We start from the raw sequence: 72089 nt of genomic DNA on the forward strand, positions 1-72089 counted from the left end.
AAAATAATTTCCATGGGAAGAGTATATTTCCTGCATAATATCTTCATAATCATATGGGGTTTTATAAAAATCCTTCAGGAATTTAATTTCCCTAAGGGTAAAGGTATTACATGTATCTAATTGAAAGTACATCGTGTATGTAACACCTAGACGGCTTCAAGAACAAATAGTATGGGGACATGTCGCAAACGTTAGTATGTGACACAGTAATTTTAAGCTCTCTTTCACACCTTCTTGTTTTCCATCATTATTAAATAACTTAACATTACAACGATTCAACAACAAACTGGTTGATTATTGTTTTAAGAATGATTCAAAGTCTAGTAAAGTAAATATGCAAATGAGATAATTCAATATTTTACTGCTATAACTAGGAACACTTCTTTCATTAATTTTTAAGTAAGATAATATTTTTGCTGAAGTTCGAACTTGTTAATGGACTGTTAGTAACGAACGTGATAACAGTTATCTAGTATCACTTAATGTTAACACACTAAATAGGTGACCTAAAAATTACGTTGAAAGGTACAAGTGTTCAGTTAACTAAGTAACATTTTCTAAACAGATTTTCTACAATTATATTAACCAATATACATGTACAGACAATGATAACAACGATACTGATTTTATATGATGCCCTCAATCAGCCATCTCAGTGATATCAAAGGTCATACATTTCCTTTGTTTACTTTAGTCTAACTAACTCCACTCACATGATAACATAACTGATTACGTTTTCTTGAAATACAACATCTTAGTTTAAACGTACTCACACAATGGTAGCAGATATCGTGTTTATTACAGGAGGGCGTGAACTGGGGCTCGTATTGGAAGTGTAGGAGGGGGACACTGCAGCCATTGACGGCTCCCGCGGGGGCGTGTTCCTGACAGTAGTCGGAGGCCGATACAGAGACCGTCAGCAGACACAACAGGACGCACGCAATCTAGGGATCGAAGCAACAAATGACACAGAAATTTTGAAACACATACATGATATCATATCTATATAATTCAAATTAAACTCCGAGTTTCCATTTAAATTCGAGAAACTTGCAGTATACAACTTTATATCATGAACATTTTGCATTTATGTTGTAATTTTTAACATTTTTTTCTTACCTTCATTGTCGTTTCTTTATTGGTAATGGCCTTATCAATGTCACAAGTATGGATACTTGTTATAATCGAGAGAAACCCACAGGTTTGATAAACATGTTCTGTAAACCTACTTTTATTCCCATGCGAAAATAATTCGCGAGGTTCGCAAGAACTACATCGTCGCGAACTTTTTAAGTATAAGATACGTAAAACCTCAGCTTTTTGTATATTGTCATCAATCATGGTCAATTTTCGTTTTATAGAACTACTGTTGATATACAGAGCATACAGTTATAAACATGATATTTTCATTTTCAATTAAAATGTAAAAAGATGCTTCGGAATAACCCAAGTAAAAGTAAAAATCCTTTTCGATTTTTTTCGTATCCAGAGCTTCAAGGAATCTGACGAATTGCAAAAAGGAGGACGGAAGCTATATTTCTTTTTTTATAAAATTTAATGTTGGATGTAACACACTTTCATACCGTTAAAAAATTACGTATACCGCATTAATTAATAATGTACATTGTAGCCTATGTTACGGAAAAAGTACGTCAAAAACGTTTAACGTTTCAATCCGCCTGACGTTACGTTTTTTTGTTTGTTTGTTTTTTTTATTTTGTTTTTCTTTTTTACAAATTAATGTCATTTTAAAGGTCAAATGACTGTTTTCCCGCTACTATTTAAAATGACAGAAAATTAAATTATAAGGATTCATTTGTTTTAATTGATTACCAAATTTGCAATTAATATTTTACAGCTTCGCCCTATCATGAATTTGCCCAGACACAGATACATGTAATATGAACCATTGGAATTCACCCATTTCCGTCTAATTTGAGAAAACAGTATGTGTGTCTATTGTGTATTTGTGAGCATGCGTTAGTGCGTTTACCCAAATTATTTGTAGCTGTCCAATTATTTAAAAAGCTATGCAACAACTACAGGTAACTCATTGAACAGGTAAAGGACATTAAAGCTGCCCTGTCCGAATTTTTGGCTATTACAGTATCAAGTAATTTTCCATGCAAACCAATTATCTTAGAAAGTTATAAACACATATCTATTTATACCAGCGGGATCGGTCTCCTATTGAAAAGGAATATATTTAAAGTGAATAAAAATAATTTCTTTATGTTAACAAAAACACCACAACAAAAACCCCCGACAAACCAAATGCATCATGGGGATGTTCAGAAAAGGAAACCGTTTGGTTTCGACCCCCCCCCCCCCCCGAATGATTATTCAACACGCATACTATGCATCGACTTTAAACAAAACAAACTTCAAAAATATTAAAGATTTTTTTTTTTTTACACAGATTAATGTTTGATTTGCAAAAACATTAGACCTTTTTTTTTTTTTTTTTTCGCAGTCTAAAGACAATCATACCCGTCTCGACGTCATCCATAACGAAATAACCTTTATGTCGTAAGCAAATTTTGTTCGTCATTTCTCATTGCAATATAGCTAGATTAACAGGGAAAACAACTGCAAAGTCTATTATTATACACATACTTATCATACCCATCGTTTAAAAGCGTGAATAAACTGGACTCGGGTTAGCTGCAGGTCTGTTGCCCTACAGTTTTGTGTTTTATAAAGCGTAAACTGTTCAAACTCATGTGAGTATATAGCTATTGAATTCATTCCTTAAGTAATGTCGTTTCTTTACATGTAAAAATGATGAATTTCAATCTGCACGTGATTTATTATTCTTCACTTAGCGTACTTAAGAGAATTTATGAGGCAAGTTCAATTCAATTCAGTTTATTAGCTCAAACCATGACCATTACCTTGAAATAAACATTTCAAAATCTCAAAGATCTATTATTACAAAATTTAAATGTAGGATACTTCTAATTAGAATTGAAATGGGACAGTATAAAAGGGAGCCTATCGATGAAATCATATGCAATTTTTGTTTATAAAATGAAATATATTTTTTTTTATTAAATTGTCTTTATTTAATAATATTGGATACAATCCAACATTAGTAATGTTTTAGTCAAACTGTATCATTCTCGTTTTGTCAAGTTTTTCTAGACAACCATTTTAGTGTTGAAGCTTACCTTTACAGACATTCATTACTGTATACAAAACGCAATGTGTAATATGTGCATATACCGGTATGTTATAATAGTATTTGCAGTGACATATATGCCCAAAGGAGCGGGTGTTTCATAATTAATTTTGTATTACATTAATGTAATTTTTTATAACACATGTCACTATAACAAATCGCTCACTTACTTACTTGCAAATATCACTTCTTTGAAAAATGTATGTTCTTTTTCTTATCAGCTTATACTGATCAATCGTGTTAGCTAAGGAGACTTGATCAAACATATAACTAACATTTATGCCGATCAATGTAAACATATTTCATTTCTTAATTTACTACTATGATAATAGAAATTGTCTGGATTGATAAAATTGTCAAGAAGGAAGCAATTTTAAACATTTTAATTCTTTACAATGATAGATAAATCATTTTTTTTTATTTATATAGTATTTATCACTAAAGTCATATTTTTCTGCTTTCAGAAAAGATGAATCTTTTTAATTCAAACAGATGATTTTAACACACTTTTTTCTAGAAATCAAGAGATGGTTGGTTTTCAAAGTTTTGTTTATTTTAAAGTAGTTTCAAAGGTAAATAAGTTTGCTGTAAAGAATCTAGATTTCTGCTTTACAACTTCCCTGTACAAGTAAATCGAAGGTTAATATAGAATTGAGTTTTCTGTTCGAAATCCTACGCACACACAATTTCTCAGAGCATTGTACAGACACTAGTATGCATATATTTACATATGAATTCAGTTTGTAGTTTTCAAAAATATTATCTTAAAAAAACACAAAAAACAACAACAAGTACATAATGTACATGTATAACAAAAAAAAAGCCATGATTGTAAAACTGAAAACAATGAATTTAAAGCAGTAGTGCAGTCTAATGAGCATTGCAAAGGGGTAAAATTGAATTCATAAGTTGTTAAAAATCATATTTGAAATACGTTAGCGAAAAAAAGGAGTACAGTCATCCACTTACGAACTACTATGTTCTACAAATTCATTGAATTGCTAATAGCACGAATCAAAGTATTTACACTTTATGGTTAATTTTGTGTACATGTCTTTGAGTTTTGACATATGTTCTGACAGCTAATAAATAGTTAATAAATGATTTTAAAAAATAATTTAAAAATAAAAATGGGAAACGATTATCGACACTTCAATAAATCCAATTCTGCTAATTTTCTAGACCGCTAAAAGAGCCTTAAAACAAGTCTGGATGTTCAATTAGATATATCTTAATGAAGAATACAGTCACGCAACTAGACATCATTCACAAGGGAATAGTTAAATTGATGTAGTAGATTTTTTTCATATCCTGAAATCTGAAATATAATTAGATAAAATCATTGATATTAGCGACACGTACGTTTTTTTGTTTTACCAATCAAGCAAACACGAGATTCAAAATGAACAAAAAGTGTCTCATTATTATTTCATTATTATCAATATTAGTTATTAGCATACCTTTTCAGCATCCTCCTTTTAAAGATTCTGTTTAATGTCTAGGACTTGGGAAAGGAATGCTAATAGGAGGGTTTCCAGGAGACATCAACTGTAATAAATTATCAAAAGCAAGTTTTAGGTAATAAATATGATAATTTGTGTTTATTCAACATTGCTGATCACATATACTTGATTGTAAAGAATATATATCAAGAATGCATATGTCTTTTGTCTTTTTAAAAATACAGTCTGCAATTTTTCATTTCATCATATGAAAAGAAAAATGTAGTTAAATTGGAAATTGTTACTATCCTTTTCAAAGGTAAAAGAAGTAACAAAATAATTGATAAGAAAATGATTTAATGATTATGCATTAATTCCCAATTAACTTTCACGTTTAAATTATTAACACAAACATTTCAACTTAATGTATAGAGAAGCCCTGACTATCTCGCTGCAAAAATAATTGTGTCGTGTTAATTTGCAAATTAATTGATTCTTTATCTTAAATTTTCTTGAAGGAATATAGTTGTTTCTTTGATTAAAAGTAGAATCAACATTCTTACTTGGAATAAACACTCTGTCCCAGGTGGTTTACTGCTGTCCTCTAAACCCCTTGCGAAATCAATAAGCGTGGCATTCTCAATGTAAAGAAAATTACGAGATTGTTTTCTTGTACATAAAACAAACAAAGATGGGTCATCTTCCCTTCCCTTTTCATCCTTTACTTGAATTATCCGCCACTGGGCACCAGTTTGATCTTTGTATCTTTTAGAATAATCACAATAAAGTTTGCTAGTCATGTAGAGGTATTCTTTTAGATCTGGGGACTTAATGTAAAAAAGATTGAAGGATTCTTTAACAGCCTCGAATTCAAATTGGATTCGAACATTATCAACATCTGTTGAACTTTTCATGGCTCTTGCGGCCCCAAAAGACGGGAAGTTTCTTCCAAGTAGGATTGACGTATTCTTAAATGGCTGGATAAGAAAAAATTTTCCATCCAACACCTTTTGTAAATTTTGTAGTGGAAGACGCATTTCCTCGAGATATGTTGTGAGTTCCGTATGTTCCGCTGGGTCAAATACTGCTAAAACGTAGATGTCTTCAAGACTTGGGAGTGAAAACAATCTCAAAAATTCTTTGTTATCTGCTCTCTCTTTTTCGATATATGTTTTCAATGTACCACTTGTGCTTGGACTATAGTTATTTGCCTCAACACAAGTTTTCAATCTGAATAAGAGAGCATGTCGTAAGGTGGATAGTCTAATAAACAATGTCAACAGATGGAGACATGTTTTCATATCCTCTCCTTTAGGGATCATGCTTGTGATGCGACTTTTTAGATTCCCTATTTGGTCTACTCCAATGTGTATGTCAAAATTTGAAATTAAACTGTGCAATGAAGGTTCATCGACGTTTTCTTTTATTTCTACCGCATCAATTAAGATTTCAGTTTTTGTAATTTTTTCGGCCAATCCGGAAAATTCATGGACAGTGAAATTTCCTAATGTACATTTTGGATCCAGTAATTCTTTCAGATCAACGATGCGAAACATGACCTTGAAAAAGTAAACCACCAAAAACATAACTTTTGGCGTTAAACCAGCCCTTGAATAAATGATATTTGCAGATGAAACACATCCTAACACCCTTATAGCTTCAATTATGGAGCATTTTCCACTTTTTTTCTGGAATCCATCTCTTGAGTTCCATAGTGCATCGATGAGAACAATATCTCTGTCAGTTAGTTCACTAATATTTGCAATGATATTTTGGATGATATCATTTGTGTCATAACCAAAGGATTTACAAAAAGAATGAATATTCTCAATTTTTGCTCTCGAAGAAGTATGTGGCACATCCATCTAGTGAGAACAAAATATATATTCTACTGAACTAATTACATAAGTCTCGATTTAAAGCATGCAAGAGAAAAATTATAACTACATGTGTAAGTAAACATTTCATGAAAAGAGAAATTAAACAACGAGGAATTACTTTAAAGATACAGTACGGCGCGTCGTATTAAGAAACCGACTTCGGGTTCGGTATTTTTGTACTACTCATAAATGTATAAACTGTCAGACAATTACCGACTTAACCATGAAATAAATCTAATTATTTCATTAGAATTAATGATTACATATAACCCATAAATAGGTATATTGCAAAGTGTGTAGGGGCTCAGCCTTTTATACTATTACGCATGTGTATCTATACTTATATGTTAAGACTTTTTGCCAATAAACTAAAAAACGCCTGCACCATAACTCTTTACACCTTTGGTATTTAATACCTGTAATATGATGTCTGTAAGCTGTTATTGAATTTTAACTGAGAAGTAATATTGTAAAATTAATCAATAACCTACTATCATTTTCGAAAAACCAACTCAAAATAGCAAAAATGCGAGTAAGGTGGTGGACACGCTTTGAAGGATCCAAGTCAGTGGGAGTTAGCATTGAAATATATCCTGGCAATGACATAATATTAAAAGATTACGTAAACAGCAAAAATACTTGGATTATATATAGAAGTTAAGGTTTGATAAATGCTGAATAAATGAAATAAGGCGATTCGTTTTTTGATTGCACGAGTTTAGTTTTGATAGATAGAAGCTAGCGAAACGCGACCGTCGGCGAGAGAATAGAACTTTACAGAAAGGGATAACCAAGAACGCGGTTCGACTAATGAAAAATCAACGTCATGGCGAAAAGTGTAGAATGGGTTCATCGCGTATCGTGGGGAAATATTTATACCCTGGGTGGGATATTTTTGGTTGATACAAAAAAGTTAATGAATAAAATAGAACAATATTAGCTTTGATGGAGAGGGTTTATTTTCGACAACGGGGTGCCCAGGAATGCCGTTAGAATAATTTTACACCATGACGGAAAGTGTTGGGCGAGTTAATCATCGGGTAGATACTTTGGATATGATATCGTTGGTTTAAAAATGCTAATTAATATGCATACATTAACATTTCAATTTCATACATTTTTATACCACAACAGATTAGTAGTAAATCTTAAGACATTAATTAATAAACAAGGAACATATTGTGTTGTAAGTCTGTATGAATAAATGATGTATAAAGTGAAATTTGAGAGAAGGGGGTTACCACTCTCCCCCTTTTTCTCCCAAATCAGTCTTTTTATCTGAAATTCTTATTTTGGACAGTGATGAAAACTGAAGTGAAATTTGACCTAAAGTACAAAATTGAGAGATATGACGACCTATAAATACCAAATCGCTGGTTAAAAAAATATCATTGTTATCATTTTCCCCTAAGCTGCAACAAAAAGAATTAAGGCCATGTTCATGTATGTATCATCCAATTCGGTTTAGATTTTTCATTCCTCAGCTAAATATACAGCTATGTAATGTTTTTTATACTTCAATTCCAAAGAATAGGTTAATCTTGAAAACAATTAAGAAAAATTCGGACACCCTATATTTTTTCCAGTAAAAAAAAATCAAAAGATATGAAAAAAAAAATTGCATTGACAAAAACTGGTAAAATTAAAATAATAAATTTACACACGCATGCACACAGCCACACCCACGCACACACACACACATGCTATACGGCTAAGAATTTATTATATATTCAGATATGCGTTTGAAAGCACAAAGTAAATCGCCATTAAAAAAATCAAATAAATTTGGCATATGAAAAGGAACAAATGAGACTAGGCGTAAATGTAAATGGGCTTAATCAACCAAATATTAAAAAAGAACCACTATTCTGGTATTAATATTCTTGTTATATAACATTAGGTTATACTGTTTAACTGTATAGTAGTGAATCTTTTAACAATTATCTTTTTAAGGAAGATATATTTTATTAAGGCTTTTTGAAAAAAAAATTAAAGGTTCAAGTACCTTTAGAATAACCCCAAAAGGTATATACTTATTTTTAAGACAATGCATCTTAATGTTTACCTTACATTGACGGTATTCTTATAAACCGGTACAAACGTAAAAACTTCAATCCCAATAGAAATAAACAGAGTCTTGTGAACGCTTAATTGCTTAACTTCCCGGACATTTACGTCCGCCTAGACGACAAGGAAAAAATATATGTATATAATATCATTGGTCAAGGTCAACTGATAAACAGGGCTTTCTTGCTGTAAAACAGAAAGTCGATTGATATACATTGCAGAACACGACACTGCAATTCAATTTGATTTTGTGTATTTGAAGTTACTAGAAATATCGACTGTTCTACAGACGCGGATGAAGCAAATGCCTTGAAAGTAGATAAATCATTATCATTGTCAAAAATTTGAATCTAAACGACTTATTGTATACTATTCTGAAATATTAAAGGATCCGGAGGATAAATGGATGCCATAACAACCTTTGAACTTTTACTAAAAGCCCTATCTAAAATACACCCTAGTCGGTATACTTTTACTAACTGTAAACATGTAATAACATTTTGTCCTAGGCACACATGTAATAAACAGAATTCGAAGAATAGAGAGAAAAGTGCGTCTTCCTCTCTTGGTTTTTAATTTGGGTTATCGAGTTGCGTGTATCTCTCCGGACTACGTTGGAATATTCTTTTAAGTAACGGGACAACCACCAGAAACATCTTTTTTAGGTTTCTTCTCGTCCGTCTTTCCCTGTCTTTTGGTAAATCACACCCCAAACACGAAACGTAGTCATCAACAAGCCATAGATCTACAGCGATTTTTGTACATCTCTGGCATTGTCTTTTCTCATTAAACTTATTCATCAAACATACGTCTTCAGTCATTTCCGATTGGATGATCTGCCTTAGTTTTTTAGCATAGTTATTACTATGACCAGGGTATAGAGTGATAGCAAACTTTTGCCACATGACCGCTAGTTGAAGTATGCTTACTTTCAAACTTGTAACCATCATCTGAGGGTGATGGGTTGCTTTTGCAGTTTCTCGTAACGATGCTAGACTTCTCAATTCAACCAAAAACCTGTCTTTGTTCATTATGTAGGAAATATGTTTTTCCTGTATATTTTCACATCTTTCAATTTCGTGCAAAAGAAAGGCAACTCGTTGTAAACAGCGTACATCTTTTTGGATAGCTAATTGATAATATTTGTCACTGTCACTAAGAAAAGTGCAAAAGAGTTTATCAATTCCATGTGCGTGCCATATGCAACTTATTAACACTCCACACAACCTCAAAAGTTGTCTTAAAATTGACCCAAAGGGAAATTCATCCAAAAAATATTGACAACATATCGAAATCATCTGTTGTAATGCATGCATCGTATGTTCATCAAAGTTGTCACCTTTTGTTGAATCTACTGTTTTGGCTATTTTTTCCAGTAAAGGGTTCAACATAATTAGCTCTTCAATTCCTTCATATGAAATGTATTTTTCAATTTGGTCAATATCATTTGCAATCATCGCATGTTCCTTTTGCAAAAAATCCTTGATCTTTCTAAAGTTTGTAATCCTGATTTGGACATTTCGTGATTTCATCTGTGTGAAAGAAGGCATTTCCTACAAGTGAAAGGATATCAGATAAAAAATTTAAATACATTTTCTTTTATTTCAAATCACATACTAAAAGTATGTGATTATGTCAGCAATGAGCCGATTGGAATTTATTTTTTGAATTGTGGTGAATTGTCAATATTCAATTGAACTAGATATCGTTACGAGTAACGTGTAGGTCTTCCGTCAGACTTTGTTCTATATGATACAATATAATATCGATAATCTCTGCCAAATCTGAGATCCGGGTGGAACTTAGTTTTTTGTGTCGAGACTGGAAACGGACGAGCAAAAGTGATTAATGAAAATAAAAGCTGTTTTTTTTGACATTTACCTAGTGTACATCACTGTTTATCATGCTAGATGAAACACCCAAGAAAATCTGTTAAAATTATCAAAAATATGAAATGTTTGAACCCTTCCGGTGAGTACTGGAAGTTACGGTTGACAAAATTAAACCAGTTAAACACATCTTCAATCAATTGTCTATTATTCATTAAAGGTTCGTGTCTCAATCACTTACAGCGACTAAAATCTGGAAGTGCTTCCGGTGACAACTGGAAGTTATGACGAACAAAACAAAATGATTTAAAGACATTTACAAGTATAGGTCTATAATCCTACAAAGTCTTAATGCTCAAGTCCTTATCATTTGTGAGATCTCTTGTATGCTTTTTGTCGCGGGACAGGAAACGGACGACAGGAAATGAACTTTGGAAAAAGTGAAGAAAAAATCCTTGAGATAACTTTTTTTCTATCACTCCTGAAAATTTCAAGAAAAATTTATCGAACCATCTCTGAGAAATCTTGTGTACAAAAGAGGTGAACAAAATTCGTACTCAATTTTCGAGCCATAGTGAGCTCTTAAGAATGGCACCACAGGCTTAAAAAAACCCAACAGGCACAACTTCAGACTATGGTCTACCTATCCTGCAAATTTCATATTCATATCTCTGACAGTTTTCTAGATCAAGCGTGCACAAAATGGATCGTAAAAGTTGCAAAATAAGCGATAAATCGGTACCGGAACAAACATATAAAACAAAATCGGACGGCAAAAATATTAAACACAAAAACAATTCAGATCACTTCTAATCATCTGTGAAAATATGGTGTTAATCGGCTGGACAGTTTCTGAGGAATCGCGTGCACAAAATTTGTGGAAAAATTAAATGATAATAAGAAACAGTACGAAAACTATAAGGTTTTCCGTTGGAATAGGAAGACCATAAATATCGCTGCTTCCTTTTACTTATCACCCCGCGCAACTTGTTGCAAAGGAAAGAAAGCATTGCTGCCGAGTGTGTGTTGGTGTGTGTGTGTGTGTGTGTGTGTGTGTGTGTGTGTGTCTGTACGTCTGTCTATATGTCTGTCTGTGTGTGTGTGCGTGCCTGCGTGTCTTCCTGCCTGCTTTTCGAAATACTTAGAGTAAAACTAGTCCAAAGTTTAGAGAAGATTATTTTCTCGTCAACATTTATTACCGGAAAATCGTTTTGTCACCTTATAATGCTAAAAAATGATTCCTAATTCCTTGAATAATGCATTTCTTCCAGCAATATTCATTTGCCTAGGCGATGCTCTGCTTAGCAGTATTCTTTTTTCATTTATTCTATTGAGTGTCTTGCTAAATCAATGATAGAAAAGTATACCCAGAAATTGAAGTCGGAGATGAATTCTCGTTGTAATCAGAATAGTGCAATTTGTGGTCGAAATTATAACTCTTTATCCTAATGTTGCATATAACTGCTTCCAATTTGGTTATTTACTTGGTTTTTCTATTTATAAGAAGTAAAAAATGAAGCAAAACGCATTGAATATATTTTTTTTGGCAATTCGTTTTTAAAGAAATGTCGATTGTAACAAATAATATCTTCTTCTTTATAATATTTATTTGTGTTTTGAATGTACTTTAATTTAGAGCAGTTTGCAAAATATATCATAATATAAAATTGATCAGTTGAAACAGAAGAAATCTTATAAACGTCTTTATAATTGATATTCCAAATCCTTTATACATGAAAAATAAAAAAAAAACAATATTTTGTTTCAAAGTAACATGTTTGAGGCATCAGTAATTTGGCTTTTAAACAATTGGTATTAGATCGTTTAACCAACCTGTAATTCATCGGTAAGATTCCTTTCCATAGGTCTTGAGACTAGTATTGGTGATTCTCCAATTGGTATCAGCTTTAAAAAAATATTTTAAATCAGATTAAATTGATGGGCTTTTTCATTAACATTGCATCACAAAAGCACGTTGGGGTATCAATCTGCTGGACGTTGCGTTTAAGATTGTGATATTTTTGTAATTGAAGCATTTGATTGTTAGAAATGAAATTTAGTAATATAGACTATTTGTTTAAAAATCCAGCTTTGGTTTATCAAACATAGATTTGCAAACCCTTTAAAAAGTTACTATGTTGTGAACTGCTTTGAACAAAAATTAAGATGCCTTCGTTAAACACAGGCTATTACATTAAAACAAGGGAAAAATAAAGTGAGTTACTGAATTAGATAGGACATATTGTTCATGCTGTTACAAAAATTTTAATAACATCAAAAATAAATATGAATACTTACTACAAATAAGCACTGATCGTTTGGTTTAGAATGATTTACAAGACACTTTCTGTCTTTTTTCAGATAAACGAATCTACTTGGTCTTTGTTTTGCACAAATAACGAAACAAGACGCTGTTTTGTCGCCACCATCTGATCTGTAAACCTGTAAAACTCTCCACTGAGCAGCCCTGTGCATTGCTTCCTGTCCCTGTTTGATTGTGTTTCCCTCAATATACACGCATTTGTCTGAATTTGGGGATTGGATGTAGAAAAGATTGAAGGAGTTATCTTTAGCAATGAATTTAAATTGGTTGTTGTCAGTGGAGAGTACTCTTTTAGTAAATGTCAATGTTACAGCGTTGCTGAAAATTGAATTTTGTCTAGCCAGAAAGACAAAAGGATTTACAAAAGATTGGATCAAGAAAATTCGGTCGTGAAGTATTTCTCTCAAATCCTGAAAAGGCAGTCGCACTTCCCTAAGATATGCTGCCAATTCTGTGTGCTCTGATGGTTCAAATTCAGCTACAATTTCTGTGCTTTCTAGATTCGGCAGAGAGAAAAACTTCAGAAAACAACGGTTATCAACTCTTTCTTTTTCGATGAAGTTTCTTAACGTATCTACTGTACGAAGAGAATATTGTCTCGCTATTAGGCAATTCATTACTCTTAACAAAAGTACATGACGGAATGTGCACATTCTCAAAAATACTTTCAGATAGTTCAAATAAGGTTGAGATTGATCTCTTGGTCCATACATCATCTCTTTAATACGATTTTGGACTATTCCAATCTCGTCAATTCCAATATAAATATCAATATTTGCAATAAAGTCACTTAAATCGGGTTCATCGAAGTTTTCTGTCAATTCTTGCTCATTAAGAAATATATTAAGTGTTTTAAATCGCTCGGCCAAGTCAACATAATCATATCCATCAGTCGTGCTGTCACCTAGATCTAGCATTGCTTCAATATTTGGATTGCATACCCTAAAGAAAATATTTAGAAAACAGTCAGCCAAACGAACAACGTCAGATGATACGCCAGTGACGTGGACAGGCGATCCAACTAGCATCAAAACTTTTCCTAAAATGTGCACTGCCGTAATAATGACATTTTTGTCCTTCCAGGATTGCTGACTCTTTGATGATTCGAATAATACATCTATAGTTGCCAATGCCATTTCTGATAATTCTTGTGCATTTAACCTAATTGAATTGATAATATCCCCGACGTTAAATCCCCAAGATTCACAGAGAGAGTTGACATCTTCAAGTTTTTTATCGATCAAAGCCTCTGTACTCATTCTTTTACATCTTCTGGTTTTTAAATGTCCTCTTCCTACCAATATAAGAAAAGGATTTGTATATAGTGGTTTAAAAAAAATAATTATGTGTTTGAGTGATCAAATAATACCTAATCTCTAAGCAGTATAGTTTAATGAAGTACATATATTCTAAATTTACCGTCAGTTTCACATCAAATAATGCATTACTACTACTTGATAAAAGTTCTTTAATCTATCCTCATAAATTAATAGCCTGATATAAACAAAAATGTATATGTATCCCCTTCTCCAGCCCCTCCCCTCTCGGTTGAGAAGCGATTTCCGTCTTCCTAATAAACTAGAACAAAAGAGTACAAAAAAGAAACAACATTGTTCTTGCAGTGTAGAATTTTTCGTCAATGAATTTTTAACATATCAACATAAACTAAAAAAAACCTAAAATCTTGTTCTAACGTGTTCGCGCGTTCCTATAATTAAACGCACGGAATTTATATCCGCGTATAATCGCGAGAAGCACTCCTCGCAGATTTCAAAACCTCGCCATTATTTTCTGAGAGGTTAGAACTATAAAAAATATGGATAAACGTTCCGCGTTTGTGATTTTATATTCTCGCGATTTTATAGAAAACGGCGGGATTGCGGAATTAAGTACTCGGATAATATAAGGAATTTACAGAATCCACCACTTTTTTTAAAGCAGTCTTTTATGATCTAGATAATTATTCAAAATGACAATAATGTCAATTTTTCATCTAAACTAAACTCGTCGTTGTTGGTTAGACATGTGCTATAACTTTACGTTTGATTAATACATATTGGTATGTTTAGATTAAACTAAATTTCTTTTAAGGGGACCTAGACACGATTTGAGGCCAACGTTTTACAAACATTTATTTTCAATTTTTAATGTCTAGAAAGATTTATATGGGTATTGTTAATGTTTCCTCTAAGTTTGAAATTCTTAGTTATAAACAAAGCTCGTCTTGTTAGCGTTTAGATATGTAATATTGGAATAAGTTTCAATTAAATGGTGCTTTCTCTCGGTGATAATATTATTTATGAACTCAGTGAATCAGTTCATTATGTTTGCCACGAGTCGTTTTGTAAAAGAAAATTAAATTTCATTACTTTACATTATTTGTAAACAAATATAAGACTCGAGCTTTGTGTACATAACAATTAATTCTTGGCTATGTATCTCGCTTGTAATTTGACATCTAACATTCAAATGTTGGTCAATCATTAAAAATGCACAAGAAAACCATTTTATACTTAAAAATAAAAAGAAAATTCTTCTCAAAACGTTTTAGTCCCCTTAACGATAAAAATGCAAATAAAACATGCCTGCAAAACAATGTGTTTTTCTCCCAACAAAATTTTGTACTTCGATGACAAAACAATTCTCTTTAAGTAGTTGGTTGTGTTTTACAACCAATATAGGACGAGGAAGGGCGTTTGAAGATCCTTTAAATTCCTCATCATTGATGTCGACTGGCTTGAACGTATCATCATCCTTCCCCTTTACCATCCATTGAGAGTGATAGGCTGCCGGAACGGATTGGATCTGTGCTATAAAGCAGTGGCTGCTATCAGGATTTTCTTTTCTTTCCACACATATACTAGGTTCATCTGAAAGATAAAAAAAAACCATTTCAAAAATAGAAAGAAAAAAACCCCAGCAATCAAAATCGGGGCTGGAAAGACAAAATTTATGTAATATAACTACAATTAATATTAGCTAGGAATTTTCAAATTAACTATTTTTATTTATATGGGAGACTATTTCTATAGTTTTGTAAATTGTATATATGGTGATAACATATATAAACTCAAATAATTTGTTGTAATTTTTTAAAGTTCTTATGACATAATGTTTATACGTGCACTTACTTCGTAGGTGTTACATATGTTAAATATGAACTATCATAATTTATTTTCACAATTCCTTAAAGATGCATGATTCAAATTTATATTAAAGAGACATAGACACGATTTCAGATGAAAATTTTATTTTTATTAATAAAATAGTTTGCTTTTTTATTTGAAATGATTCACCAAAGTTTGAATGTTAGAAGTTATGTTACAAGCGAAATACAGAGGAAAGACGTCGTGGTTACTTAAACAAAGCTCGAGTCTTATATTTGTTTGCAAATACTTTTTTAATAGAAAAAAACATCAACTACAATTTAATAAAACAATATTAAATACATTTGAAATTATGCATATTAACGATAAAGAAGAAAATTCTAAACCCCAGTTAGTTTAAAAAATTGTTCACATGCAGTTTTGCGCTTGATTTAAATCCCCAGATTAGATTTGATAAGGGTTGTGAATTAACCGAAGTTTGTTTTAAGAGTTTTTGAACTGTTCCAATTAGTAAAAACGATACTACATGTATCAACCTGAATAAAGGAAATTGCCAGATGGACATGTAATATACATTTATCTAGTAACAAAATCCAATAGCAATGAATTTGCTAAGGATTGAATCCTACGGCTACATGTAAAATTTGGATCATTAAATTAACGTATATTAACTATGATTTTAAAAATACTTTTTGTTAAACTTACCAAGGACAATAGTGTCACTAGCAGTTGATCCAACGGCGTTGATGGCATTGAGTTGATAAGCCCCGATATCATGAGAGTTTACACTGTTTATGGTAAGTGAAGGATGGTCAACGCTCACTTCCGAATATCTTCCACCTCTTTCAGACGTTACAATTTTCTCTCCATTTTTTGTCCAAAATACTGTGTGCACTGCAGGAGACTTTTCACTCACAAAAACTGTGCCAATCAGTTTTACTGATTGATGTTCGAAATATATTCTATGACTTGTCAAAACATTTGGAGGACCTACAATCATTTCACGATATAATATTTAATTAACGAAAAAAGAGGAAACAAAAACAAATTAATGCGTAAATAAAAAATGTTGACAACGTTTCATTTTCTAAAATTGAAAAAGAGTAATTCATTGGTACATACTTCCTGTTACGATGAGATGTAACGGATCACTGATACACCGTCCAAATATATTCCAAACTAAAAGTCGATAATGAAGTTTGTCTTCAAATGTTGTTTTCGGTATGACAAGTAATGGAGACTCGGGTTCAATTCTACTTCCTTTATATCGTGGTTGACTTATGTCTATGCAGTTAAAAGTATTTCCGTCAATGCTCTTTTGCCATTCCACACCTTCAAGTGATGGACAAGATAAAATTCTTGAAGTAATTATCGTATTTGATCCGAAAATTGGTCTTGAGTTGGTTGAAATGTTTGCAATTGGAAGATCTGAAAAAAATATTTTGCAAGTTTTTGCTAATATTGATAAGAATAAATAAGATTAGTCATGCGTAGGCTTTTAGAAGTATCAAGTGAGTCATAAACAATTTAATCACCCCATTGTCTGGGTTTCACATCAATTTCTCCAATAAATGGCGACAAAAGATTGGTAAGGATTCGATAAGAGATATTGCAAGGAAATTCATCACTTAGTTACAATTTGTCTAATGAACTAAAAATTTTTGTTTCAATTTTTATGTTTAAAATTCTAATTCCAGCAAGAATTGGAACATACGGGTTGATTTTTATGCGAGAAAGAGATATCACAAATTTAGTTTTGTAAACATGGTTGTGTCGTCTTTTTGTTTACATTAGTTTTGTTTACATGTAGTAAAGTTGTCTCAATCTCCTTTTTTGATTTGGAAGATCGTTTTAAACGATTATAAACGAAAAAAGGGTTTGTCACACTCAATTCAGACTTAAATCATTATTTTCTGTTCAACATTCAATATGTAAACAAAAACATCGCCTGAAATTTGTTTAAAAACAAGTAGTTGTGACCTCTGCATCTTGATTATAACTCTACGTCTGACACATATGTTTTGCTTGACTATCAAAATCAAAGTACTGAAAGCCGGTCTGTTTTGATGTTTTGCATTTTCTGTAGTACAGACCGGCAATCTCAATCTTTTTTTCTCTCTCTCTGTCTTTTTCTCTCTCGCGTGCGTATGATAATGTCGTTATAGCGTCAGAGAACGACTAAAATTTGAAAGCAGCTATTACATAAATAGATCTGTCATGTAAAAACAAAAAACAATAGTGGATTGAAGTTTGAAACAAACATTATAAAATCAATCCCGCATTTCTTCTATGTGCAGCCGAATACCAATGTTTTGTAAAATAGTTCAAGGAAATTCATGCGCATTGTATAATATGCGCCAAAAGTTCATTGTCTTCTTTTGAAAACACATAATTAATAAGTCTAAATGAAAAACTACAGAAAAACTCCTTGCGAACAAAACCCTCCCCAAAAACAGTCTTAAAAAAACCGTGGAACTTTTTCGTATAGGGGAAACGTTTACTTTGATGCTGTTCGGTTTTTTGTCTACTTTGGTAGTTGTGCTATTTATAGAACACTGGCAATTAACATGCCGATAGCCATGACACCGGCTAAAAATAGGGGGAAAATATAATTTCTGTGATCTTAAACAAAGACAATTGTAATTTTATCTTCAATTTTACCAAAATCTGCATGTTCTGATGCTGATCCTACAGCATTGGTGACTGTGCATGAGTAATTGCCTATATCGTCCATAGTTGGTGATTTCAGAATAAAAAAGCCGTCATTCAAGCCACCTCCATCGTACTTTCCTGTCTTAATTTCTATATTTTCCCCATTTTTTGTCCACTCTATCTGAAGTACTTTTGGTGACCTCTCTGAGATTTTGTAACTGTAATTAATAGTTATTTTCTTTTTTCCTGTTGTAATTTTCCAACGAGTGAAGTATGGTTTTTCTGCAATTTTAAAACACAAGCCTTAGACATTTTATGTGGTAAGATTTTTTTTCCAGTTTTCTTTTTGGTGTGATAAATATAAACAATACCTCCAATTGGTGTTAAATAAATTCTGTTGCTGCATAACTTGTAATCCCCACCATTGTGTTTTCTAGCTAAGACAACTTGGTACTCCCCTTCATCTTCCTTACTCACGAAATTTACTGTAAGCCTTAAATTGGAGCTATTCTTGTACTTATCCTTTACTGTGTCAATTTGTTCTGTTGTCTTTTCTCTTGTCTTTTGCCAGTACATTGACCAAGTTTGAGAATCGAACTGTTTCAAGTCTGCATCAAAATGCGTTGTCTCCCCGCATAAAACTTTCTGAGCACCTTTTATACAAATCTGAGGTTCATCTACAACACACCAAGCATAACAAGAATAAAATCGATCAATTGGATTAGTCTTGAATCAGGGAAAATTTTATGTTAATACCTTATCTAGTTATTAGATTAGTAAGATTATCATTAGATTTGTTAGATTATTTTCTTACTTACATTTACCTTCGATATGTTTCCACATCTGCAATGTAACCCCCAAAAAAGTTTTGTACTTTTCCCAATCTTCATATCCAAACCTACAGCCCTCTATATTTATCAACTCGAGCTCATATTTTTTTAATGGGTTTGTCGATGCTTGCATTCTTTGAATAACTGACTTTATTTCCTTCCAAATGTCATCAAATTCATCGTCATTAATTTCTGTTGATTCGCCGTGTGCAAAGCTGTTTCTAAACAGTCTTAGACGCTCGATATCATCCCCAATCTTTGTATGTGTAGCCTTTGGTTTAATCCCCCAACCTTGCGTTGGTTCAAGCGAAGGACACAAATTTCTTATAAGTGTGTAAAGTAAAGTAGCATCAAATGATTTATAGTCAGGGAGATGAGGTGGTGATAAATAGCATATTTTCTTTTGATCTGGAACAAGTTTACCGTTTTCAGCTGAAAGAGCGGCACATGATTTTATTTTATGGTAAAGGTCGTCTGGCTTGATCTGATCAAAAAGAATGTCAATTAAAGGTATCTTTACAACATCCACGCACACTTTTGCAAAACAAACGAAATTAGTTTCGGGTTTTGATAAATATGAAGTCGCCATGTTTGGTATAAGGTTTTTTTCTTTTAACAATTCATGGTTTTTCGTCCTCTTATTAATCTCTAAGCACCATCTACAAGATAAAAAAAAGTAACTTACCGTTATGTACATTGTACTCTATTTTTTGAAGAAAAAAAAATAATAGTCATGATTTCATAAAACCAGGTATTTGTTTCACATGCATGATCTCCGTGCACGATATCAAGTTTCGTTTCAACAAATTTTATTTGTGATACCTGTAGTTTCAGAGTATATTTTAAAAGATTGAAAACCTCTTTTCGAAATATTAACTTTTTCTTCTTAAGGGTGTACTCAGTTAAAATATTATGTTTGGAATTTGATATAATGGAAATCAGGGGCCCGTTTCTCAAAAAGGCCTACGTCCAGGCGTAAGCTTAGCTTGGACTAAACTAGGGACCTCAAAACCAGACTAAGTTGCGTTTCACAAAAAGGCGGAAACTAAGTTGGGACTAAATATGGGTTTAAATCTACGCCTGCTAATGGGTAGGCGTAAGTCCTTAGTCTCTACATAAAAATGGATAGTGTTTTGTTTTGAAGGCAAAATAAACAAAGAAGTTTAATTTTTAGTTTGTTCTATGTGTTTTTAAGGTATTCATTCTCGCTTATTAAAATATTTGTACATGTACGTATAACTTTAAAAAATAACCATTCCTATTTCTAAATAAATTAAGGTAAATCAGTTTGATATGTAATATACATTACTACTCGTTAATGAAATCTACTTTAAGTATGAATAATTAAAGATGGGTATACCCCGATAAATGATATAAACACAATAATTACAAAGATGCTAATAATTCTAAATTAAACATGTATTACCCAACAAGATAGATGTATACATAAGTACGATTAGATTATTGGTTTTTAAATCAATACTCAGTAAGCATAGACTAGAATTTAATGTTTCTAATCATATTTGAACCTATTAAAAAAAACTAATTTCAAAATATTAAGAATACTCCTTTGAATAGGAGCAACACAAAACGTTTACATTCACTTATATCACATACAATTTTACAACACGTATACATTCTCTTTTTCATTTTTTTACTCCTAGTATCTTTACGAAACCGTACGAAAGCTACATGTATTTTGAATGTAAATGAACTCGCATTAGATACATGTACAATCAATTTTTGTTAAAATATTACTTGAAAATATGTTTTAGAAGCGTACAGAGTTGTGTATCAATTCTAGATCTATTGACAAGCGTTTGTCAAAGTTCTTGAAGATTCTAAAATTTCACATGCACACCTCCTTGAATTTTTGGAAATCAAATTCATTAATCTTATCAATTCTAGGATTAAGTGATCAATTGCCTTCATATTAAACAGCAATGACAGGTTTGTTTCATCATATTAAAGTCAGATGACACGTTCCTAAATTTTAGATAACTTTTCCCAGGAATTTGTTAATGGTTTACTACTACTTTGACAAGCTTTCTTGCAAAAAATTAGGGTACCTTACCAGGCATTTCTGCAGAATACTAGAGTAGGCAATTTCCTATATAATCCTCTTGAAAATACTCTTGATTTGCTGATATAAAAAAAAATACATCTACAGCACAGCGAAATTCATTATATTAGAACTATATCTCCGCCGGGGCGGGGCTTTGAACTCACAACCTCTAGAACCTATACGCTTCTGGCAGTGAGCGGCCATGGTTCTAACCACTCGACCGTCTAGACATATAACCATATCCAAGTAAATTTTGATCATTTTAAAAGTATTTATAAAATTAATATTTTTTATTGGAACTCTTTATTACGAGGAGATACAAAAAAGATTCTCGAGGAACGTGTCGTCTGACCTTAAGATGTACAGTACCGATCAGACCCAACCTAACACCAGAGTAAACCCCAACTAAACCCCTCGTTTTTTCTGGGTTTACTTTGGGTTTACTTTTTGAAACTGTGGGTCCACTTGGGATTAACTTTGGGTTTACTCGGAGTTTACTTTGGGTTTACTCGAGAATTGCTTTTGGAGTCAACTATATGCACTGAAGTGTGAAGCAGACCTGTATTTTATTTTATCATCCTACTTCCTGTGATTCCTGCCCCTTGTGTATTCCGAATACACATGTAGCGTCTGCTTTCAGGGTATACTTCTGATCGGGGTTTACTCTCTGTGTCCACTCTGGGTTTACTTGGGGTTTACTCTGGGTCCACTCTAGTAAACCCAGAAAGTAAACCCAGGGTTTAGTTGGGGTTTACTTTATGTTAGGTTGGGTCTGATTGGTACTGTATGTATATCAAGGAATATTTTTTTTTATTTCGAAGTTGTCGACTTGCAATACGAAAGCGTTGTTTTAGCAGTTTTACAAATGTGTGTATTATTTACACATTTAACTAGCTTGCATTTGTCATAATTATTAAATTAATAATTTTATACACTCCCACCCCAAAACCCATTGGCCAAAGCAGATAGGGAAAAAAGTAAAACTCAAATGTACAGTACCAATCAGACCCAACCTAACAGAAAGTAAAACCCAAACTAAACCCTCGGTTTACTTTCTGAGATTACTCTGGGTTTACTCTGGGTTTACGAGAGTGGACACAGAGTAAATTCAAAGTTAACCCAGAGTGGACACAGAGACTAAACTGTTCCACACTTCAGTGCGTACAGTTGACCTCAAAAGCAATTTTCTAGTAAATCCAAAGTAAACCCCGAGTAAACCCAAAGTAAACCCCGAGTGGACCCAAATTTTTCAAAAAGTAAACCCAGAGTAAACCCCAAAATAAACCCGTGGTTAAGTTGAGATTTACTATGGTGTTAGGTTGGGTCTTATCGGTACTGTTCTTGTTAAAATCGCTAAAATGCACAATGGCTTATCCGGAGGGGGATAAGGGATTTTTTAGATGCCTTTTCCATTAAAATTTTAGAAACGTTTTATTTATAAAACTTTCTTCAAATAGGTAGGGTGTTCTTATATGAATGCTTTTATATCTATATTTTAATCAAGATACCGTAAACAGGGTTATTTTCGTCCCGTGTAGTTTTCGCCCTTCTACACTTGCAAACAGTTTCGCTCTGTCGTGAATTCGCCAAGTCACAGTTGTTACTTAAGTTACTGAATATTAGACAGTGAAAATCAACGAGTCTTAAATTCGCCCGCTGACAACGAGGGTAAAATGATTGAAAATTAAAAGGGGGCGAGTAACTCCCTGTATACAGTATATATTACTTTAACCCCCCCCCCCCCCCCGAAAAAAACGAAAACAAAACTTGGATTGATTAAACCAAAACCAGGAAAGGGAGTTTGGGGAGACCACGTACTCAAATGTTTATTATTCTTTTTTTGTTCATTGTTGACAATATCTTTCAAAACTATTATCATTTGAATCGCAGAAAATCAAGAATCGTTTCCATAACATTGTCTACATTCTTTCAATATTGGAACAGAGAATGGAAATTTTCTTCCTTCTGTAGACATGGACAAGGTTCATGTAATGTTATTTATACAGTAGATATTTTCGATTTCAGTGGGTTGTTGGTTATAACTAATGGTCATATTATTTTCTATAAAAAATATATTAATGTGTTAAAAAGGAATCAAGCCTTATCCGAGCATCTGAAAGTGTCTAAATATCTAGATGAAGCATAATCATCATTCGGCAGATGTATGCAGGCATATCTACTGTACCCTGTCCGTGTAGTTTATAAATATTTGAACTTTACACGAACATTGGAGTTAATTTCTATGCATTGTTTCGTTCAATAAAGTACGACTGTGCCTCAATATCATCTACAATGCATTTAATTGTCATATATTTGGTATCTGAAACCTCTTAAATATTCCTCTTTCATATCAACTGTTTTTCTCTAAAATTTCATTATGTTATATGGTGTATAGGCATTTGTTCTACTTTCATTAATATAAAATGTTATGAACAACTTGAACTATGCACATTCAGGATTAAAGTATAACATGCGTACTTTCAGGTACATGTACTATGAATTGGAAAATTGATCCACCACATAAATCATTGCCTCAAAGCAAAACAAAATACGATATGTGCATGCTCTTTGTTCTTTGACATTTAAACTCTAACTTACGCCTCTTTTAGAAACACAACTTAGACCCGACTAAATATTGGCGTAACTTTGTTAGTCGGACTAACTTAGGCCAAGATTTACGCCTTTTTGAGAAACGGGCCCCAGGAAATAGTCATACCGCCTCTTGAAGGCGTACATATAGTACTTGTATCTTTGACGTTGTCAAAACACTGCGGTGATTAAGTTGATGCAGAAACAGCACTGGTAAAAGAATACACGTATTGAGTTTCAACAATTAGTTTTATTCAAATTGCGATTGTTTTTAAAGTAATAGTAAATGTAGTGTTTTTTTCTTTTCTTTTTTCTTTTTTCTTATTATTTTCCTCCCTTTTTGTTGACAGAATTTGTCAGAGATGGCTGAACAGATTTTTTCAGAAACAAAAATTTCAGGGATGATAGAAAATGATAATGTCTCGAGGCGTGTTTTTTTTAATTTTTTGAAAATTTATTTCCGGTCGTCCGTTTCCTGTCCCGCGACGAAAAGCTTGTGGCATCGAGATCTTAGAAATGATTAAGACTTGAACATCCGAACATTTGTGGGATGATAGACTTTTTGTTGTAGATGTGTTTTAACTATTTTGTTTTGTTCGTCGCAACTTCCGGTCGTCACCGACAGCTGTTCCAAAATTATTCTATTTACTTATTTTCTTTATTTTTCATAGAATGAATATGATAGTATAAATTCTTACATGTGTCATCTATGCGATGTTGAATTAACAAAAACATTCTACCTCCGGTGAAATTTCTCAATTATCTCAGGTAGCTTTTTTAAAACAAATTTTGTTCCCACGAGATCTCAAAAACTATTAGTGATAAAGAAACGCAACTTTCATGGATGATAGACATTTGAATGAAAATTTGTTTAACTGCTTTCATTTTGTCGACCGTCACTTCCGGTCCACACCGAAGAGTTCAAACAATTCAAGTTGTTTTTAAGTTAAACTGGGTTTTTTTGACAATTTTAGATTGATAAGCAATAAAGCCCTGTTTTATAATGTTCAACAAATACTAACTTTCATTTTCATTGAGCACTTCCGTTTGTCCGCTTCCTGTCCCGAGACAAAAGACTCCTCGAGATCTCAAAAACGGTAATGACTTTTTCAAACTTTGTTGGATAATAGATCTATGTTTGTAGATGAGTTTCCATCAAAAGAAATCTACATAAAATAACAAAAACAACAGACATGAGGACATTACTTAGAAAATACAGATGGAGATTGAAAGGTCAAGTATTAAGAAAGCCAAAAAATGACATCAGAAAAGTGGCACTAACATGGACTTCAGAAGGAAAAAGGAGGAAAGGCCGTCCAAGAACAACATGGAGGCGTACTGTCGAAAAAGAACTAAAGGAATGAACCTTACCTGGGGAGAAGTGGAAAGGATAGCCAAGAACAGAGAAGAGTTGAAATCCCTAGTTCTTGTCCTGTGTGCCTCCGGGTGCAACAAGGACTAGGTAGGTAGGTATGTAGATGAGTTTACACTTTTTTGGTTTGCTCGGCGTAAGGTCGTCACCGGAAGCACTTCTAAAAACAATTTTAAACCCGTTTTACTTATTTTTCATAGGATTATTATATTAGTATACATCCTTACATAAGTCATATATATGCGATGTTAAATAAACAAAAAAATATATATACTTCCGGTGAGATATGTGAAGTAGATTTTTTAAACTGAATATTGTACCAGGCAAATCTCAGAAACTGTAAGTGATCAAGACACAAATCTTACAAACATAATAGACATTTGATAGAAGATGTATTTTACGTGTTTCATTTTGTCGGCAGTCACTTCCGGTCCTCACCGGAAGGATTCAAACAAATGGCATTTTTTATAAGTTTAACTGTGGTTCTTACACTGTTTTAGTAAGCTTGATAAACAGTAATGTAGTAATGTAAGGCAAATGTTCAAGATATACTAATTTTTATCTTCATAAGGCTATTCCGTTCGTTCGTTTCCTGTCCCAAGACAATAAACCTTTGCTCTACGAAATCCCAAAAACGGTAAAGAATTCAACAATCAAACTTTGTGGGATGATTAACTTTTGCATATAGATATGTTAAACATGTTTGATTGAATCGGCGTAACTTCCTGTCGTCAAAGGAAGTAGTCAAAAGTGACATGGAAGAACAATCTAAAAGTTTTCTTCAAAGTTAATATTATATTCTTTATACTTTCTTTTTGAAACAAGCTTGTTTTTACAAAAAAAAATACATTTTATTAGAACGGAAGACCTTTTTGTTGCTATAACAACAAGGGTCTAGTCTTTTTTTTTATTTTTACAAAGTATTCGACGCTTGTAATACAAAGCTACAAGAACAGGAACCAAGGAGAGCCTACATTACAAAATGCATGGGCCTGCAATGGGCTATAAGAGCCGGAGCAATCAAAGCCGGAGCCATAAGAGGTTAAGTACGTGCAAGATTAGTAAAGAGCCGCATTCCTTTGGCTGTATTAGCATTTTGTGTCTAGCAAAGAAATTAAGGGAATTCTTTTTCTCAAAAAGAAAATATTCGGTTGTAAAAGGCAAAAATTGACCCCTCCCCCTTTATATTTTAGTCTAGATAACTTTTAAACATCATGACATGCATTTCTTGCCCCCCCCCCCTCCTAACAAGAACAATAAGCTCATTAGATGAAATCAATGATGTCAGACAGATATGTCAAATCTACCTTATTTTATAACTATTTTAACGAGATGGATATTCGTTTACAATCAATTCCAGAATTTTGTCAATTTTTTTTAAAAATCGTCGGATAAAATCCAATATAAGTACTGTACATTCCTAATTAAACGCGAGGAATTAATATCCGCGTAAAATCGCGAGAAGCATCCTTTGCGGATTTTAAAATCTCGCGATTATTTACTGAGAGTTGAAAACTATAAGAAATAAGGAGAAAAGTTCAACGTTCGCGATTTTATATTCTTGCGATTTGAAACAAACCAGCAGGATCGCGGAATTAAGTACTCGCGTAATATAAGGAATTTACAGTATGTTTTACTATTTCCCTATTTTAAAATAACATTAATTTTACGGTCTTTTTAAGGTTACAAACATGTAGATGTAATGGGTCTCTTTCCTCTAGTTGAAATATTTTACCATGAAAATCATTTATAAAAATATTATTATAATGTCTCTCTAGTTCCCCTTGTTTCTTAAGACGTAATAACTTATTAAAACTATGGAATGCCTCTAAGCTGGGTGTCATTGGGGTACAGTGTGGTATCACTGGGGTCCTTTAGAGTTAAACGACCAACCCTTAATAGTCAGTAAGCCAGTATTAATGTTTGTAAAAAGATACCTTAAGATCCATCAAAGAATACATTAGGATATGTATGTGGCGAGCCACTTATTTGTTCCATAATTCTTTAACATTTATTTTTGCTTGTTATAGTGTAAACGGAACCAGTAAGACAAGGGTAATAACTCTTGTGATCGAAGTAACCCTAATGTCAAATACTGGCTCAGTTAAAAATCAACCTAGGTAAGTGGATTCCTGAATTATGGTCAACACTTGAAATGAAAAGACCAGTAAGATTTAACACAATTTATTAATGTCTACAGAGTTGATTTAAGTCAAAGATAGCAACAACTATAAGAATTTTATAATAATAGAAAAAAACGGAAGTACTCAAAGTGAAAATTAATATGAAAATAGGTATAATCTAAATTTATAATGAACTAATATTACAATGGATACTTAATGATTTCATCAAATTCTACAATTAATAAAAATAAATAAGAAAATGCAAAAATGCCAAATAATTGCTAAATATCAAAATATGTCACTACTGGGCCACCATAAAATCTAAAAATAGATTCAATAATAAAAGAATAGGAACGAGCTACATCTCTATAAATATCAAATTTCTTCCTTTAATGACTAATATAACCCTCCCTATAAAAAAATGGTAAGTTCTCTACAACACCTTGAACGACGACTGGGAAAGGGAAAACCTATCTAAACTTACACTCTTAACAAGGAAAATCTGTACTATAAAAAACTCTTTAAATCCTACAAAAATGAACTAAATCCTAACTCTACATAAATCATGCTTTATCATGCTAAACCTAACTCTAATCTATTCATAGCTTTAAAACCAAGAGGTTTAAGTGCTAAGAACAGAAATGGAGACTTACCATAAGTTAATCACTCCCCAACCCGTGAAGAAAACTGACCAATCACTCTCTTATATATGCCTAGATTCTATGAACTAACGTTAACCAATGACAACCACATAAACTAGACTAACCTAGCCAATCAGAGAACAGGTAACTTTATAACTTAGGCAAAAGTGACAACATGGATACTATTTCCTGTAGAGTTGTAACTATAAATAGGAAAACATTTAACTTGTTCAAAAATATGAGAGTAGAAAGAATATAATGACCAACAGTAAGTTTTTGAACCTTAAGAATGGCAATAAACTGTTTAAACTGTAAAAACTTTAAGAAATTAAAAATGCAAACTATATAATGAAAATAAACAAATAGTTTCAACGGGTCCTTTTAATACTATATCGGCATAACATTTCGATTTCATGGAAGAATAATAAATATGTGCTAAAACGTTGGTGTTGTCAATCGTTGTTAACGTCGTTATTTTTGTCGTAAACGTCATATTTTTACCTCAATCTCCGGCAAAAGACTGAGAAGGATCGGCTTATTAACAGTTTTTGTTTTGCCTCGGACTAAAATGTTGCGACGTCATTGGATGAAACGCGTCACATGGCTGCCTTACAAATTTCTTTAAAAGGCAAGCGTCAAAATTTATAGCGCAACATGGCGGACGTAACGTTATTTGAACTGATTTTCTACACAAACATTTGTTTACATATTAAACTTTAGGTCCTCGACAAAACAAAACACTTATCAGGTTTGTTACTGACTGTTTAAAGAAATTTGTGGGGTCGGTAAAGTCCATAGAAGGCTCGGCTCCGCCACGCCTTCTATGGACTTTACCGACCCCACAAGTTTCTTTAAACAGTCAGTAACAAACCTAATAAGTAATAATGCTCATACAACAACGAATGTTATATATGTGCATTTTAACACAATTGTCCCACGCTACATTTTCTAACGTAACTCTTGACGCTCTATGTCAACGCCACTTTGGTAAGAATTAAACAAAGGTTTGTACATGCAATGAAGAAAATCGCATTTTTCCAAAATATACTTAATATTAATCATAATAGTATTGTTTTGTTAAACCTACGTGTTGTTCAGTTTGTATTTAATGTTCCAACATTAAAGCTAATAACACAAAACAGGTGTCCTATATACATGTATTTTAATCCTTAAATTTTTTACTGCAGGTAAACAAATTCATAATGCCCACCTACAGAAAAAATAAACTATAGGTGGCAAGGGATAGTTTCGTACTTAAGACCAGGTCAAATCTTTCAAATAATTACGATATGCATAAAGAAATCCGAAAATATAATTATTTCAGTTGTCAGAATTTCATCAATTATCTGTACTACCAGACATTTATGATTAAAAAAAGCATCGACATATGAATGTTAAATCAGAATTTATTCATAACGGACGGTGATCAGTGTATGGAATTCATTTCTCAGGACTAGAGAGGAGAGCAGTCTGGACTTAATATTTTTTGTAGGAGAATATTCTTTAAAATTTATTGTTGACTGACAGTGGGATAAAGGTGTAAAGAATAGTATCTCAAATTAATTTACATTTCGTTTCATATTAAAACATGCGAATAAGAATTATTTTTAAAGATGATATCTAAAAGTTCAATTGAAAGTGAAAATCCTGAGTTAAACATTTTCAAAAATTGTTACAAGAATGATGCCATTAGCAAGATCTCTATTGAAAATAACATGATGATTTTAAGGCCGTCAATTGTCAAAGCAGAAGGTCACCATAAGGACTTTTTCTAAAACTATGTCCCGTATTTAAACATAATCGGGAAAAATATACAAATCAATTTTTTATAAAATCTGAATTTACATATTAGTACTCTCTTGAACTCTCTTGGCTCCCAATTTTAAGGGCGAACCCCTTTTGCTGGATGTGAATCGATTACTCATTTAATTTCAAATTTCGATTACTCATTTAATTTTAAATTTATTTGATTTACAAGTATTTAGATTTTTTTTCCAGATCTGGAGATAAATTAAGATATTTGACATAGTTCAAGGTTAAAATAAATACAACATTAATGAGAGGTTCTATAAATATCAAAGTAATTAAATTTGACGTCTGAATATTATTTTTCAATCAATATCGCGTTTTGTAAGATGAATGCGACATAAATTGCCTCCACTGTACGATAAACGAAACAAATCAAGTAATCAAGTAATCCAAGTCCTTAAAAGCTTTTGCATTTGATGTTAAAAGAAATAAATCTATTACTTTCTTTCCGTACCGTAAATATTAAAAAAATACTTCATAGAAAATCAATTTGGCAATTAATAAAGTATACAGTTTGAGTAAAAAAAGCTAACCCATTGTATCAAAGGGGCATGGTCACGATTTTGGTCAACAATTATTTTTCCGATTAAAATGTTTACAATGCTTCAGTAAGGCATTTTGAATAGGCAACCAAAATTTGAGTTATATATTGTTGAGTTATAAGCGAGTTACAGAGTTTACAATTCTTTGCTATGTAAACAAAGCTTTTGTTTACATTTTGAATGTTAAAGTACAAATTCCAGTTTTAGACCTAAAGTGAATGTGTTAAATGTTAGAAACTGTTTATTCATGCTAAAAATGAAGAAAGACAAATCTGCTTGAAAAATATTTTTACTGGTAAATTGAACCTTTGTAAACAAATACAGGGCATGAGCCTTGTTTACATGACAAAGCGTTGTGAGCTTGTATCTTGCTCATAACTCTTCGACTGACTCTCAAACTTCACTTGGTCATTAGAAATACATTTCCTAAGCTTTGTAAAAAATAAAAATAGTAAAATTGAATTTGATCAAAATCGTGACCATGTCCCTTTAAGCTGTAAGATATCCCAACAAGAATCTTTTCTTCATATTCCCTGAGGCATGCGTCAATTATTTTCAATGGCATCTCTTGCAAATGTTCTTGCACGATGGTAAAGCTTAAAATGGGTATTTTTATAAGTAGTATATAAAACAAAATAACAACTAGCAGATGAAAAGAAAAACAGCAAGCATAAAAGATTTAGAATTCAATTGTTTGAATAAAAAAGAAGATATAAACATCTGGGGCCCGTTTCACAAAGATTTCCTAAGATGTTTCCTAAGATAGAACTTAAGATATGCCAAAGTTATAACTTAGGAAGTTCCTAAGATTTGTCATAGCTGTTTCACAAAACTTTCTTAGCATATCGCAGTTGACTTATCTTAAGATACAATGTAAGCCACTTTCATATCATATTGGTAATTCTAAATTGATACCGTTTATTTAAATTCTTTAAATTTCAATATGACACGAATGTATATATACTTTTTTCAATGAATGTAAAAATCCATTCCCTTATTCACCTAGAAACATCTTAGAAAAAAAAAGTATAACGTGTAAATAGATTGTAAATAGTGTAGTGTCTATGTACATGTACTAAAATTTTGTATATTTTTACATTCACATGCATAAAAGAGTAGATCAAAATTACGTAATAAATTCGTATAGTTTATTTTTTTTTCATTTGAGAGAATGGATAGATCGTACTATATTTTTTAGCTATATATACATGTATTTCGTTATTTATATTTTAATATTATTTTTTCGACCGCATAAATTAATGGAAAACATTGGTCACTGCTATAATTTCTGTTATTTTTATAAATGTTCGAAACGAAGATGTAACGCAAGATTTTCAGTTACTGTGTAAAACAGCATCCCTATGGAGGATTTAGCGTCGACATTCCTAAAACACTCCCCGGTCATTCCTACCCCCATCCCCCAACAAAAAAAATCAATGAACACCCCCTCCCCCCCCCCCCCCAAAAAAAAAACCACACACACACACCTAGCACCTAAATTTTCTCCCGTAAAAAAGGCTTATTTCTTGGAGGGATAGGACAATTCATCCAGTCAATCTGTAATTGGGTATTTATTTAGTATGTATTCCTGATTTTATCAAACGATTTAAGAGATCAGTGATTCCCGGGCGTGAATAATTTAATTAACATCAGTACACTAGCTATAACTATACCCGCTATCAATCTGCGTGTGCGATCAGATAATCTAAAAAATGTAAAAATTAGAAGTCTACACCACAAATTTAACTGATCATGAAGAAATATACGTATATTTTGATAATTTTTAAGTTTGCAGTTTAGGGTAATGTATCTATCGACGGAGCTTTGAAATGAATAATTGTTTACCATATACCACATAAATCTCGCATTTTTATGGCCAGTCATTAATTTTTACATTATAAGTAACATATATAGCGTCTTTTTGAAAAGATTAAAAATCTTGATAATAGCTTTGTTCAACCTTAATATGCATATAATCAATTAAGATAGACAGTCGCCATGTTAAGTTTGTTCCTAAGACATCGATTTACCTGTCTTAAAGTTAAGACATAACTTAGGAAATTCATAAGATAAGATTGGAATAGTGAAACGGATAAGTAATGAACTTCGGAAAAATTTCTTTCCTAAGATACAACTTAGTCCTAAGTATGCTTTGTGAAACGGGCCCCAGAACTCTATGACTCAGCATTAGTGATTTGATCTAAATCGAAGTTCCGAGTTTGAATACGAATAAAAACAACATAAATATACAGACTTGTACTAAACAAAACAAGTTTAAAGCATTAAATACGAATTGTTTAAACAAGTCAATAAAAGAAAAAACCCACATTAATAACAATAACCATAATAGCAATCAGGCATCTCTGTATCGTGGTCAAAATGACAATCAGTTTTTGGAAAAAAGTTCTAGAACACAGTTCGCAATTCAAAATTTAGAATTCATATTTGGGGCCTGAAATTTTCAGGGTCATCTACTGGTGGTATACCATTACCACCCTGAAAGTATGGTAAAGTGGTCATCTCTACGTTTTGAGATTCGGGCTTATTTGCAATTGAAAAGTGAACTGCGTTCTAGAACGTAGTTCGCAATTCAAAATTTAGAATTCATATTTTGGGCCTGAAATTTTTAGAGTCATCTACTGGTGGTATACCATTACTACCCTGAAAATATGGTGAAATGGTCATCTCTCTGTTTTAAGATTCAGGCTTATTTGCAATTGAAAGGTCAACTGTGTTCTGGAACGCAGTTCGCAATTCAAAATTTAGAATTCATATCTGTGGCCTGTAATTTTCAGGGTCATCTACTGGTGCTACACCATTAACACCCTGAAAATATGGTGTAGTAATCATTTCAGCTTTTTGAGATTCAGGCTTATTTGCAATGAAAAAGCAAACTAAGTTCTGGAACGCAATTCGCTATTCAAAATTTAGATTTTATATTTGGGGCCTGAAATTTTCCGGGTCATCTACTAGTGGTATACCATTACCAATCTGGAAATATGCTGAAGTGGTTATTTCTACTTTTTTCAATTCGGGCTTATTTGGAATTGAAAAGTGAACTGCGTTCTGGAACGCAGTTCGCAATTCAAAATTTAGAATTCAAATTTTAAGCCTGAAAGAGTAGGGTCATCTTCAAATGGTAAACCATTACCACTATAAAAATGTGGTGAAGTGGTTATCTTTAGTAATTGAGATTCGGGTTTCCATTTATAAAACACTACTCGTTGTAATGGGGTTTTAACATTGGGCTTGTAATAATCGATGTTTTCTTAACAAGTTTTTTTGGCGATCGATGTTTTTTAACAAGTTTTTTTTCGGAGTGTTCACGTCAAAACATGACTAAGGAAATATAATTTTCAGCTTTTCTTCTGTGCTTTTGCGGGTATTGGCTCGCTTTAGGGTCTGATATATAAAATGAGATAGGACTTTTCCATTTTGTAATACTGACGAGATCATTTGAATTTTTTACGTCAGTTGTTTAGGGGGATTGGTTCGTGTTTTCATTAGATGTGATTAGTCCATTGTATGATTAACAATCCTGGTTTATCGTATTTCATATTTAAATGGTTTTTAGAGTTGCGGATTTTGGAGGGAGTGCTACACCTCCACCCCGATCCCCGTCTTTTTGAAAAAAAAACCCTACCTCAAAAATAAACAGAAGAGAGGGAGAGAAAGGAAAAAGAAAATCAACCAGGCATGTAAGAAATGTCTTTAAAACATATATATACATTTCACATCCATAGGGGTTTGCTGTAAATATGTTTGTGCATCTTTTGGTTGTAATGTAGGTTTTCATGAGGTACAGTAACACCAATGCAGATGCTTATATCATGGTAACGTTTATACTAAGTCTTGTTGCGAGATGTAATAGTTTTGGTTTATACTAATTTTAATTTAAGTTTTGATGTTTATCGCTAAGGCGCGGTTTGATAATTTTGACCGCACCCCCTTAATGTGTTATAGGACCGACAATATCCAAATATAAGCATTTTATGTTTATATTTATATTCATATTGATGTTAACTTGTGTGAAGTTTGTGTGTATCGTCGCCTCAAATCCATTACATACGCTCTTAGTCAGGGATATATATAATATATATATGGAACAATCATATTCATATGTTATTTAGCTCTCTTCTGCGACGAAAAGTATATTGTTCTGATAAAAATCGTTTTTATAAAAGAAATAGATGTGATTTAATGATTACTTTTCATAAGTACATATCACGATTATGATAAATTCCCCAAATTACGACATTTTTCTCGATAAGACATTTTTACCGATATGACATTGGGCGCACGGCGGTTGTGACCGGTCAGCTGAGGATGCTTACTCATCCGAGGCACCTGATCTTACCTCTATATATTTGGAGGTCCATGTTGCTCTGCTTTGAATTTGTATTTCGTTTTATGGATTTTTGAGATAGTTCACGATTTGGTATTGTCATTTTTCCATCAAATAATTTATGTAAGTTTGAAAGTTCCATTTAATGTGACAATGATAAATACACTCAAAACGAGTGTTAACTTCTTTATTTGTGCTCATGGCGCATGAATAGGCTAAAAGCATTCGCAGGAAATTGAACCTCGTAGATTTCTTACTAATGCAAACATACACTGAATGTAAATACTATACTATGAAATTTCGAATGCCTAAGTGGATGGGATAGAAAGTTATTTATTTCGCAATCGGTGAAAAAGCTTTAGGTTTTTTGGCAAATTTACAGCATAATCTTTTAAATTTATAATTAACAAAATAGAGTATTTTTTTTCTGTTTAAAACCATGACATAAAACTGGTATGATATTTTCTAATTATTGACTACATATAGCAACTTTAGAGCATATATATATTTAAGCAATCATGCATCGTCAATGCAAACTCCAAATCATAGGTGATAATTGGGCAGTTTAAAGTTGCGTTTGATTTTTATTATACACACAGATAATTGCTACATGTACAATACGGTTAAGACTACAGTGAATATTGTCTTTTAGATGACGAAATAGAAATAAAAGATTGACATATTGAAATAAGGTATTTTGATAAAAATTATTACCATCACGTTATTCAACTACTGTTTGTCTTTATTAATTAAAAACACAACCAGAAAAAGCTGAAACATAAATATTAATAATCTACTTATCAATTTGTATAATAAAGCACTATAAATGTCTAACGACAAAACCAATTGGAATTGTTGATATACTGTAAAATAACTTACCTGTCGGTCAATTGATGTGGATCATCAATAGGGCATAAAAAGAATCAACCTCTTGATGATTCTACTACACTTCCGCTGATTTTAAAACAAATTATTTTATCATTATTTTGAATTCAGTTATTTAGCAATTTTATTTCAGCTATTAGTAAGATATTTTAATATTGCAAGTCGTTTAAGGTAGAACACTTAATATGAAACGTACCTTGACAGTAGCGATGGCATTCTTAATAAGTATTTAAATAACACAACCTTATATAGAAGACGTTATGCAATACAAACATGTACAGGAATAAACGTACTCAAGAAGACGTGATTCGCAGGCGTTAAACAAACCCAATCTAAATAGATCGAACAAGTGTTTTACCACACATTTCTTGTAAATTGATTGCTTAACTGTTTTAGCTCAGCTGAACTCAGCTAAGCTTAAAATAATAAATTAAACATTGCCCAATTTTGTGCCAGTAACTTGTAAACCACGAAACACATTCCATCAATCTAGCTATTGCATTTATGCCTGAAGAGAAAAACGGTTCGGCAGATTTTTTTTTTGGCAAATTAATTTGTTAAAGTTTGATTGTAGCAGAGATTGTAACTTGTTTCGTTGATCAATGATTAATTAAGTTGTTCAGGTGAACGATATGTCACATTTCCTTCTGACATAGAAATAGACCATTAAACGAAAGTGATTGATTGTTAGATAAACAATCAATGTTTGCAGATTAGCTCTTCATAGCAACCAAGGTATACCACAAACTGAAGGTTTATTGAGTTTGTTATTCAAACTGTCAGGTATATAGTTTTGAAAAGATTACCAACAGTGCATTCTCTCAAGGCACGCACATTTTGTATTTTACAGTATATTTGAAGAAGGGGCCAGATCCTTTAAAACCCGTTTCTCATATATAATTTTAAGGAAAAAAAGTTTGTTGTGAAAAAGTGGGGACCCAAGCCCTATCTTTACGCCTCCGAATGATACAAGTCTGATTTGTCTGTGTTTTTCAACTTGACTTTCAATTTTTAAAAAATAGAAGAATCGTGAGAAAATAGTACATTGTATCTATATAAACAATGTACTTAAGACGGCAATCGATTAAAAAATCTTTTAAAATGTTTTTTTTTTGAATTGGCTACAAATTTCACAGTTGATTCCTCTTTATACTTTTTAAATGACTTTATGTAGGCCTTGGTAGATAATTAAATTAATCAAAGCAAATAAATATCTTGTTATGTAAGTCTTTATCAATAAGACCAATAAAAGGACAGATAAAGCTTACCTCAAACTAAACTAGATCCAATCAATAAAAAAGGTTACTTTCAAAGACTTTTTTGCCCACATAATTAAAACAGTATAATATATTGAAGTTGCAATCAATTCTTTTTGCCATGTATAAATAAAACAATCCTGAAAAAACTTTCTTAATTCACAGGATGGATTTCTTCACTAACTCTATTTATGTTTAATGGCATGTTAAACATTGCTTCTCATCCTTTTTTTGCACTGATCCAATTGCATTGTAGAAACATAACAAATTTCAAGTTATCTAAATCAAGCATTTAATTTCATTTACACTGAAATAATTCAATGAATGATATAAGGCTAAATCTAATCACATCTGATTTTTGTGCCTCTGTTTGAGCTGTGTTAAAACTAATTAACTGTGTAAATTTTTAAGCGTGAACTATCTTTTAAAATCATATAAAACCTGCAATCCCAAAATAGTTGTCCTTGAACAATAGGTGTGCTACAACAGGATTAACTATGTCTACTCAAACCCTTCGACAGGCCATGGTTTTATAAGATCATATTGCAGCGATATTTGACAGTATCGCTTTTGTCGTTCTGTTTCGCTTTAAACATATTAGAAATCATGAATATTACCAAATATAATCAAATTTTAAGGGCGCGCTTGATTTGTCTACACTGTTGTTCACGTGTGTTTTTTCTTAAGGCTCATAAAAATTGTTAATAATTTATTTAGGAGAGACACAATTTATGCTCAGTAAAAGAGTAAAATAATTGTCAAGCCAAAAAATAAATAAGTAAATCAAGTAAATTAACTTACTTTACTGAGTCAAACAGCATTGTGACGCTGGCCTATTTCATTACTGGCCAATCAGCGTCTATGAAATCAACAATATTTGACTGGCTTTTAAGCTTCTTTTTATTTGACTTGTTTTGACACAAGTTATATCCTACCGAAAGTCCAAGGTCTTGTTGAAATAGTTCTAAATTGAGACCATCCGTCACATGGCAAAAGGTTCAATACATGTAAAAAAATAAAGAGCAATTAGGAATAGAGATATAGTAATTTGTAGTGGTCACTGAGTGTACTTAATAAATTTTTTTGATGTAATTGAAAGTAATGTGTAAAAGGCCATATTTTCTATTTCATGTAATTGTATTTAATTAATTACTTTAAAAAGCATGTAAATCAAATTACTTTCCAATTACTTTCAAATACACTATGAGGTATACATAAATAAGAGAACTGTCCGCTATTCATTGCCCTCCTATATTTCCATAGTACAATAGTACATCAGTATAAAACAAAAATACAAACACTAGGGTAGTCAAGTTAGGAAGAGTTGTAAAACACATTTAACTATTATTGTTTGTTTATTATTAAATGCACCTGTAGTTTTGAACATAAACTTTTTCAATGAATGACTATCAAATCACAAGGATCCTAAATCTATGAATATCAATGTGACAAATATTTTTAAATTTGTTAGAGACCAAATAATTTTGATGGTATGCTCAATCTCTTTTCCCAAAAAATTGATTAATTATTGAAATAAGAAATGTTTTGTATAATAATTGAGTTGGATAAAAAATCATCTGGTTTTTTAAACATAAAATCAATGTTTTTGTTGTTTAAACAATGGAGTCGTGTATTTTCATTGACACTGTCCTCAATTTTGTTTTAAGTTAATTTTGCCAAATCTGTTTACTTGGTTGGTTCTGCGTATGACCGTTAGACCAATAGATGTGAATTGTGTTTTGATAACAATTATAGTTTGCTCTCTATCCCTGTTTTACCTTAATTTCCAATGTGTTTATAAGAGAGAATTAAGTGGATATAAATTTGAGTTTCAGTGTCCAATAAAAAAATTGAATAAATGATTGGTGTATGTTAGGGGACATGAATAGTGAACGGTAGATGAACATTTAATGCAATTGTGAACATCTGTAGGTGCTCTAGCTATATCATTAGTTTATCATGACAAAATATGTACAATGTCATATCAATTCAATATGTTTAATAAATGTATTTTCCTCAAATGTAATTTAATAAATTACATGTGCAACGTAATTGTAATTTAATTAATATCCTTGTAAAGGTATTGGTAATTGAATGGAAGGTTTTTTGCAAGCAATTGTAATTAAATTAATAATTTTTGAATGTAATTGACCCTATCCCTGCAGGCAATCAAAAAAGTTTTTACTATATGCATAAAAGACATACATTTATCAAAAAAGGATTTCAAAGCAAGAAACTAATAAAACTAAATTAAATTGAATTATTGACGCCGTCATTGTATCAAGTTAACTACTTTTCTTTTATAATTAAACTTATGCAAATTCAAAATATGAGAATAAAAATGATGCTACCCTATTATTAGTATGAATAAGTTGGATAAGCGGGTAAGAAGTAACAATTCCAAACCGGTAATTTCAACTTCGTTCATGTGGTAGATAAGTTTGAAGAATATCTGAAAAGAAATTGATCCCCAGGGTTAGGGTTAGGGTTCTTACATCAAGATTCATAGATTCGTTGAGCAGTTGATTTAAAAAAAATTAAATATCAATAAAACTGCATTTTCTAATAATTAAATGTATAACAACGTAATTGACCACGGATTCATGTATCGCGTAACTATTATACAAAAATATTAATGAAACCACATTTTATTTTTTAACTCTTCAGACGATAGTTTATCCTTGCAAAATAGACGGGCTTTTATAACATTTGATCGAGATAACGATGATTGACCCGACACTCTAAATGGTGCTTTTAATACTATTATGTCTGGTGGTATGCATGGGGCAAAAGGCATTTTCTGGTTTTTCAATAACTGGGTAAAATCAGTATTTGACCAATCTATACATGTACTTATAAATTAAGGCATTTTGCAAATAAACAACAAATTGCCTGCACCAGAGTACTTAATTGCTTACACGTTTGGTATTTCAACACATGTGAGATGATGTCCGTAAGGTATAATTGAATTTTAACTGATAAGTTATTATTATGAAATTAATCAAAAACCTATTTTCATTTTCGATAAACAAGCCCGAAATAGCAAAAATGAGAGTAAGGTGGTGGACACGCTTTGGCAGATCCAAGTCAGGGATAGTCTCGATGAAACTATATTCTTGCGATGAAAAAATATTTAAAGATTTCGTATAGAGTGATCTTATTTACTGTGAGCCTATTTAAAGAATATATAAAAGTTAAGATATGAAAAGTGATGAATAAATTGAATAAGCCAATTCGTTTCTTTAGTTGGCGATTTTAGTTTTGATTCGCTTGCAAAGCACGACCCCTGGAAAGAATGTAATAGAACTTTCCAGAACGGGGTAATCAAGATCGTGGATTGACTAATTAACGAAAAGTGAAAGACGAGTTCATCAAGCATCGCGGGCAGATGCCTTGGATCAGACTTTAATTAATATAAAAAGTTAATAAATAAAATGGAAAAATTAATACGGTTTTAAGAAAGAACTAAATTTAGAGATAGATGCGCTAAAAACCTTTTCACTGGTTTGAAATAAATACATATTGAATAAAACAGTTAATTTTTTTCCAGTCAGCCGCAACAAACGGGATTAAGGCCACGTACATATACATTATATTTTTTTATCCCTGCCCGGTCTTCTAAATATCCAACAATGCAGTTTGTTTTTTATTTCAATTTTATAGGATAAAATTTTGACAAAGTGTGTACAAAAATGAAAAAAAATATGGTTTTACACATTCAGCATTATATTATAATAATGTGTTAAGTATTAATTGCGCGGGGTATCATCTAGTATGAAATGAAGTAAAAGCGGCCCCAAGCATACAAAGAATCATGTGTATTTATGATGAGAGATTGGTGCAATTTAAGCATAATTTAAGTCACTGTCTGTCATCTGTAATAGTTATCAACGTCGTCTTTTAAAATTGCAACTCACAGTTTACGTTCACTTGATATGTAAGTGCGTTCAGATTATTAAAATAAATTGAAAAATGCAGAAAGAATTTATATAATCATTTATTTAGTATCTTACAAACATTTTGTAATCTGACTCAGTATTCTAAATCGTTTTCAAAAGAAAGGTGATTGAATCTATTCTAAATTGATTGATGCATTACCAAAAAAGCTTTGCAATGGAATTATGCTAAATAGTGTTAGAAACATTGATTTTTTCTAGAATTGGTTCTTCTTAATTGTAAACATTCGTGTATGCATCAAAAAACAAGAGGGCCCAGAGGCCACATTAATCACCTAAGTAACATCGGTCAAACCTGTAAGTCTAATCAACTAGCTGAAGATCTTTGATTCTAATTCTAATACAAAAGAATGAAATGTCAATGCACAGTGTCAATCTTTTTGCTTCAGCTGATTACAATTCATCAACATCTAATGGTCTTCCATTGAGCAAACTTGAAACCATACCCCCATACTCGAGGATGCTTTATGCCAAGTCTTGTTCTAATTGGCTGTAGTAGGGGATTTGGAGAAAGATTTCTACAAACACCCAACCCTATTTTCACTTTTTCCTGATTAGTTCCCATTTAAAGAAGAATTATACCTTCATTTCAACAAAGTGTGAACCTCCCCCAAAAGATTTCCTCTGTTAAGTTGTGTGGTAATTGTCTTAATGGACATGGAGAAGAAAAATTGGTAAACACCATACTCTATTTCACTCTTTCATAATTATCAACCCCTTGAAGAGGAACTAACTCTTAGTTTGAACAAATAAAAAACTTTTTTCAGGATGCTTTGCATTAAGTTAGGTTGAAATTGGCTTAGTAATTCTGAATTTTTTAATTTCTAAAAACCATATTTTCACTTTTACCTAATTATCGTCTTTTAAAAGCTTAACTGGATATCCATTTAAACAAGTTTGAAACCCTTTCCCCAATAAGGCTTTGTGTCATGTTGGGTTGAAATTGGTCCAGTTGTTCTGGAGAAGATTTTTAGAACACCCAACCATGTTTTTACCTTTTTCTTTTTATCTCTTCTTTAGAGAAGAACTAACCCTTTATATGACCAACCTTGAGTTTTTTCCAAAAGAATTATATTTGATAAGTTTGTTTGTCATTGGTCAAGTGTTTGAGTAGAATTTTTTTTTTTAAATCACCTAACCCTATTTTCACTCTCTTTTTTTTTTTTTTTATTATTTTCTCCCCTTGAAGAAGAACTGATTATTCATTGCCACAGACTTGAAAGCTCTTCCGCCGATGATGCTTTGTGCGAAGTTCTGTTAAAATAGGCACAGTATATCTAAACAAAATGAAAAGGTTAAAACGACGACAACAACAAGACGATAGACACATATTTTGATCAGAATAGCTATCTTGAGCTTTTCGCCCTGGTGAGCTAAAACGTACAAGACATTATTTGATAAAGTCTTATATTGTGAGATGGATGTGTTCATCACGCAAAAAAATAATGAGTGAAATAAATAGTTTTTTTTTTAAGTATTCCGTCCGATATTAAAGGATTTGCAGGTTGTGCATCAAATAATGTTTAAATCAATATAGCGTATTGCTAAAACGTTTCTATATTCTACAATTTTATTAAAACGAGATCATTTTTCTTCAAAATTTGAAAATGGACCAATCGTTATTTTGTTTAATTACGGTAGAATTTCAGATAGTTGTAGCATTTAAGCTATACTGTTTTAACAAATTTCATTTTGTTAACTCAAACATTGAGGTGCTTATACATCATGTAGTCCTCATTCACAATTATGTACAAAATTGGAACGAATGACACTGTGGATTACATGCCGTGATTATCAACAAAATCTTCTTTAAAAGTGGCGAGAGGATATAAACTAGATAATCACTCCTTTATGATTTGACAGACATGGTAAAAGTATTAGTTTTGGTGTTATCTTTCTATAAGCAATTATCATTTGTCAAAAAAGCACATTTTTCTCAAAACTTTAGTTAGTATTCCATATCTAACAGGCATATCGGTATTACGTAGTCTGAGTAATCACCAACTTCGCACATGTGTTTTGCCAAAAGTTCATAGAACCGTATGCAATATCATGCAAATATATAGAGACATTGATCTACTTTTGCCCAGAATTTGCTTTTAACCAATCTAAACTCTTTCTCAGGTAATGTTCAAGGAGAGGCACAACAACTAACCGTAATAAATTCAACTTTTTTCTGCCGCTTGATTTGATATTTCAGATCGTTTAGGCGTACATGAATCGCTAGACAAGCACTGCTTCTCACGTGAATCGCATCCAAAGCAGAACTGGTAGTTTTCGACCAAAGACATATCAACCGAACTACCCGAAGACAAATTGCATCCGCTGAAGCTTTTTACGAACGTTATATTGTTCTCCTTTTGCATCACTATAATTTGCCGCAAATAATTTGCGTTTTTTTCACTGTGGCCAGGCAGTTTTGCTACAGCATACATTTGCCATAAGATGGAAAGTTGTAGAATGCTGACTGAAATAAATGTACCCTTTAAACGAGATTCAGGCATTGCCCTTTCTGTTAAGCTTGTAATACATTCCATTTCTTCATACAATTGGCCCCTTTGTTTCATTTCAGTTATACGACTTTCAAGAATATTATCGGCATGTTCAATTTCATGAAGAAAAATCGCAAAACGTTTTAGTTCACGAATATCTTTGGCAACTGTTAATCGATACTTTTCGTCATTTTCCAAATAGTGGCATACGAAAACTTGCCAAATGCAGCTCAAAATCACACCACAAATTCTCAGCAATTGCCGCAGAATGTCACCAAATTGAAAGTCATCTTCAAAAAGCTTAAAATAAATTGAAAAAAGTTTCAGCATACCATGAATTGAGTTTTCATTGAAACAAACTTCATCTAGATAAGATATGGCTCCTGCAATTTTTTGTAATGAGTTTTGCAGTTCGTTATTCTCGTGTGTTAAAATGTATTTCTGTATTTTCTTAATATCTTTTTCAACATTCATTTTTCGTTTAATCAGGAAACTCTGTATTGTTTCAAGAAACGATTCATTTTGTATCTCCCCCGTAGAATCAGTTGCAGTTGTAGTAGGCAATACCTGCAAATAAAAACAAGTAAATTTTATTTTACCTTATTTACCCCTTATTTTCTGTTACGAACATTTGAATGTCGGATGTAGAGCAAGCATTTTATAGAGCTCAGGTTTGCTTGTTGTATAACCAAAGATCATGTTTGGATTTTTTTCATGTGAATCAAATTGTAAACGATTTGTTAAATAATTTACAATGAAAACGTACATAAAGTTAATAGTTTGTAAGCTAATTTTTGGTACAAACTTTGATAAATTCAAAACAAAAATCTGATCATGAACTTTGTAGCTTTCTTGTTTCTAGTTAATAACATGTATTGACAAAGATATGAAATATATATATGTAAATTGCAGTTACTAAATTGATAATTATAATATTAGTTTTCTAATTTTCATTATCACCTCAAGAAATAAATGCCTACCTTTTCTGCTTTGTTTCAATTTTGGGTTTTTTTTTTCAGATATTGACTCAAAGGTTTATAAACTATGAAGTATATTGACTCATGATAATATTGAAGGGAACTTTGAAGTGTTTTATACAAATGTCACTGTTCTGTGATAAAGAGAGAAAGAGAAAAAAGAGTTTGTTCAATTCCAAAGTTATAAAAACAAAATTTAAATTATAAAATATGTTTTGAATGTGCAACTATATATGTACCGTATGTATCTCGTCGGTGATTAATGCTGCAAGTTCCCCAGGACTCCGCATTCCGATAGAAATTGGAAATTCACCTGGTGGTGTCAGCTATATAATGATAAGCAAAGTATATTACTGCGTATACGCAAGGGGCATTGTTTTTTCTGAATATTCATTCTGATTTTTATTTTGGTAATAAAAGATGGTCAGAAGTATAATTTGGTGGGGATTGGGATAAGTTTGCTCCATAACTCAAAAGGTTCTTCACCGATTTCGATAAAACTTTCAGAGATTTTTGCACGTTAACGACCCTCAAAGATGTTTAAGTTTCAAAAACAACGTTTTAAAGACAATGTCACTTCCATTTAGACGTTACGTCAATTTTAAAATTTAAAAAAAAATCATTTTGTCCGGGGCTTTTATCAAAAATACTTTAGAATACGGGATTGAAATTTTTAATGGTTATACATTTGTCATTTTACCTCTGTAATAAGGCTGGAAATGAAAATCCATCACTTTCGCTCTAAACCGAAAGTGAATCAAATTGTTCGAAAAATTAAAATATTTGATCAAAAAAAATACGTATACGCACTGAAAACCGTTTGTAAATCGGACGACGCATTACAGAGATATTGGTGTTTAAAACTTGATTTTTCCGTAAATTTTAATTCCGCATTTTGGGTAAAAAAATTAGTCTTAAGTTCAAAGTAAAATTCTGTTTTGTTTCATTACTCAAAAAGTTTTCGAGCGATTTCAATGACCCTTTCAGAGATTTTTTGCTATTAAAGTCGTCTAAGGTTGTAAAAGTTTAAATGACAACGTCATTTTAGTTATGACGTTACGTCATTTTTAAAATTTTAAAAAAGTCATTTTGTGCGGGGCTTTTCTAAAAACGTTCTAAAAACGCTTTAAGATATATACGCTTGAAACTTTTTTGTGCTAATGCATTTGTCATTTTGTTTTTGTAAAAAGGCTGAAATTGGAAATCTTTCAATTCCGGTCGAAACTGGAATTGAATCTATTTTTTCAAAAATATGAATGCTTTTATCAAATTAAATATTATGAATATTTCACTTAAAGTGACGCCTGTTCTATTAATTACCAAAATCATTTCCTTTTTTCATTATTTAGGACCTAAAGTGACCTCTGGTCTCATACGGACATTCCACTTAATTTAACCCCCGGTCTCTCTAAAATGACTGACTTCTAGTAAATCTTAATCTTGTAAAATAACATAAGATGACCGGATGACCTCAGAATGGATGATGGTCTCCTCATTGATATTCCATATAAGGTGACCCCTGGTCTCCCTACATTGAATCACTTCTGATGAACCGCCATATAGTAAAATGACACTAGGCAGCTGTCAGGTGACTTTTGTTTCCGTATTGATTAACAAAATGATTACGACATTGTTTTAGAGCGTAAGGTGACCTGCGGTCTCCTTATGGATATAAAAAAAGAAAGTAGATTTACATTCTTATCTTTACCTGTAAAAGAGTTCCAAAAGTGCTCATTAATACACTCATTTTGGAGTACTATTTTCGGGTGAATCCAAGTTCTAGTTGAGCGTACGTTTTATCCTTCACCTACCAAAAACATCTAAAGCACTTCCGACCAAAATATCACAAATTTTTTCAACAGCATTATCAATAACATTTAGAGATATATTTTTATGCCTAATATTTGATAGTTTATTTGTTAACATTGAAATATTTTCTGATTTATCTTCTACATGGATATGATATGTATCTTTTATTTCAGAATTCCATTTTTCTGTTAATTCTTTTGTTTGTGCCTGTTGATATATTGAATCAATGTAATCTTGGTTCCCAAGTGCTAATAGTATCTCAATAGGATTATGTACATATGATAGAAATAAAGAAAATGGTAATATTCTTAAATCTTGAACATGTTTTAAAAATTCAGTATTAGAAATACAGTAATCAACAACACTAGTTTTCTTTCATGTAAACCCACCCTCTTGATCACTACTAGATCTACCATTAAGAATAATCATATTACAGTCTTTACAAACTTCAACAAAATTCCCATAAGAATAAACAATAATATGTCACCATTGGGGCGAGCGCAGAAGGAACCACACATCTGTCATCATTGTTAAATGCAACCTATGGACTTGCCCTAACCAAAAAACTTGGACTTTGTTTGAAAACTTTTACCGCCGCAAGGAACCCAAAGTTATTAAACTTTTTTCCAATGGTCCCTTCCTAGGCTTATACACTTAAACAAACTACCACTGAGCATTAATAAAATGTTAAACAGAATTATTTAAATATTTAGATAAACACAAAGCCGTTTGGTTTTTTTTATGTAAATAAAATTATGTTTTATCATTCCTTTACCTTTTAATAATGATCATTAAAATCAGTAAACAATAAATTGTGTGTCTGTGTTATCTGTGTTTTAACTATTTTCCTCTGTGACATCAATTTTGTTTTTCATCTTTTCAATTTTTGTACGCTATATATAAGCGTTGTAGACATGTGCCCTTTTTTAGTGTGTGATATCCAATATTATTGAAAGGTTTGACCACATATGCAACTATATAACAAAAACATGTAGATATTTTAACAGTTTAAATCTTTTCTTTTATTTATTCATTACAAAATGACGTGGCTGCACGTAGATCTAATAATGATTAGACTTTTCTTTTTTAATAATTTTTTGTCACCTACCTAACGTATGCATATATGATTGGATAAATATGACAATAAATTTAGCATGGAACTTGCATGTGTATTAATTTTACTAAGCAAAAAATAAATAAATAAATAAATCATCAAAACAAAACTTATCAGCCAAAGAGTCACCGTTAACACTCATACTGAGTACTGTCTGTACAGTACAGTACATCCAGTACAGAAGCTTGATCCGCCTTTAAATAAATCGCGGGAAATTAAAACGTAGGATCTTTGTGACGTCATAGTTAACTTTCTTTTGCGCTCGACAGTTATCGTAAATTGTCGGACAATTCGGGGAAGGAAATGACGTCATATTTCAGCAAAAGTTCAGATAGGTACAGTTTTTTTTACGTAGGCTTATGTGTTATTTATTTTAATGTTTTTAGAAGGATTTTTTATTGTTCAATGAAAATGGTGTATGCGATTTAGAGGTAAGAATTTTCCGTTGAAACGCTTCCTGTTACACCATGTTGCTATGCACCGCAAAGGATCACTGGGATAGTAGAACTTTTTCACGCGGGTCCACAAAATTTTCTTTGAACAATGTGCAGATTTCAACTCGAATTTCCTCCGTTCGTACACGTTGTCTATGGAGCTCGCTACGCGAGCGGCGCTTCGCGCCGCCTCGCTGCGCTGGCTATTATCTTAATATTTTCTTTCAATAGAAAAACCATATTCTTCTGAAGACCAGCGTACAACTAATTCAACAGACATGGTGTTTTCCGGATCGCACTGAAGGTGGCATTGTTATACTGGGCATCTCTTTCCGCGCTTATAGGTGTATTGGCATGTCAACATTTCTCGTTAAGCTCTTGAATGTCCTGCCTTATTTTCTTTATGCTGTTTTGTTCACAAAAGTGATGATTTTGCCTACTTTGTTGCAGGTCTGATGAATATTGGTGGCTGATGCTGGTTCGATGTTGCCGCGAAGAAGCTTACCACACATACCCTCTGTAAGGCTGGTACCCAAGTGGTCGACAGCCATGGCAACATTAAGCTGTGCGGCTCTCCGTTCATTTCCTGATCGACTGACTTCCTCGTACAGCTTTTTACGGTGACTGGTGAAATGGCAATTCTTACATCGAATGGAAAGGATCCATGCCAGACCTCTTTTTCCTCCCCATGCTGGTTCCAGTCCATAAACCATCACAGTCTGGGAATTTATGTGATTGCTTTTTAAATGCATGGTTCCATAGTTTAGCAGTTTTTTCTTGGTGGAGTTCTTTGTAAAGTCTGGAATTTGGTTCGGTGACTCTGCATCCATGTAGGAGTCTACCAGCTGCACTTCACTCGGCCCGGGTCGCAAATCTTCATTTGACTTCTTCTACGCTCAGCATCGCTTACTGTGAATATTCCATCCTTCTGCTGCTGTACAACGTCCTGAAACTCTTCTTTACTCAGCTTTCTTATAGGCCATAGACACTGTACTGGGCTGGTGGTCCCTGTATTTTTCTCGCCCTTGTTGTGAGGAATGCTTCTTTTTTTGTACTGATATCGATGTAGCCACTTTGGTCCTTTCTTCGGCATGATTTATACTGAACTGTACACTTGTAGACTTTTTCTAAGAATATGATGTTGTGGTGCACATTTTCAAGTATTGTAAACTTTCATAATGTTTATTTATTTTAGAGCTGCCATGTCTTCTAAGAGGAACCCCATCTTTGATGACTGATGAAAAAGCCTCATCACCCCCATTGCTTAAGAACCTCTTATCTTAATCACTAGCCATTTATCAGCGACCGCCGTTATCAAAGCTCCAAGGTACATTATTGAAGAATCTTCTGGCATCTTTTTTTCCAGTCTCTGTTTTTGTCTTAGAATTAAAATTCACAACTTTTTGCTAATTAATTCTTATATTTAAGTCAACTTCCTGTTTCTTAACTAATTAAAATCTATTAATTAGAGTTGAATTTTTTTTAAAGCACATACACATAAGCTCAGGTTTCATTTCATTCCAAGCTCTTTTCTCAACATCTTACTAATTAAATGTTATTGAGTTTTGAAAAAAGGAACTGTAGATGAATTTTAACAGAAATTTACTCCAGAATTCAGCAATCTGTTAAGAGGAGTTATCTCCTACTTTTTATTCCCTTAGGGTCAAACGTAGATTTTTATACACTAGCACAGGATGAACCTTTGTCATTCAGTCAACTGAATGTTAACTGAAAGGTCTGGAAAGGTGACTGAATGGCACAACTATGCCATTCAGTCACCTTTCAATTACCGATCAGTCACATTCCAGTTAACTGAATGGCAGAGATTCATCCTGTGTAGCATATAGGAGATAGATACCTACTAAACATTTTCTGCAAATTTCATTAAATTTCATAAACTTTTAGTTGTCTTAAACGTCTTACGAAAGGAAATGGCCAATCAAAGAGAACTTAATTAATAGTGTACCTCCATATATATAGAGACAATTTCTTTTCTTCCGTATTGATTTTGGACTCAGTGGCTGGGAGAATTATTACTTTAGTGGAATTGTCACACTAATTTTAATGGAACTATTTTTTTTAGATGCGCATGATGCAACTTCCTGGATGGTGCTCAGAGCCTGTTTGTCAACATATGGAACCCACGTGTACTTGGGAATAGGTATGTTTACTCTCAATAATCTCTCTTAGAAGCCGCATTAGGCGTTATTTTTCTAATCTAAAGTTTTTCTTGATGTATTTAACTAAAATTTCTCTTTCATGAATTATATGCTGAAAGTATATATAGTTAATAATTACTGAATTAAAGCTAATATAGTAACATATAGTGAAATTAATTCCTTGTGTGAGACCTTGATAGGCGGATTCCGTCTTTCATTTTACAGATTCAGAGTGGAGTTCGGGCGGTATATGGTTTGAAATATTTATATGAGATTAAGCGTATTCCGTGTAAATAAAAACTTCGGTTTTGGTAGGGTTCATGTATGGTATGCCTGGTATTCTACTTTTTAGTCTCTCATGTCCATTGTCCTTCTGCTTTTGAGCTAGTTTTTATTTTAATCAGGCTGTTCCTCAATAGACTAGGGCAGCTTTACAAGAAAACAGTTTGTCAGACTCTCAATGACTTGCTGATGTCGTTGCTTTCTTGTGTTTTACTGTTCAACAGAATGTCAGTTGTTTCCAACGGCTTTCATATCTTAAGGAATGAGATTCTTCGAGTGGTCAAGGATATATTGTCTAATATCTTTTAAATGAAGAATTATCTAAAACAAATGCCTTTCATTCTCACATATACAATTACCACAGTCTAAAGTGCACTTCACTACTATTTTCAATAAATCATGAACATAACAAATTGTTGACTTACTTTCGATTTAACATTAAGATTCATGTGTGTTTGCGTTTAGTCCACATACAGCGCACACTTTGCTTTACTCCATAAGACTTAGGTTTACATCAAATAGCTGTAAATCAATTTCACTGTCTTTTTCCAAAAAAATAATCCTCATAACAGTTTACACATGTCTTTGTAAAACAAAGATGATCAGGAAATTTGGGAACGTCGCCGTTGTAGCCAAATTCAAAACTCACAAAGCACTAACCTTTGAGGCCAGAAAATATAGCAAGGGGTAACGCTGATTTCATTAAACAAAGTTTCAAGTACTAATGACCATAGAAATTAATTTTAGTAGCAATTGAAAAGTACAATAAATAAGCTAGCGTGTTTATAACCCATTCTTGTCTTTACATTGATTTAACATTGTAGCAAACATATTATGTACATGCATATTATAGAAAAAATAAATTTCCACTTTTGACGCCCCTCTGCAATGCAGGGAGAAGCTGCGGCTCTTGCCCATCAGGGAGTCCTTTGAGCAATTTTTTTTTTTACAAATGATAGTCTGTTGTATTGAGGTCAAGATAAAATTTCCTTGCAATTAACCAGCCGTTGTGTAGAACTAACGTCTACTTGTATGACTAATGTTTGAGAGTGTCATCGGATTATCAAATTGAATTTAAATTTAAGTTACAAAGCATTGTTTCAAAATGAATGTTTAAAAAAATGTTTAATATTGACGTTTGAATGACGGACAAAAAAAAACGATATGAAGAAAGTAGAAAAGTTTATCGAGTGAAAACAACAGACAGTTATCTGAGAATTCAAATTGTATTTATTGAGATAATTATAACACGGAAAAAGAACTGTAGTACGTCTTTAACACATGTTGATTTGGTCATTTCAAGTTTTAGCCGTAAATTTTATATCATAACTTTCAAAGAATTGCCAAACTGCTAGGTAAGGCGGAATATTTAATGATGGTCTGAGTGGGAAAACGGGCAGTGACAAATAATACGGTTAACTTTAACAGAAAACGGCTAGATGCTAAAAATACGGCTAAGGTTTGGGGTAAGGTCCGTTTATGAATTAATTTAAATGGAATCCGTCTAACATGCAAAGTGTTTTCCACGTACGCCATTGATACTCCTAAGTACGATTACATTTTAACCGGAATACGTCTAAGTTCACCCTGAGTCCAGCCGGAAAACGGCAAACATTTTTGTATGGGTTATATTTATCTCTGACTTGATCTCAGAACATAAATAGCCCCAGGTTATCAATTGTTATGTAATTGAGTAACAGTTGGAAGGGTTCACTACAGTGATCAATTGTTAAATAAGACTATTATTCGAAGTAAATCATATTCACATTAAAGATGCGAGTTCGTAATCTGAGAACGTGGCTAATGAATTAACCTGATGAACACGTATAACTTCTATAGTTATGAACAAAATAATTTATAATAAATTATTATTATTAAAAGTTTTTTAAGTCAAGGGAAATTTGTTCTGGGGATTAGAAGTTATATAAAATACGACTACATTGTGCAATGCAGTCGATCGCCATGTAATGCAACTTGACACCAAATCATATAATTATATTTTCAACTTGCTGCAACAAAGGAAGACCTACTGAAATCCATAGAGTATTTGAAAGACATTAACAAAATTTGATTATTCAAAGAAAGTTTTTATTAATATTGAGATTAATAACATAATCCTAGAATAGCAAATCACAACATATTTTAATTCACATGTCAAAAGAAAAAAAAATTCCGTGTTCACAAAATATACTAAAAACTGAGTTTCAAATCACTAGTAATTTAGATTGGAAACGTGAGATGTGAGAACAGAGAAGATTTTTAAACATTATAATAATTATTATTAAGGTGGGGCAAATATCGCCATATAGTAAAAATGTATTAAATCTTAGAAAATCTTCATGAAGCATTCTAACAAAATTGTGAAATTCATGGCCCCTTGGTCAGAGGTTCAGGCTCTAGGGTGCGGCCAATATGGTTATATAATAAAAATGTATTAAGTCTTACAAAATATTCTTTACTCCCAAAAAACTGAATAATCAAATTTAATATATTATGTATTAACACTATATTGCCATATTGCCCCCCCCCCCCCTCCCCTAATGTCCTGAAACCCTGAACCAGAGACCATGAATTTCAATTTAGGTAGAGGAGTTAGTGGACATCATAACCATGTATTCAGTTTTTTGGGAGTAAAGAATATTTTGTAAGACTTAATACATTTTTACTATACGGCGATATTTGCCCCACCTTAGAGCCTGAACCCCAGATCCAGTAGCCATGAATTTCACAATTGTAGTAGAGGGCTTCATGGACATCATAACCATGCAACCATTTTTTTTCTCACAGATGTGGGAGTAGAGAAGATTTTTGAAAATGTGGCTTCTTTTTTTTGGCATATTTGGCCCCTACTTTGGCACCATGGAGGTGGTAGAGCCATGAATTTTATAATTTACAATTTAAATTCCTCTCACAACAGAGATGCCTCACACCAAAAGTGGTAATAATTAGCCTTGTAGTTTTTCAGAAGAAATTGTACGTGACACCTACGACTCGCACATTAAACGTCCGTTTGTTTTACGTTATTATTCAAAATCACTTCAACACGATTTTAAACGCTACGATCGGCCACGGGAGCTACGACTAGCAAAACCCTTTGCACATGCACGATCATCAACACGTACGGCCAGATGTGACTGAGGCTTTAATTGCAAAGTTTTAAATAACATTTGTAGTAATTCATATTTAAGTAACTACTAGTATATGGAACTTTCATATAAACAAGAATTGTAAATGTCAGAAAGATCTAACAAAAAAACCACAAGGCACATAAGTTTTGATTGTAAAAATGTTTAAAGAATACGGAATGTAATTAGTGAATATATGTGAATTTTCAAGTTCAATGGAAACAAATTATTATTAGTTATTTCTTTGTTCAACGCAATACAGAATGAACAGCTACCTGTTTTCTTTCATTGTTTATAGAATTTGTAATTAACATAAAATACATTGTCGTATTGATAACAAGTGCGTAGACTTAGTCGTGCCCAACAGCAACGTGGCGTAGGCCATACTATTTCATTGCTTACCACTCAACAATGGCACTTTGCAAATTGAAGTCAACACGATTTGTCTGACTATTAAGCTAAGACTACGCAATTTATATATATTTCACCCAAAACGAGCCTCATTTTTTAGTTGTTTTAATGCAAGAAAGAAATAGCCAACCCTACCGGAAGTCCAAGGTCTTGTTAAAATGGTTCTAACATTGAAAATGCAGAACAACCATGTAAAAGATTCTTTTTTTTCGTATTAAAATGTTTTAAAATTAATGAAAAATAATGTTGATGGAAAGAACTATATATGATATAAGTTGAATTTTGCCCCCATAATTCGCCATTTTTTAAAGTGTTAGGGAACAATAAAATGTTATGTTAATTTTTAGAAGGATTGATATAAAAAATATTTTTTACCTATTTATTTGATTTATTTGCACTCACTTGCAGTAAATGACGTTAGAAGTGGAGCTTTTTCTAAAATTCAATCAAAATCAGTCTGAAATTGACATTTTTTTTTATCTTTTAACGAATAGGAAATACAGAGCGGAAATATTGTTGTTAGTTATTAGTCTTGGCTAGTTACATCTCTGATTAAAATATTTTGTTTGTTTAAGCATGGGCTCTATGTTTTTTGAAAGAAAAACTGCTTGAAAACAAGCTGTTTTATGCTAAAAATGCAAAATGGCTGGAAAAGGTTGTCTTTATGATATCATATTTCTTAATTGTGGGCACTTGAAGGAAATTGAAAATAATGTAAAAACATCACTTATATATCAGTACAAAGAAAACAAAGAATTACAGTAAAATGATGATGTTAATTTAAGGGGGCCATTTTAGGCCGATATCATAAGTAGTCCCTTCTCTAAAATTATGTATGTACGATTATAGGTTTTAATTTTAATACATGTACAAAAACTCTCTGCAGGGTGATTCATTCACCCTGTACAATATTCCATTCGGAGGTAGTAAAGGTAGATGTAACTGGTTTTACCTCCGGGTCGATGCGAGTAGGTACTTATGTATCACTACCTTATATTATAATAATGAATCACATTGGTAGGTTAGAAAACGTATACTAGTACCCAATATATATATATATATATATATATATATATATATATATATATATATATATATATATATATATATTTATATATATATATATATACTTCTACCGAGTTTGATTCCCTCTATTTCTAACAGAAGCGTATAGTTAACAGTCATTCTCTGTAAGCACTTAAACTTTTTCTGCACGCATAGAAACCGATTTTGCCAAACTGTTTCAAAAATGTAGGCCTTATTTAATTATCTAAAATCACAAGTCCAATTATCTTTAACTCACCAGTTTCCATGGAAACTAGACCCAAACTTCAATTTTTATCAAAATTGACCATTGTTACTGCAGTGTTATAAAAATGCGGCAAGCTTAACGTTTCACAAGCATAGAATTAAAATAATCAAGCCTTTAATTATTAAAAAATGTAAAAACATGATGGGGAAGCTATCCTTATTATTGTGAAATAATAAGTTAAAAAAAGTTTACATTTTTGGAAAAAGATTTATCTCCCTTTGCAATTTCGAACTCTTTTGTGCTGCGAGTCCAAAAAGAGAATTGTTGAAACAGCATGTCAAAAAGTGGATTTTCCCAAAATCTTAAAGATTTTATCCTTATTTTGGCTTTGACCCATAGATATTGTCACTACACCTCTAATATAAACCTTATATTGTTTCTGAAATTCCAGAAATGGGCATGTGTATCCAATGTAACGGAGTTGCCTAGCAACCAACTTTTGGTGTTTAAATGATATGTATATGATAAAATGCATCATATTTAAATTTGAGGAAAATTGGTGACTATGCGTGCCGAACCTCCTATTCAAATGTTTAAATGCTTAAAGAGAATGGCTCTTAATTCTGTCATCTATAGAAACAGCCAGATGGAAATCTACACGCGCCGTTTATCGATTTGTCGAAATATATAGCGACTGAAACAGACAGAAAACTATTTTTCCAGCAATGAATCCACCTTCATACCCCTTGTTAATCACTAAAGAAAGCATATTATTGTTTAAGTATTGTTTAAATATTTACATTCAATGTATTTTTTTTTCAGCAAAGCGATTCTAATTCACAGCTCTTTAGAAACTGACAGAAACGAACACAATCGAGTTCTAACCAATTAAATGATTTGTTGTGACCTTTAGCAACCTAAAAAAAGCAACAGACTGTCCAAAATAATTAATAGAATAAAATTCAATCAAATTCCCAAACATAAAGACTTGACTATTATTTTTAGTAAAAGCACTGATGTACATTACAATAATAAACATACTTTTGCCGACTCTTTATAAATAAAAATAAAATGGAAAAAAAACGCCCTCGGCGAGAAATGAACCCGGGACCCTTTGTTTACTAGCATCACCACACTTCCTCTGCGCCACGGTAACTTACATAATGTACATATGTATTGGTGTTTTTATATTCTATATATCAGTGGATATTGAATCAATGTATTGAATGTGTTTACTTGAAAAGATTTTGACAAACCATTCAGTTTGTCACAATCAATTATATCTAATTTATAAATTACATGCATGCATGTATTGAGAATGAAATACGGAACGTGGTCTTCAGTGAACAAATATTTATTATACCTAAATGGAAACCGTTCGGCTCATTAGTAGGCTTTCTTAGTTAATAAATTTAAACCGAATAGATATACATTCATCTAATTTATAGCTATAAAAATGTAAGAAAGAAAAGGAAATCATTTCTTTTATTAAATGCATTGACACTATTAGGGTATTTGTTCAATTTCCCGGTGTTCATGATCGCGGCGCCGTTCCATTATGTTTAAATAATTAATTGTATACATTATTTTGTAAACTATCATTTCTATAACAAACAATATTACCAATTACCGGTGACGTATTTACTGCATGTGGCAATTGCAAATGATGTATACATAAACTTGTACATACAATTGTATGATGTACCAGGTCGGGTATGTTGCATACTTACCCTTATACTTTTTTTTAAATATTAACCCCTATTTATGATCACCGGTACATTAATTAATTAGCCTCAAGATTTTACTCTTACATACATGTATCGTTAATTTGTAGACGTAACATTTTTGAAACCCAGAGCTAGGAAATAATACTTTGAAAATGAATTACAAATGTAAATTAACTTATATTCACTAGACTTATCGTATACTCGTACATACTAAGATTAAACGCCTTTAGAAAACCTGACGTGCACCTGGGCACACGACACACCTGTTGTGTATATCTTGTATATTCTGTGTTAGTTCCAGGGGTTTTCTTGAGTTGGACAAACAATAGACTTTAATTAGATATACACAAACGTGCACCTGGGCACACGACACAACTGTTGTGTATATCTTGTATATTCTGTGTTAGTTCCAGGGGTTTTCTTGAGTTGGACAAACAATAGACTATAATTAGATATACACAAACTAACAAAACTATGTCTAGACAAACAAAGCAGTAATATCCTGCCTTATATAACAAAGGCAGTTGAGAGTCTTTTCATCTTAAACATGTATCTAGCAGATCTAGAGTTAGACCTAGAAATAATGAAAATTGAAAAAAAAATACAAACCTTAAACCGATTATCAAATTAAATCATGCATTTTTGGTTCATTATCTTTATTTTGTTTAATAACCGGATGAACTGAGAGAAAGAGAGAGAGAGAGAGAGAGAGAGATTTCACCGATTAATTTATAATAGGAAACAAACATACTTTTATTAGTGCCATGCACAGATTTAGATACAGAGACTGCGCTCACCCCTACAATAATTTTGAAATCCTAAAAAATTATAAAGAATTTTATAACGGCAATCTGTGTCCATCGGAGCGGTGTTAATAATAGCGATCTGTGTTTAATGGAGCGACACCGCCTGGAACACACCCCCCCCTTCCTTGGAAATTATATTATCACTTGAATGACCCCCTCCCATCCCTTTAAAAGAGCTTTTGCATTTAATATATGTTTATATTGTTCAGCTTGATCAAACTTGACTTAACGGGAACTTAAAGATGGTTTAAAGACAACTTAAAGGGAGCGTAAATGCCACTTAAAGATGCTTAAAGATGGCTTAAAGGTGACTTAAAGAAGTTTGGACATTACGGACCTATAAGCTCAGCTTAAAGATGACTTAAAGGTGGCTTAAAGATTGTATATCCTTTAAGCCACATTTAAGCCACCTTTAAGGACTTGCTTAAAGATTGTTTTTCGCCCTGTGCGATGACAAAAGGAAAAAAAATGTACCAAGAAGGTCTTATTTTCAAGGTATCTTAGAAACTAATTCACTCTCAACACGTTTGAAGAGCATTGTGTGTAGTAGAGGAACAACAATCAAAGACATTCTTTTCAATTTCTGCATCATGGTTAACTTGACAACCTCCTTTGATTCGGACATCTGTAACTGACAGCCTAAACAAGTTGAATACTTGTTGACCAACACCGTTTCTATCCCATCAGGAAGTTCAGTTAGGAAGCTTACGTCCTTGCCTTTTTGTGACAGAATCATGCGATGCAAATGATTTGCAATTTTTTCGCTATGACCTGGTTGTTTTGCAACTGCGTACATTTGCCAAAGGATGGTTTGTTGTAAAATGCTTAACTTCACATATGTCAAGATAAGCTTTGGATTCTTCTTTGACCTCTCTCTTAATTGTGTCTGACTCAATTCTTCGCAAAAAGCGCCATTGCGTTTCATATCGCGTATGTCTTTTTCAAGTATATTTGCGGAGCATTCAATTTCGTGCAGGTAAGAGGCAAAGTTTTGTATTTTTGAAATATTTTCATATATAGCCCCTTTTTGATCATCTTCCAAGCTACTGCATATGTCAGCATCAATTCCACTGATCTGCCAAAAGCAACTCATGACCAATCCACATATTCTTAGTACTTGTCGAAGAATGGAGCCATAGAGGAATTTTCCAGTATGAAAAAGTTCAAAACTGATTGAAAGCATTTCAACAAGCCCCATTAAAACTTCATCTGTGACATTTTGTTCATCTAATTTCAGTACGTTTTCTGAGATTCTTTCAAAAATTGCGTTTAATGGATCATCTCTGTTTTCCAAGACGTAGTTTTCAATTCTCCTGATATCCCTTTCTATATCTATTTTTCTTTCTTTCAAAAAAATGCTAATTGTTTCCAGAGAAGAATTCGTTTGTTTTCTCGTACTATGAAATAATGTTTTGTCAGAAACCTGCAAGCATAAAGCAAATAAAATTTAAAAACACAAATTATGTTTCTTTTTCAACTTACACAGTCAACACTAAGCCCTCATTTAACAATACCGTTTTGTGTTCTTCATGAAAGACAACCGAAACATTCTCTTCGATCGGTACTGAAATTGTGTTGCGCGATTCCTCATGGTTTTTGAGCTTGAAAATAATGTTAATGAGTACATTAAATATTTATGTTTGTTATTTGTTATCAATTGATAAAAAGTCGAAAAATGTGCATTCTATGTAAGAATCAAAATATGGTGGCCACGGATAGTCACAGATTTTCTTCATCCTTGATAATTTGATAGACTATGATGAATAAAAAAGCCTAACACCATTTGCTGCTATGTGGTGGTCCCGTTGCCATGGTAACAGAAGGTAACGATGTAAAAATGGCATTTTAATGCTTATTTGAGAACATATTGTGAGTATTGTGCACAACCTGGAGTCTCCAGGGTAGACTATATTATTAAAAATAGTTGTAATTTTACAAAAGAAAGAAAAACATTCATGGAGAAACGCATATTTTTAAAAGGTTTTTCATGGTTACTAAATAGAAATTTAAAAATATGTTTTCTTCTTTTCATTCGAATAAAAAGAACAAATCTTGAATTTTTGGGTAAACGCCATTATGATTGTGTAATTAAGAATTTAAAATTGAGAACCGTTGCTATGGTAACAAGCCAAAAAATAAGGTAAATTATAATATTTTGAGGCATTTTGAATGGATATTACATGTATACACATATAATGAATACATTTATGAAATCAATTGACTACAAAAAATCAAGTATGTCTTAAACTTTAATAACACTTAAAAAAAGCCATTTTATAAACATAACTGCCATTGCCATTGACTTTTCAAAAAGTACTAATTTCTGTGTGATTTTCTACGCAACTTAATTTTCCATAGCAGCAATACTTCTCTGTTGCGTAGAATAGATTTTCTTGGTATATGGTAAACATTTAGAGTTCCAACTAAAACAATTGCTTAAACTTTCTTTGATCAGGAATTAAAGCATATCAGAATAATCTTTAATTTCTCAATTTTTCCGCTTTGTTGGCCTTGTTACCACAGCAACGGATGTCAATTTTCATAATAAAATATATAGCGCATGGACATTGATAAGAATGTGAAAATTAAATAATTTCCAATTTCGGCTTATATAAAACCGCATAAAAAATGATTTCAAAAATTTGTAACGGTTTCCATGGTAGCATTTTAAAAGTATTGGTTTCTCCATCAATTTTGCCATATAATATAAGAACTGAATATAGGACAAAGGCTGTTTTATCTCTTTGGTAGTTTACATTAGTGGGCAAAACCTTCTAATATTGTTTCAAAGTAGGTACGTTTGTTATTTTCTATCTTTAGCATTGGTTACCATGGCAATGATTAACCCTAGCAATTAACTTTAAGTGTCTTTTTGCGTTTTTCACCTAGGTGTGTCCATAAAGAAATATAAGGAAAATTGGTGATTATGCGTAGCCAGATCCTTTTTAAAAATCTTTGATTCTTACATAAAATTGATCTTAAAATGTTTATGTTAGTATTTGTTATCAATTGTTAAAAAGTCTATAGATGTGATTTATAATTGATATATAAGTTTTGTTGTAGTATTTTTAGCAAAGTTTAATACTTTCTCTTTTACGTCATTGACGGTCACTGTCAATGATCCTGGATTAGCAACTTTGACAGAAATTGGAGACTCTCCCGGGGGTGTTAGCTGCAAAAAAAAAAGAGTTTTCAAAATACTTGAATACAGTGGCCAAAGTGCCTTAACGGTCACCTGCAATGCTTATATATATATATATATATATATATATATATATATATATATATATATATATATATATATATATATATATCCAAATCAAGAAATATTTTCTCAGTGTCCAGTTTGTCTTTTTCAAATAAAATAATATAATGCTTCTGCCACTAAACTGTGTCTTTAAATCAATAACCTTTTAAAAGCTCAAAATTTATCTAATAATTGAATTGTAGTAAAAAAAAAGAATAGAAATTCTTTAATCTTATACATGTATCCGTTAGTAAATGACCTATTTTTTTCTTTTTCGTTGTGATGCTGCATATCTACGGCGGCGTGGAAGGGCCAGATGAAAAAAATAATAATTTTTACTTGTTCGGACGAATAAGTTATTTGTTTGGACAAATAAGTTATTTGTTCGGACAAATAAGTTATTTGTTCGAACGAGTTAGGATTTGTTCAGACAAATTAGGATTTGTTCGGACAAATTAGGATTTGTTCGGACGAATTTCGTATTTGTTCGGACAAATAAGTTATTTTTTCGGACGAATTAGGATTTGTTCGGACGAATTAGGATTTGTTCGTACGAATAAGTTATTTGTTCGGACGAATTAAGATTTGATCGGACAAATAAGTTAATTGTTCCGACGAATTAAGATTTGTTCGGACGAATTGGGTATTTGTTCGGACAAATTAGGAATTGTTCGGACGAATTAGCTATTCGTTCGGGCAAATTTGGATTTGTTCGGACGAATTAGTTTTTTTGTTCGGACAAATAAGTTATTTGTTCGGACGAATAAGTTATTTGTTAGGACAAATAAATTATTTGTTCGGACAAATTAGGATTTGTTCAGACGAATTACGTATTTGTTCGGACGAATTAGGATTTGTTCGGACGAAATAGCTATTTGTTCGGACGAATAAGTTATTAGTTTATATGAGGAGTAGTTTAGACTATTTGCTCTGGTAATGATGTAGATGAAAGGGGGGGGGGGGGGGGTCAAGCCACCCCTTTCCTTGAAATGATAAATTGCTAATAATATAGACATAGGTGTAATATTATCTGACATGTATGCAATATCTGACATATTTTGCTGTCAAGCTCAATTTTCAAACTTTATCTATCTAAAGGATCGGAGTTATATTATCATGGTGCCATTCCGATAGTCTAAAACTAATGTTAACCCTAATGGTTGTCTCTTTAGTCAACTTTGAATCTTTTTCATTTTTAAAATCAGACATAGCATCAAAAATCGTCGATACAAAATTAAAGTTAGTAGTCATCATATGTAGTTTCTATCTATAAATAATCTGGATGCCGCATTCGACCGATGAAAATAGGCGTCAGATGTTTCCGAAAGTATGATTCATAAACAATATTTTTCAATAATAGTTAAGAAAAATGAGATACAACCTTTTGAAAATATTGTATAAAATTGTCAATTGTTTTGTAAGCTTTTATTTCACCTTAAATCGTCCAATTATTTTAATTTTCCCCAGGACATGATTCAATCAGTTATGATAAATTGTATGATTATTGATAACGTTTTTATTTGCGCTCCTAAGATTCTAAACAAAGGAAAACTTTACAAAGCCATATGATAATTTTAACATGTAAATACGTCGCAAAGGTCTATTTGACGGACGATAAGTATTTTTATCATTAAATTCTATCTTTTTTATTTTTTTATATAATAGTTAGGATGTTGGGTTATATTATAAAGTATAAGTAAAAATTAGTTTGTCTTATAAGTCACTTAAGTAATTGTGCGATTATTACAATTCCACGAAGCATATCAGTTAACTTTGATCATATACATGTATATGTATAAAGTTTAGGCGAAAGATAATTTCGTATTTCCAGTGTCCCAAGTAAACAGGAGAATGACAACATTTTCAATATAAACATCGACAATCGAAATCCTCCTGCGGAATCATATAATTATGACTATTGGAAACATTTCTTCTGGCATTGCACGAAAAAAACACCTTATAGCTACCAAAGAAAAAAACCTGCGCTGCCTAGAGTTGGCATACATCTATACGCAGATCTAGAGCCGGGGTGGTCGGGGGACCTTGGACCCCCACCCCGCAAACAAAATTATCTTTCAGACCCCCCCCCCCCCACCCCCACCCCGGTAATTTTTTCTGGATCCGCGCATGATCAAGTAAACTGATTAGACTTTTCACATTTATGTATCGATGATTATGACATCTCTCTCTCTCTCTCTCTCTCTCTCTCATACATGTACCACTAATAATTACTTATTCATCCGAACAAATCCTAATTCGACCAAACAAATCCTAATTCGTCCGAACAAATAACTTATTTGTCCGAACAAATATGTAATTCGTCCGAACAAATCCTAATCCGTCCAAACAAATAGCTATTTCGACCGAACAAATTCTTATTCGTCCGAACAAATCCTAATTTGTCCGAAAAAATCCTAATTCGTCCGAAGAAATAACTTATTTGTCCGAACAAATAGCTAATTCGTCCGAACATATCCCAATTCGTCTGAACAAATCCCCCAAACAAATAGCTTATTCGTCCGAAAACATAAGTTATTCTTCCGAACAAATCCTAACTCGTCCGAACAAATCCTAATTCTTCCGAACAAATCCTAATTCGTCCGAACAAATCCTAATTCGTCTGAACAAATCCTAATTCATCCGAACAAATAACTTATTCATCCGAACAAATCCTAGTTCGTCCGAACAAATCCTAATACGTTCGAACAAATAACTTATTTGTTCGAACAAATAACTTATTTGTTCGAACAAATAACTTATTTGTCCGAACAAATAGCTAATTCGTCCGAACAAATAACTAATTTGTCCGAACAAATAGCTAATTCGTCCGAATGAATCCTAATTCATCCGAACAAATCCTAACTCGTCCGAACAAATCCTAACTCGTCCGAACAAATAACTCATTCGTCCGAACAAATAACTTATTCGTCCGAACAAATAACTTATTCGTCCGAACAAATAGCTTATTCGTCCGAACGAATAAGATAAATTTTTTTTCATCTGGCCCTTCCACGCCGCCGTACATATCATCTTCAAAATTAAACATGTGTTGCTTCTTTCCTAGTCATTTTCCGTCCATAATCAACGATAAGTATTATAAGTTATAAAAACTAATACCTTGAGATAATAATTAAAAAAAAAACCCCTGAACTTTATTTATTTTACAACCATTGATAAGCAAGTTCTATAACTTATATTAATATATCTCGTTAGCACGAGGGGGTCATTGGTGTGGGAAGAAGCCGGAGTACCCGGAGAGAACCCACGAGTCCAAACAGGCAACTGCCATACCCTATAACATACAACCACTGTCGATCACGGGGATCGAACTCGGGTTATATAATTTTTTTATCCATTTAACCCATATTCCAATGGGAAACTTTTAGCATATTTACTTGATCTAAGAGAAGTACCATTGTGTGTATGTATGAGTTTGTCGTGAGTACATGTAAGAGTCATTGTAATGGTTCTAAGTGAGTATTGTATGAGAGTTCATCCGATTATTAGGCACAGACTGATAACCAAGTTTGAGGACAGTGTGTGCGAGGAAGTTTGAAGCATGGTGTGTATGCTGTCTGAATTAAAACAAAAAGGTCTATATTAATATAGTAGTATACAGTCAGAATGATTTCGCTTATAGAACTGAATGGGGGTTAAGACGTTTGACCTAAATGCAGAACATTCGCAGGCGTGGAAAATGTGGCATATAAATATTGATTATTTTGCTGTTGATAAGAGGCTAAGTGACCTTTAACAGAGATTGTGCATTAGTTATTCATTGAATGAAGTTCGAACAGAACAAGAAGGTGAGAAATGACAAAAAGAGAGTAAAACAGTTTATTAGGAAACTAAGACAACAAACATTCTATTGCGACTTAAAGTTTGCAATTCACTACGAGCATATTTGGAGTAATAAAAAATAATTAACACTGAAACAGTTGAGGAAAACAACATCTTTATTTTTAAATTACAGAGGTAGAAGCAAAACAAATTGATACTGAGTTGACAGTTGACAGAATTCAGGAACGTGGGGCTACACTAGATACACTGAAACGTGGTTTTCAATAACAGAAAGCAAGGTAATAAATGGTTTCGTTGTGGTTAAGAAGGACAAGAAGGGCATTTTGCCAAAGCTTTTTTCATGTCAAGCAAGAGAGAAAAGATTTTTTTTAAATGTGGGTATGTAGGACGCTCTATGCGCTGCTGTTAAACAAAACCGAGACATGGAAATTTTAATGGACGGCATATGGACCCCGAAGTGGAAGGAAGATTTACACAGCAGATTCTAGATTATGATGTGTTTTTGTTCTTAAGACAAACATAGGGCCTTTTTGTTCTTGAACAAGTCATCAGACATCCAATGAAATTTGTCATCGATTGTAGTGCATCAGCCAATACTAGTATTACAGACAACGAATTGTGGGATTTTGTAAGAAAAAAGCCTGAAATATCTTCTAATAATTTAGAATAAGAACTCTATCCAAATAGGTCGATAGAACTTCTCAAATGTTTGTACATTTTAAGCACATACATAAAAAGAAGCAGGCAACAGATGTAAGGAATAATTTTTCTGCGTTGAACAGAAATGGACAAGTGTTGTACGAAAATATACTGCTTTGACTTTAGGAGCTCTTAAACTTGGTGTCAATGTGCAACCATTAAACATCGTTCGTTAAGTATTTTCAAGAAAATGGAAAGATGTAAGACTTCATTTTTAAGCTACACATTAATTAGCATGTACAATCATTCCCACAAGTTTTGTACAGGATTCAATACAGCCTAATAGAGATAGTTGGAAAGCAACTCCAATATCATTAGGGGAGTGGAAAATATACTAGAAATGTTTTTTTTTTTTTTTAACTCAGAGATTGATTTTTTCCTATTGGATACCTTGTGTTACATGGATCTTAAAGTGTACATGTGATTCGTAGAAATTTGAGAATACAGTGTGTCCACATAGCATATCCGAGACACCTGGACATTGTTGGAATAAAGCAAAGCTGAGGATGAAAATTTTGTAGCCTGGTATCGATAAAGATGTGGAAAAAAAAGAAAATGACATCATGAATGATTACCAATGCATATCTAAAACCAGGACCGTTTGGTCCGAAATTTTTCCGACAAGGCCTTAAAAAGAATTTGCCTTTAACATTCTTAGACCATTAACACCATGACAATACAGGCACGTAGCATCAGGGGGGCCAGGCTCTCCACTTTCTCTCGCTGCAACTAAATTTTTAAAATTTACATATGAAAAATTGAAGTATCATGGATAATTCCCCCGTGGTCTCTTTTTCCAGATAACCCCTTATTGTTTAAACATTTCTGCTGATTCTTATTAAAGTTAGTCGTTATAAAGTTTTAAAATAAAAAACATAATAATCAATAATAAAGTGTGTATGAATTTTATTTGAATCAACAGAAATATGTTTTAAGGAAAACTACTGGTCGAAACTCCACAAAATCTGAAAATGTAAACATAGGTTTATGATATAAAAAAAGAAAAATGGAATGAAATTGAAAAATCAAAAGAAAAACTAAATTATTATAACTATGATTTTGTTAAGGTAAAAAAGTGATCTATTTTTAACTGTCACGTGATAGCATGGCACAACAGCTTCAACAATCGACTCAATTCTGAAGTAGAATAATAATATCTTGGCGAACACATTCACTTGGTATTCATATTCAGCATTGTTTTAATGAAAATAAACAATTTTTAAATTGATCATAATATCGACGGTCATTAAATTCAGAGTTGCCTTAACCTACCCATGTTCTTCTCAAAAAGCTGATAGAAAATCTCCCATTCTTGGCTAAAATACGTACTTTTGTAAAATAAGCTCATTATTTAAGGAATGCATTCAATATTTATTTGTTTTATACGATATAAAATGGTTTGGGGCAGTTTACGCTTTATAAACCGCGAAGCTGTTTCAACTGTTTCAAACCATTTTATATCGTATAAAACTAATAAATATTGAATTCATTGCTTATAATTTAATTTTTTACTCTTAATTGTAGATAAAAACGGTCATTTGACCTTTAAAATGACGTAAAATTGTACAAAATTCAAACGTAACGTCAGGCGTATTGATACGTTTTTGACGTTAGTCTTACTATGACGTAGGCAACATTCTTTATACGATATAAAACAATTTTTTAGCCAATCAGAAAGCGCGTTACAACCAGAATTGAATTATAAACATATCATATTTCTATGAAAAAAAATTAAAAAACCTGAACTAGTTAAGGAATGAATTAAATATTTATTTGTTTTATACGATATAAAATGGTTTGGGACAGTTTACGCTTTATAAACCGCGAAGCGGTTTATAAAAAAGCGTAAACTGTTTTAAACCATTTTATATCGTATAAAACAAATAAATATTTAATTCATTGCTTATAATTTAATTTTTTTACTCTTCATTGTAGATAAAAACGGTCATTTGACCTTTAAAATGACGTACATTTGTACAAAATTCAAATGTAACGTCAGGCGTATTGATACGTTTTTGACGTTAGTCTTACTATGACGTAGGCAACATTCTTTATACGATATAAAATAATTTTTTAGCCAATCAGAAAGCGCGTTACAACCAGAATTAAATTATATACATATTAACTTGAGTTTTAGCAAATTGTAAAGCTCTATTCAAAACACTTCATCCCGCTCATGGTTCCTTGTTATTAGACTGCCTCCCACTTGTCCATTTTCGTAAGTTAACATATTGTTCATAGTGTTAAATACAAAAACTAGACACAACAAGAAAACGGTAGCAAGACGCATGTAAGGATGCATGAATAATCTAGAAACTATTAATGACGTGACCGACATAAATGTAAGAAATTTTCTAACATGCTGTAGGCCAACTAATATGCATATCAAAGAGTAAAGAGATTTATGCCATTTAGATTCTTTTCTTAGATTATTTATAAAACTTACAGGGTAGGGAAAAATTGTAAAATAAAACAACCGTAATAAACTTACCGTAAACAAACATTCCATACTGGGTTTTGAGTTTATTCCTAGCCCTCTAGCGCTTTTGAAAAAAGTGTCTTCCATAAAGACAAATTTCTCTGGCCATTTTTTGGTACAAAGTGTAAAACAAGAATGAGCTTCCTCTTTTTCGTCTGTGTCATGAACGAGAATTACTCGCCACTTGGCAGTGTCTGGATCTTTAACCGATTTGCTGTATTTGCAGTAGCTGTTTTCTTTCATAAAGACATAATCATCCGAATCTGGGGACTGGATGTGGAAAAGATTGAATTCATTTCCAATAGCCACAAATTTAAACCTGATTCTTCTGTTCTGAACATCTGTTGAGCAGCTTTTTATCGCTCTTACAGAACAAACAGAAGCAAGTGGTCTTCCCCAAAGAATATTTGGGTTGGTTTTTTGTGTGATAAAAAACATTTGCTCATGCAACACAACACGTAAATTTTGAAAAGACAGGCGTAGTTTCTCTAAATATGTTAAAAGTTCGTCTTCATCTGAAGGGTTGAAAAATGCTAAAATGCCGACGTTCTCTAGAGTTGGCAATGAGAAAAAACCCAGAAATGTTTGATTATCTTTTCTTTCTATCTCAATATACTTCTGCAATGCAATTACAGTGCCTCGACTGTAATCTTTTGCTCGCAAACATGTCAGCATTCTAAAAAGTAGAGCATGCCGCAAGGTGGAAATTCTCACGAACATTTTCAATAACTCTAGGCATGTACGCCAGTCCTCTTTTCCACCAGACATGAAAGTCTTAATGCGGCTTTTGAGATTTCCCAATTGATCTACTCCAATGTGTATGTCAACGTTAGAAATCAAGCCTTGTAAGGTAGCTTCTTCTACATGTTCTTCATCATCAACTGCATCGATGAAAATCACAGTTCTTTGTATTCTCTCAGCCAAACCTGCCAATTCGTGTCGTAACGTATCATTTGGCGTAATTTTGGGCTCAAGTATCTTCTTCAAGTTAATGAGATGAAATATGACTTTTAGGAAAAAAGCCACAAGCTGTACAACATATGAAACCAGAGTAAGAATGGGATTTACAATTCCTAACATATCTAGCACATGGCTTAATATATTCATGGCTTCTATTATAATAATTTTATCGTCCCCGCTTTCTAATCCTTTTATAGATTTCCACAAGACATCTATGAGTAACGCACATTTGTCTGAAAGATCATCCGTTTTTTCCTGGATATTCCGTATAATCAAATTCTTGGCATTGATTCCGAGGGAGGCACAAAAAGTTATTATTTTCTCAAGTTTGGTTTTTATAGATACATACGACTTTTTTCTTTCAAGCATAGCCATCTGTTGACAAAATGCACATGACAAATATAAATCTCTTTTTAATAAACGAAAATAAACCTAAGATAGTTTTTAAATTAACTTAAATAGTTTAAAGCAGCCAAAATATTCAAATGTTAGTTAAGATTTTTTTTATTCTTATTCCAATGACTAATAACAATATGTCAATTTTATTATAAAGGACAATAACTTGAATTGAATAAAATTGAACATTACATACATCCTGGCAAAATATATCACACAGATTATTATAATATTGTGACACTATTGAACTACATTTTAAAAAAATCTACAAGCGAAAAAAATCAATATGAATACATGTATTTAGTAATACATCACCAGGTGAGGTTTAATGTTAAGTTCATATAATTGTTTATATAGATGCATAGCAGATTTTTTTCCTTTTTTTACTTTCCTCTTCGTTTAATTAGTTCCCCGATAACGGGAACCATTTTGTAAAGTTCAGAATTCATGTGCGAGTGCATGATTCAAACCTTGTTGCACATGTTAGATAATTTTCACTTTCTTGCAACTACTAGTATGTTAGACGTGCTGAAAACAAATATTGAAATACCAGGTAAAACGATTGCTTGACAATGTTTTTCCTTAGATTCAATAATATTTCAGTCAATAACAATCAAATTTTAAACACCTCAAGATACTAAAGTCCAATGGTCAAATTGGTCCAATCTATTGATTATGTCGATAGTTTTAAGAAATCTTTTTAAAAAGCAACGCTTGAAAAAAATGGTTTGTTTTAAAAATGTGTTGAAGTCATTTTTTATTTTGGTTTGTGTTTTTTTGTTATCATTTCACGTATCAAGTTTAAATAAAGAACATTTGTTATTACATGTATCTTTTAGTAAAAGAATTGTCATTGTGTCATTGTCAAACAATTTGTTCATATGGATACATGAACTGTTTCTTTGATTAGGAAGTAAATCTTCTAAATGAATAAAGAATAACATTATTTTAACTCTGTATTTTGAAATCTAAAGAACAAAATCCTTGCCCAAAAATTATTTATTATATAAGCAGCTACCGTTTTAGTAGGAATAAATAAATTAGGATGCTTTATTATAATTTATATTCGTCATGGTACATGTACCTTTACCTTACAAACTAAAGACCAAATAGAAAATTTGATTTGTTTTGCGCTATGTGCAATGATGCAAACAAGATTAAAACAATATATTTGAATCATTGTAAAATCACAAGATTTTTATACAGTAAAATTTTTAACATGTTATTATTTTTTAATTGCACTTCAGCTTAGACGTTAATTTTTTTTGGAACATTAGTTTCGATTACTAAAAAAAGTGAATCTTTTCAATGAAATGTGAAAAAGCAAAGCGGATATTTTAAATGATAACGGTTTAGATACCAAAACAAAATAATAGAAGATAATAATAAGATAATGTATGTTAAAGTATTACCTTTCATTGACGGTATTCTAATAAACCGGTACAGGCGTAGATATTTCAACCTCAATAGAAATTAACAATATTGTACAGACGCTTATTGTTTTAGTTCCTGGACTTTTACGTCCGCCCAGATAAATTTTCTAGACGACAGGGAAAACATATATGTTTGTTTTCCTTGGACTGAAATGCATTAGTTTATACATGACACGTAACTGCAGGAATTACTTTTATGTCGGTCTGGTGAGAAATAAAATTCGGCAATATGGCCGACGCGTCGCCTGCTCATATCGACATTTCATTATATTGAATACAGAAACCATGTTCCATAAGTTTTATAAAGTCTGGAGTAGTTGCCCTTTGGAATATACTTTTGTATTAGAATAGTTGCCATGTGATTTGACGTCACATTGTCGTGTCTGAAGAAAAATAAAATGACAAACGACATTGTGGTTTGCTCAAACCTCAAAGATGAAAAGGGAGAGTTTAGATTGAAAAGCAACAAAACATTATTCATAAATAAGAAAAAGGGGAATATTTTCAAAAGTATTTCTACATGGATTTGTGTACATCATCGCCTTTTATAAATAAATGTTTCATTATATACATGTGTAGTCGTCCAGAAAATAAAACAATCATTAGGTTTTTCACAGCAACAAACCTAATTATTTATAATACACACTAGTATTGATGTGTGAAAATATGACACCGATTTTATTAAAAGATAAAAACAAAAACAAAAAGAATACAAAAAACAACACAAATAATGTTTTTACTTATGTCTTTCTAACTAGCCAAATTCTGCGTCTGTAAGAAATAGCATGTTCATTTCATTATCGAATCAAACAATAATTGGTTTTTCAATGAAATGTGGTGATAACGAACAGTGCTCAAAATCAACAGTTCAAAAGGAAAAATACAAAACAGCAGTAGATCAAACACATAACTCTACAAAAATTAGAGGTAGGATCAGATGCCATGAAGGAGTGAGAGTCCTCTGCTGACCTGTCTTATCCGCCGTGTGCTCTTTGTCGTAATCGGGAAAACGGAAAACATCCTTAGACAATACGGTAATTAATAATGGCCTAACAAAAAGTATATAAAAAGTGTCTTTATTTATTGAGGCATTGTCCGTTTTTAGCTCACCTGCACTGAAAGCTAAAATGAGCTTTTTGATCACATTTTGTCTGTCGTCCGTCCGTCCGTCTGTCTAAAAACTATTCACACTTTCAACATTTTCTCAAGAACTTCTCGACCAATTTTATCTAAACTTAGCACAAAACAATATGATGCAAAGGTTTTTCAAGGTTATGACCACGCCCTTTTGAAGGGGATATAATCAGACATTATTAAAAATTTTGAGAAAAATTCTTCTGCTTAAAAACCACGTGGCCAAGAAAGCTGAAACTTGTGTGGAAGAATCCTCAGGTAATTTAAATTCAAAGTTGTAAAAATCATTATCCCCAGGGGTACGGTGAGGCCACAGTCAGGGGGCACATTTTAACATGGGAATATACATGTATAAATTGATATTTTAAAATCTTCTTTTCAAAAGCTTATCAGCCTGGAAACTGAAACGTGTGTTGAAGCAACCTGAGGTAGTGTAAATTCAAAGGTGTGAAAATATG

General features: G+C 32.3%; 3 protein-coding genes across 4 annotated transcripts; all 3 read right to left on the minus strand.

Moving 5' to 3' along the window:
• Positions 1–3994: 3994 nt before the first annotated feature.
• Positions 3995–8108, minus strand: LOC128182841 (uncharacterized). The gene is made up of 3 exons (XM_052851597.1): positions 5187–8108; positions 4642–4729; positions 3995–4499 (listed from the first exon to the last, which is right to left on the minus strand). The coding sequence occupies exons 1-2, from the start codon at positions 6486–6488 to the stop codon at positions 4673–4675; spliced, it is 1359 nt and encodes a 452-aa protein (XP_052707557.1). The 5' UTR covers positions 6489–8108; the 3' UTR covers positions 3995–4499; positions 4642–4672.
• LOC128182840 (uncharacterized) lies at positions 6069–13935 on the minus strand. Of its 2 annotated transcripts, XR_008243474.1 has the most exons (4): positions 12698–13935; positions 12233–12304; positions 8569–10123; positions 6069–6182 (listed from the first exon to the last, which is right to left on the minus strand). XR_008243474.1 is itself a non-coding variant. In XM_052851596.1 (3 exons), exons 1-3 carry the CDS (start codon positions 13856–13858, stop codon positions 9143–9145), a joined length of 2214 nt encoding a protein of 737 aa, XP_052707556.1. In that variant the 5' UTR covers positions 13859–13935; the 3' UTR covers positions 8181–9142. The 2 variants fall into 2 exon arrangements, 1 of the variants encoding a protein (XP_052707556.1); XM_052851596.1 differs by lacking the exon at positions 6069–6182 and having other exon boundaries at positions 8181–10123.
• A 1343-nt stretch (positions 13936–15278) lies between these two features.
• On the minus strand, positions 15279–18563 carry LOC128185547 (uncharacterized). Its single transcript, XM_052855120.1, has 4 exons — positions 18491–18563; positions 16952–17161; positions 16535–16819; positions 15279–15592 (listed from the first exon to the last, which is right to left on the minus strand). Exons 1-4 carry the CDS (start codon positions 18561–18563, stop codon positions 15279–15281), a joined length of 882 nt encoding a protein of 293 aa, XP_052711080.1.
• Between the last annotated feature and the right edge of the window lie 53526 nt (positions 18564–72089).

This window comes from Crassostrea angulata, chromosome 5, assembly GCF_025612915.1.
Source record: "Crassostrea angulata isolate pt1a10 chromosome 5, ASM2561291v2, whole genome shotgun sequence".
Lineage (NCBI taxonomy): Eukaryota > Metazoa > Mollusca > Bivalvia > Ostreida > Ostreidae > Magallana > Magallana angulata.

What these genes read in the sequence shown, in the direction of transcription:
- LOC128182840 (XM_052851596.1), bottom strand. Translation starts at nt 13,858, where the DNA reads ATGGCATTGGCAACTATAGATGTATTATTCGAATCATCAAAGAGTCAG. An exon ending in ACGATCAGTGCTTATTTGTA is followed by an intron (nt 12,305 to 12,697) that starts GTAAGTATTCAT and finishes ATTTTTTTAAAG; the next exon opens with CTGATACCAATTGGAGAATC. An exon ending in ATCTTACCGATGAATTACAG is followed by an intron (nt 10,124 to 12,232) that starts GTTGGTTAAACG and finishes TTTCACTTGTAG; the next exon opens with GAAATGCCTTCTTTCACACA.
- LOC128182841 (XM_052851597.1), bottom strand. Translation starts at nt 6,488, where the DNA reads ATGGATGTGCCACATACTTCTTCGAGAGCAAAAATTGAGAATATTCAT. An exon ending in GGACAGAGTGTTTATTCCAA is followed by an intron (nt 4,730 to 5,186) that starts GTAAGAATGTTG and finishes AATTTATTACAG; the next exon opens with TTGATGTCTCCTGGAAACCC.
- LOC128185547 (XM_052855120.1), bottom strand. Translation starts at nt 18,563, where the DNA reads ATGGACGATATAGGCAATTACTCATGCACAGTCACCAATGCTGTAGGA. An exon ending in ATCAGAACATGCAGATTTTG is followed by an intron (nt 17,162 to 18,490) that starts GTAAAATTGAAG and finishes CATCACTTGAAG; the next exon opens with GTGTGGAATGGCAAAAGAGC. An exon ending in TAGTGACACTATTGTCCTTG is followed by an intron (nt 15,593 to 16,534) that starts GTAAGTTTAACA and finishes TTTATCTTTCAG; the next exon opens with ATGAACCTAGTATATGTGTG.